The sequence below is a fragment of the Heterodontus francisci genome, chromosome 39 (assembly GCF_036365525.1).
Source record: "Heterodontus francisci isolate sHetFra1 chromosome 39, sHetFra1.hap1, whole genome shotgun sequence".
Classification (NCBI taxonomy): Eukaryota; Metazoa; Chordata; class Chondrichthyes; order Heterodontiformes; family Heterodontidae; genus Heterodontus; species Heterodontus francisci.
Genome location: NC_090409.1, coordinates 12,836,078 through 12,908,166, shown reverse-complemented (window position 1 = coordinate 12,908,166; position 72,089 = coordinate 12,836,078).

Sequence of the window (72,089 nt, the reverse complement as noted above, 5' to 3'; positions counted from 1 at the left end):
TATGCACCTGGCAGGATCCCGATACACTGTGAAAACCCCATACACAACTGGCAGGACTCTGATACACTGTGAATCCCCTGACACACCTGGCAGGATCTTGATACACTGTGAATCCCCTTACACACCTGGCAGGATCCTGATACACTGTGAAAACCCCATACCAACCTGGCAGGACCGTGATACACTGTGAATTCCCATACACACCTGGCAGGATCCTGACCCACTGTGAAAACCCCATACACACCTGGCAGGACCCTGATCCTCTGTGAAAACCCCATACACACCTGGCAGGATCCTGATACACTTGTGAAAACCCCATACACACCTGGCAGGACACTGAGACACTGTGAAAACCCCATACACAGCTGGCAGGGTCCTGATACATTGTGAAAACCCCATACACACCTGGCAGGACCCTGATGCAATGTGAAATCCCCATACACACCTGGCAGGACCCTGATACACTGTGAAAACCCCATACACACCTGTCAGGATCATATTACACTATGAAAACCCCATACACACCTGGCAGGATCCTGATCCACTGTGAAACCCCATACACGTCTGGCAGGATCCTGATACACTGTGAAAATTCAAACACACCTGGAAGCATCATGATACACTGTGAAAACCCAATGCACACCTGGCAGGATCCTAAAACACTCTGAAACCCCATACACTTCTGGCAGGATTCTGATACACTGTGCAACCCCCATCCACAACTGGAAGGATCCAGATGCAAATGAAATCCCCATACACATCTGGCAGGATCCTGATGCATTGTCAAAACCCCATACACACGTGGCAGGATCCTGATACACTGTGAAACCCTATACACATCTGGCAGGATCCTGATGCTCTGTGAAAACCCCATACACACATGGCAGGATCATGATACACTGTGAAACCCCAAACACATCTGACAGGATCCTGATAAACTGTGAAACCCCCATACACACCTGGCAGGATCCTGAACCACTGTGAAAACCCCATACACACCTGGCAGGACCCTAATAAACTGTGAAAACCCCATGCACACCTGGCAGAATCCTGATCCACTGTGAAAACCCATACACACCTGGCAGGATCCTGATACACTGTGAAAACCCCATACACAACTGGCAGGATCCTGATCCACTATGAAACCCCCATACACATCTGGCAGTATCCTGATACACTGTGAAACCCCATACACACCTGGCAGGATCTTGATTCACTGTGAAACCCCAGACACTCCTGGCAGGACCCTGATACACTGTGAATCCCCGTACACAATTGGCAGAATACTGATACACTGTGAAAACCCCATACAAACCTGGCAGGAACTTGATACACTGTGAAACCACCATACACACCTGGCAGGATTCTGATACACTTGTGAAAACCCGATACACACCTGGCAGGAGCCTGATACACTGTGAAAACCCCATACACAACTGGCAGGACCGTGATACACTGTGAAAACCCCATGCACTCCTGGCAGGATCCTGATATACGGTGAAAACCCCATACACTCCTGGCAGGATACTGATCCACTGTGAAACGCCATACACACCTGGCAGGATCCTGATACACTGTGAAAACCCCATACACACCTGGCAGGATCCTGATCCACTGTGAAAACCCCATACACACCTGGCAGGACCCTGATAAACTGTGAAAACCCCATGCACACCTGGCAGGATCTTGATTCACTGTGATACCCCCAAACACATCTGGCAGGATCCTGACACACTGTGAAAACCCCATATTCTCCTGGCAGGACCCTGATACACTGTGAATCCCCGTACACAATTGGCAGAATCCTGATACACTGTGAAAACCCCAAACAAACCTGGCAGGACCCTGATACACATGTGATAACCCCATACACAACTGTCAGGTACCTGATACACTGGGAACACCCCATACAAACCTGGCAGGAACCTGATACACTGTGAAAGCACCATACACACCTGGCAGGATACTGATACACTGTGAAAACCCCATACACACGTGGCAGGATCCTAATAAACTGTGAAACCCCATACACACGTGGCAGCATCCTGAAACACTGTGAAAACCTCATACACACCTGGCAGGAACCTGAGCCACTGTGAAAACCCCATACACACCTGGCCGGATCCTGATCCACTGTGAAAATCCCATACACACATGGCAGGATCCTGATCCACTGTGAAAACCCTATGCACACCTGGCAGGATGCTGATAAACTGTGAAAACCCCATACACACCTGGCAGGATGCTGATAAACTGTGAAACCCCCATACATACCTGGCAGAATCCTGATAAACTCTGAAAACCCCATACACACCTGGCAGGATCCTGATATACTGTGAAACCCCCATACAAACCCGACAGGAGCCTGATTCACGGTGAAAACCCCTTACAAACCTGGCAGATTCCTGATGCACAGTGAAACCCCAATCACATCTGGCAGGATCCTGATGCACAGTGAAACCCCATTCACATTTGGCAGGATCCTGATGCACTGTGAAACCCCATACAAACCTGGCAGGATCCTGATACACTGTGAAACCCCATACACACCTGGCAGAATCCTGATACACTGTGAAACCCCATACACACGTGGCAGGATCCTGAAACACTGTGAAACCCCCATACACACCTGGCAGGACCCTGATCCACTGTGAAAAATCCATACACACCTTGGAGGACGCTGATAAACTGTGTAAATCCCATACACACCTGGCAGGACCCTGATGCACTGTGAAAACCCCATACACACCTGGCAGGACCCTGATACACTGGGAGAACCCCATACACTCCTGGCAGGATCCTGATCCAGTGTGAAACCCCATACACACCTGGCAGTATCCTGATCCACTGTGAAACCACATGCACACCTGGCAGTATCCTGAGACACTGTGAAAACCCCATACACAACTGGCAGGATCCTGATCCACTGTGAAACCCCAATACAGACCTGGAACGACCCTGATACACTGTGAAAATCCCATACACTCCTGGCAGGATCCTGCTCCAGTGTGAAACCCCATACACACATGGCAGGATCCTGATACACTGTGAAACCCCATACACACCTGGCAGGATCCTGATACACTGTGAAACCCCAGACACATCTGGGAGGATCCTGATGCACTGTGAAAACCCCAAACACACCTTGCAGGGCCCTGATACACTGTGAAATCCACATATGCACCTGGCAGGATTCTGATACACTGTGAAAACCCCATACACACCTGGCAGGACCCTGATACACTGTGAAATCCCCATACACAACTGGCAGGATCCTGATACACTGTGAAAAAACCCATACACACCTGGCAGGACCCTGATACACTGTGAAAACCCCATACACACCTGGCTGGATCCTGTTACACTGTGAAAAACCCATACACACCTGGCAGGACCCTGATACACTGTGAAAACCCCATACACACCTGGCAGGATCCTGATGCTCTGTGAAACCCTCATACACACCTGGTAGGAACCTGATACACTGTGAAAACCCCATACACACCTGGCAGGACCCTGATACACTGTGAAAACCCCATACACACCTGGCAGGATCCTGATACACTGTGAAACACCATACACACCTGGCAGGATCCTGATACACTGTGAAAACCCCGTACACACCTGTCTGGTCCTGATACACTGTGAAACCCCATACACACCTGGCAGTATCCTGATACACTGTGAAAACCCCATGCACTCCAGGCAGGATCCCGATCCACTGTGAAACGCCATACACTCCTGGCAGCATCCTGATACACTGTGAAAACCACATGCACTCCTGGCTGAATCATGATCCACTGTGAAACCCCATACACACCTGGCAGGAACCTGATGCACTGTCAACACACCTGGCAGGACCCTGATACTCTGTGAAAACCCCATACACATCTGGCAGGATCCTGTTACACTATGAAACCCCCATACACACCTGGCAGGATCCCGATACACTGTGAAAACCCCATACACACCTGTCAGGATCCAGATACACTATGAAAACCCCATACACTCCTGGCAGGATCCTGATCCACTGTGAAACCCCATACACATCTGGCAGGATCCTGATACACTGTGAAAATTCAAACACACCTGGAAGGATCCTGATACACTGTGAAAACCCAATGCACACCTGCCAGGTCCCTAATACACGCTGAAACCCCATACACTTCTGGCAGGATTCTGACGCACTGTGAAAACCCCATACACACGTGGCAGGATCCTGATACACTGTGAAACCCCATACACATCTGGCAGGATCCTGATAAACTGTGAAACCCCCATACACACCTGGCAGGATCCTGAACCACTGTGAACTCTCCTTACACACCTGGCAGCACACTGATAAACTGTGAAAACCCCGTACACACCTGGCAGGACCCTGATACACTGTGAAAACCCCATGCACTCCTGGCAGAATCCTGATACACTGTGAAAACCGCATACACACCTGGCAGGATCCTGATCCACTGTGAAACGCCATACAGACCTGGCAGGATCCTGATACACTGTGAAAACCCCAGACACACCTGGCAGGATACTGATCCACTGTGAAAACCCATACACACATGGCAGGACCCTGATAAACTGTGAAAACCCCATGCACACCTGGCAGAATCCTGATACACTGTGAAAACCCCATGCACTCCTGGCAGCATCCTGATACACTGTGAAAACCCCATACACAACTGGCAGGATCCTGATCCACTGTGAAACCCCCATACACATCTGGCAGTATCCTGATACACTGTGAAACCCCATACACACCTGGCAGGATCTTGATTCACTGTGAAACCCCAGACACATCTGGCAGGATCATGATACATTGTGAAAACCCCATTTCCTCCGGGCAGGACCCTGATACACTGTGAATCACCGTACACAATTGGCAGAATCCTGATACACTGTGAAAACCCCATACAAACCTGGCAGGATCCTGATACACTGTGAAACCCAGACTCTTCTGGGAGGATCCTGATGCACTGTGAAAACCCCAAACACACCTTGCAGGGCCCTGATACACTGTGAAATCCACATATGCACCTGGCAGGATCCCGATACACTGTGAAAACCCCATACACAACTGGCAGGACTCTGATACACTGTGAATCCCCTGACACACCTGGCAGGATCTTGATACACTGTGAATCCCCTTACACACCTGGCAGGATCCTGATACACTGTGAAAACCCCATACCAACCTGGCAGGACCGTGATACACTGTGAATTCCCATACACACCTGGCAGGATCCTGACCCACTGTGAAAACCCCATACACACCTGGCAGGACCCTGATCCTCTGTGAAAACCCCATACACACCTGGCAGGATCCTGATACACTTGTGAAAACCCCATACACACCTGGCAGGACACTGAGACACTGTGAAAACCCCATACACAGCTGGCAGGGTCCTGATACATTGTGAAAACCCCATACACACCTGGCAGGACCCTGATGCAATGTGAAATCCCCATACACACCTGGCAGGACCCTGATACACTGTGAAAACCCCATACACACCTGTCAGGATCATATTACACTATGAAAACCCCATACACACCTGGCAGGATCCTGATCCACTGTGAAACCCCATACACGTCTGGCAGGATCCTGATACACTGTGAAAATTCAAACACACCTGGAAGCATCATGATACACTGTGAAAACCCAATGCACACCTGGCAGGATCCTAAAACACTCTGAAACCCCATACACTTCTGGCAGGATTCTGATACACTGTGCAACCCCCATCCACAACTGGAAGGATCCAGATGCAAATGAAATCCCCATACACATCTGGCAGGATCCTGATGCATTGTCAAAACCCCATACACACGTGGCAGGATCCTGATACACTGTGAAACCCTATACACATCTGGCAGGATCCTGATGCTCTGTGAAAACCCCATACACACATGGCAGGATCATGATACACTGTGAAACCCCAAACACATCTGACAGGATCCTGATAAACTGTGAAACCCCCATACACACCTGGCAGGATCCTGAACCACTGTGAAAACCCCATACACACCTGGCAGGACCCTAATAAACTGTGAAAACCCCATGCACACCTGGCAGAATCCTGATCCACTGTGAAAACCCATACACACCTGGCAGGATCCTGATACACTGTGAAAACCCCATACACAACTGGCAGGATCCTGATCCACTATGAAACCCCCATACACATCTGGCAGTATCCTGATACACTGTGAAACCCCATACACACCTGGCAGGATCTTGATTCACTGTGAAACCCCAGACACTCCTGGCAGGACCCTGATACACTGTGAATCCCCGTACACAATTGGCAGAATACTGATACACTGTGAAAACCCCATACAAACCTGGCAGGAACTTGATACACTGTGAAACCACCATACACACCTGGCAGGATTCTGATACACTTGTGAAAACCCGATACACACCTGGCAGGAGCCTGATACACTGTGAAAACCCCATACACAACTGGCAGGACCGTGATACACTGTGAAAACCCCATGCACTCCTGGCAGGATCCTGATATACGGTGAAAACCCCATACACTCCTGGCAGGATACTGATCCACTGTGAAACGCCATACACACCTGGCAGGATCCTGATACACTGTGAAAACCCCATACACACCTGGCAGGATCCTGATCCACTGTGAAAACCCCATACACACCTGGCAGGACCCTGATAAACTGTGAAAACCCCATGCACACCTGGCAGGATCTTGATTCACTGTGATACCCCCAAACACATCTGGCAGGATCCTGACACACTGTGAAAACCCCATATTCTCCTGGCAGGACCCTGATACACTGTGAATCCCCGTACACAATTGGCAGAATCCTGATACACTGTGAAAACCCCAAACAAACCTGGCAGGACCCTGATACACATGTGATAACCCCATACACAACTGTCAGGTACCTGATACACTGGGAACACCCCATACAAACCTGGCAGGAACCTGATACACTGTGAAAGCACCATACACACCTGGCAGGATACTGATACACTGTGAAAACCCCATACACACGTGGCAGGATCCTAATAAACTGTGAAACCCCATACACACGTGGCAGCATCCTGAAACACTGTGAAAACCTCATACACACCTGGCAGGAACCTGAGCCACTGTGAAAACCCCATACACACCTGGCCGGATCCTGATCCACTGTGAAAATCCCATACACACATGGCAGGATCCTGATCCACTGTGAAAACCCTATGCACACCTGGCAGGATGCTGATAAACTGTGAAAACCCCATACACACCTGGCAGGATGCTGATAAACTGTGAAACCCCCATACATACCTGGCAGAATCCTGATAAACTCTGAAAACCCCATACACACCTGGCAGGATCCTGATATACTGTGAAACCCCCATACAAACCCGACAGGAGCCTGATTCACGGTGAAAACCCCTTACAAACCTGGCAGATTCCTGATGCACAGTGAAACCCCAATCACATCTGGCAGGATCCTGATGCACAGTGAAACCCCATTCACATTTGGCAGGATCCTGATGCACTGTGAAACCCCATACAAACCTGGCAGGATCCTGATACACTGTGAAACCCCATACACACCTGGCAGAATCCTGATACACTGTGAAACCCCATACACACGTGGCAGGATCCTGAAACACTGTGAAACCCCCATACACACCTGGCAGGACCCTGATCCACTGTGAAAAATCCATACACACCTTGGAGGACGCTGATAAACTGTGTAAATCCCATACACACCTGGCAGGACCCTGATGCACTGTGAAAACCCCATACACACCTGGCAGGACCCTGATACACTGGGAGAACCCCATACACTCCTGGCAGGATCCTGATCCAGTGTGAAACCCCATACACACCTGGCAGTATCCTGATCCACTGTGAAACCACATGCACACCTGGCAGTATCCTGAGACACTGTGAAAACCCCATACACAACTGGCAGGATCCTGATCCACTGTGAAACCCCAATACAGACCTGGAACGACCCTGATACACTGTGAAAATCCCATACACTCCTGGCAGGATCCTGCTCCAGTGTGAAACCCCATACACACATGGCAGGATCCTGATACACTGTGAAACCCCATACACACCTGGCAGGATCCTGATACACTGTGAAACCCCAGACACATCTGGGAGGATCCTGATGCACTGTGAAAACCCCAAACACACCTTGCAGGGCCCTGATACACTGTGAAATCCACATATGCACCTGGCAGGATCCCGATACACTGTGAAAACCCCATACACAACTGGCAGGACTCTGATACACTGCGAATCCCCTGACACACCTGGCAGGATCCTGATACACTGTGAATCCCCTTACACACCTGGCAGGATCCTGATACACTGTGAAAACCCCATACCAACCTGGCAGGACCGTGATACTCTGTGAAAACCCCATACACACCTGGCAGGATCCTGATACACTTGTGAAAACCCCATACACACCTGGCAGGACACTGAGACACTGTGAAAACCCCATACACAGCTGGCAGGGTCCTGATACATTGTGAAAACCCCATACACACCTGGCAGGACCCTGATGCAATGTGAAATCCCCATACACACCTGGCAGGACCCTGATACACTGTGAAAACCCCATACACACCTGTCAGGATCATATTACACTATGAAAACCCCATACACACCTGGCAGGATCCTGATCCACTGTGAAACCCCATACACGTCTGGCAGGATCCTGATACACTGTGAAAATTCAAACACACCTGGAAGCATCATGATACACTGTGAAAACCCAATGCACACCTGGCAGGATCCTAATACACTCTGAAACCCCATATACTTCTGGCAGGATTCTGATACACTGTGCAACCCCCATCCACAACTGGAAGGATCCAGATGCAAATGAAATCCCCATACACATCTGGCAGGATCCTGATGCATTGTGAAAACCCCATACACACGTGGCAGGATCCTGATACACTGTGAAACCCTATACACATCTGGCAGGATCCTGATGCTCTGTGAAAACCCCATACACACATGGCAGGATCATGATACACTGTGAAACCCCAAACACATCTGACAGGATCCTGATAAACTGTGAAACCCCCATACACACCTGGCAGGATCCTGAACCACTGTGAAAACCCCATACACACCTGGCAGGATCCTGATCCACTGTGAAAACCCATACACACCTGGCAGGATCCTGATACACTGTGAAAACCCCATACACAACTGGCAGGATCCTGATCCACTATGAAACCCCCATACACATCTGGCAGTATCCTGATACACTGTGAAACCCCATACACACCTGGCAGGATCTTGATTCACTGTGAAACCCCAGACACTCCTGGCAGGACCCTGATACACTGTGAATCCCCGTACACAATTGGCAGAATACTGATACACTGTGAAAACCCTATACAAAACTGGCAGGAACTTGATACACTGTGAAACCACCATACTCACCTGGCAGGATTCTGATACACTTGCGAAAACCCGATACACACCTGGCAGGAGCCTGATACACTGTGAAAACCCCATACACAACTGGCAGGACCGTGATACAGTGTGAAAACCCCATGCACTCCTGGCAGGATCCTGATACACGGTGAAAACCCCATACACTCCTGGCAGGATACTGATCCACTGTGAAACGCCATACACACCTGGCAGGATCCTGACACACTGTGAAAACCCCATACACACCTGGCAGGATCCTGATCCACTGTGAAAACCCCATACACACCTGGCAGGACCCTGATAAACTGTGAAAACCCCATGCACACCTGGCAGGATCTTGATTCACTGTGATACCCCAGACACATCTGGCAGGATCCTGACACACTGTGAAAACCCCATATACTCATGGCAGGACCCTGATACACTGTGAATCCCCGTACACAACTGGCAGAATCCTGATACACTGTGAAAACCCCAAACAAACCTGGCAGGATCCTGATACACATGTGATAACCCCATACACACCTGGCAGGACCCTGATACACTGTGTAAACCCCATACACACCTGTCAGGTACCTGATACACTGGGAACACCCCATACAAACCTGGCAGGAACCTGATACACTGTGAAAGCACCATACACACCTGGCAGGATACTGATACACTTTGAAAACCCCATAAACAACTGGCAGGATCCTGTTACACTGTGAAAACCCCATACACAACTGGCAGAATCCTGATAAATTGTGAAACCCCCATACACACCTGGCAGGATCCTGATATACTGTGAAAACCCCATACACACGTGGCAGCATCCTGATGAACTGTGAAACCCCCATACACACCAGGAAGGATCCTGATACACTGTGAAAACCCCACACACACGTGGCAGGATCCTGAACCACTGTGAAACCCCATCCAGACCAAGCAGGATGCTGATAAACTGTGAAACCCACATCCATAACTGGCAGGATCCTGATACACTGTGAAACCAACATACACACCTGGCAGGATCCTGACACACTGTGAAAACCCCATACACACGTGGCAGGATCCTAATAAACTGTGAAACCCCATACACACGTGGCAGCATCCTGATACACTGTGAAAACCTCATACACACCTGGCAGGAACCTGAGCCACTGTGAAAACCCCATACACACCTGGCAGGATGCTGATGAACTATGAAACCCCCATGCACACATGGCAGGATGCTGATAAACTGTGAAACCCCCATACACACCTGGCAGTATCCTGATAAACTCTGAAAACCCCATACACACCTGGCAGGATACTGATACACTGTGAAAGCCCCATACACACCCGGCAGGAGCCTGATACACGGTGAAAACCCCTTACAAACCTGGCAGATTCCTGATGCACAGTGAAACCCCTATCACATCTGGCAGGATCCTGATGCACAGTGAAACTCCATTCACATCTGGCAGGATCCTGATACACTGTGAAACCCCATACACACCTGGCAGGATCCTGATACACTGTGAAACCCCATACACACCTGGCAGAATCCTGATGCACTGTGAAACCCCATACACACGTGGCAGGATCCTGATACACTGTGAAACACCCATACACACGTGGCAGGATCCTGATCCACTGTGAAAACTCCATACACACCTGGTAGGATTCTGATATACTCTGAAAACCCAATTCACAACTGGCAGGATCCTGATGCACAGTGAAACTCCATTCACATCTGGCAGGATCCTGATACACTGTGAAACTCCATACACACCTGGCAGGATCCTGATACACTGTGAAACCCCATACACACGTGGCAGGATCCTGATACACTGTGAAACACCCATACACACGTGTCAGGATCCTGATCCACTGTGAAAACTCCATACACACCTGGTAGGATTCTGATACACTCTGAAAACCCAATTCACAACTGGCAGGATCCTGATACACTGTGAAAACCCCATACCCTCCTGGCAGGAACCTGATGCACTGAGAAAACCCCATACACACCTGGCAGGACCCTGATACACTGTGAAAACCCCATACCCTCCTGGCAGGAACCTGATACACTGTGAAAACCCCATACACACCTGGCAGGACCCTGATACACTGTGAAAACCCCAGACACTCCTGGCAGGAACCTGATCCAGTGTGAAACCCCATACACACCTGGCAGTATACTGATCCACTGTGAAACCACATACACACCTGGCAGCATCCTGATACACTGTGAAAACCCCATACTCAACTGGCAGGATCCTGATACACTGTGAAACCCCCATACACATCTGGCAGGATCCTGATACACTGTGAAACCCCAGACACACCTGGCAGGATCCTGAAACACTGTGAAACCCCAGACACATCTGGCAGGATCCTGATGCACTGTGAAAACTCCATACACACATTGCAGGGCCCTGATACACTGTGAAATCTCCAGATGCACCGGGCAGGATCCTGATCCACTGTGAAACCCCCATACACACCTGGCAGGATCTTGATACACTGTGAAACCCCATGCACACCTGGCAGGATACTGATACACTGTGAAAACCCCATACACACCTTGCATTGCCCTGATACACTGTGAAATCCCCAGATGCACCTGGCAGGATCCTGATCCACTGTGAAACCCCCATACACACCTGGCAGGATCTTGATACTCTGTGCAACCCCCATACACATCTGGAAGGATCCAGATGCAATGTGAAATCCCCATGCACATTTTGCAGTATCCTGATGCACTGTGAAAACTCCATACACACGTGGCAGGATCCTGATACACTGTGAAACCCCATACACATCTGGCAGGATCCTGATGCTCTGTGAAAACCCCATACACACGTGGCAGGATCCTGATACACTGTGAAACCCCAAACACATCTGACAGGATCCTGATAAACTGTGAAACCCCCATACACACCTGGCAGGATCCTGAACCACTGTGAAAAATCCTTACACACCTGGCAGGACACTAATAAACTGTGAAAACCCCATACACACGTGGCAGGACCCTGATACACTGTGAAAACCCCATACACTCCTGGCAGGATCCTGATACACTGTGAAAACCCCATACACTCCTGGCAGGATCCTGATACACTGTGAAACCCCATACACACCTGGCAGGGTCCTGATACACTGTGAAAACCCCATACACACCTGGCAGGATCCAGATCCACTGTGAAAACCCCATACACACCTGGCAGGACCCTGATAAACTGTAAAAACCCCAAGCACACCTGGCAGAAACCTGATCCACTGTGAAAACACATATACACCTGGCAGGATCCTGATACACTGTGAAAAACCCGTACACAACCGGCAGGATCCTGATACACTGTGAAACCCCCATACACATCTGGCAGTATCCTGATACACTGAAAAACCACATACACACGTGGCAGGATCTTGATTCACTGTGAAACCCCAGACACATCTGGCAGGATCCTGATACACTGTGAATACCCCGTACACACCTGTCAGGACACTGATACACTGTGAATCCCCGTACACAATTGGCAGAATCCTGATACACTTTGAAAACCCCATACAAACATGGCAGGACCTTGATACACTGTGAAAACACCATACACACCTGGCAGGATCCTGATACACTTGTGAAAACCCCATACACACCTGGCAGGAAACTGATACACTGTGAAAACCCCACACACACCTGGCAGGATCCTGATAAACCGGGAACACCCCATACACACCTGGCAGGAACCGGATACACTGTGGAAACCCCATACACACCTGGAAGGATACTGATACACTTTGAAAACGCCATACACACCTGGCAGGATCCTGATACACTGTGAAAACCCCATACACACCTCGCAGGATCCTGATACACTGTGAAAACCCCATACACAACTGGCAGGGCACTGATACACTGTGAAAACCCCATACACACCTGGCAGGACCCTGATACACTGTGAAAACACCATACACACCTGGCAGGATCCTGATACGCTGTGAAAACCCCATACACACCTGGCACGATCCTGATAAATTGTGAAAACCCCAAACACACCTGGCAGGATCCTGATACACTGTGAAAACCCCATACACACGTGGCAGGATCCTGATGAACTGTGAAACCCCCATGCACACCAGGAAGGATCCTGATACGCTGTGAAGACCCCACTCACACGTGGCAGGATCCTGATCCACTGTGAAACCCCATACAGACCAGGCAGGGTCCTGATAAACTTTGAAACCCTCATACATACCTGGCAGGATCCTGATACACTGTGAAACCAACATACACACCTGGCATGATCCTGAGACACTGTGAAAACCCCATACACACGTTGCAGGATCCTAATAAACTGCGAAACCCCATACACACGTTGCAGCATCCTGATACACTGTGGAAACCCCATACACACCTGGCAGGAACCTGATCCACTGTGAAAACTCCATACACACCTGGCCGGATCCTGATCCACTGTGAAAACCCCATACACACCGGGCAGGATCCGGATCCACTTTGAAAACCGCATACACACCTGGCAGGATGCTGATAAACTGTGAATCCCCCATACACACCTGGCAGGATGCTGATAAACTGTGGAACCCACATACACACTTGGCAGTATCCTGATAAACTCTGAAAACACCATACACACCTGGCAGGATCCTGATATGCTGTGAAAACCCATACACACCTGGCAGGATACTGATGCACAGTGAAACCCCATTCACATCTGGCAGGATCCTGATACACTGTGAAACCCCATACACACCTGGCAGGATCCTGATACACTGTGAATCCCCATACAGGCCTGGCAGAATCCTGATGCACCGTGAAACCCCATACACACGTGGCAGGATCCTGATGCACTGTGAAACCCCCGTACACACCTGGCAGGATTCTGATCCACTGTGAAAACTCCATACACACCTGGCAGGATTCTGATACACTCTGAAAACCAATTCACAACTGGCAGGATCCTGATAAACTGTGAAAATCCCATACCCTCCTGGCAGGAACCTGATACACTGTGAAAACCCCATACACACCTGGCAGGACACTGATACACTGTGAAAACCCCATACACACCTGGCAGGACCCTGATACACTGTGAAAACCCCATACACTCCTGGCAGGATCCTGATCCAGTGTGAAACCCCATACACACCTGGCAGTATCCTGATCCACTGTGAAACCACATACACACCTGGCAGCATCCTGATACACTGTGAAAACCCCATACTCAACTGGCAGGATCCTGATCCACTGTGAAACCCCCATACACATCTGGCAGGATCCTGATGCACTGTGAAACCCCAGACACACCAGGCAGGATCCTGATACACTGTGAAACCCCAGACACGTCTGGCAGGATCCTGATGCACTGTGAAAACCCCATACACAACTTGCAGGGCTCTGATACACTGTGCAATCCCCAGATGCACCTGGCAGGATCCTGATCCACTGTGAAACCCCCATACACACCTGGCAGGATCTTGATACACTGTGAAACCCCATAAACACCTGGCAGGATACTGATACACTCTGAAAACCCTATTCACAACTGGCAGGATCCTGATACACTGTGAAAATCCCATACCCTCCTGGCAGGAACCTGATACACTGTGAAAACCCCATACACACCTGGCAGGACACTGATACACTGTGAAAACCCCATACACTCCTGGTAGGAACCTGATACACTGTGAAAACCCCATACACTCCTGGCAGGATCCTGATCCAGTGTGAAACCCCATACACACCTGGCAGTATCCTGATCCACTGTGAAACCACATACACACCTGGCAGCATCCTGATACACTGTGAAAACCCCATACTCAACTGGCAGGATCCTGATCCACTGTGAAACCCCCATACACATCTGGCAGGATCCTGATACACTGTGAAACCCCATACACAACAGGCAGGATCCTGATACACTGTGAAACCCCAGACACATCTGGCAGGATCCTGATGCACTGTGAAAACCCCATACACAACTTGCAGGGCCCTGATACACTGTGCAATCCCCAGCTGCACCTGGCAGGATCCTGATCCACTGTAAAACCCCCATACACACCTGGCAGGATCTTGATACACTGTGAAACCCCATAAACACCTGGCAGGATACTGATATACTGTGAAATCCCCATACACACCTGGCAGGACTCTGATACACTTTGAATCCCCTTACGCACCTGGCAGGATCCTGATAGACTGTGAATCCCCTTACACACCTGGCAGGATCCTGATACACTGTGAATCCCAATACACACCTGGCAGGATCCTGATACACTGTGAAAACCCCATACACACCTGGCAGGACCCTGATACATTGTGAAACCCCGTACACACCAGGCATGATCCTGGTACACTGTGAAAACCCCATACACACCTGTAAGGACCCTGATACACTGTGAAACCGCATACACACCAGGCAGGATTCCGGTACACTGTGAAAACACCATACACACCTGGCAGGACCCTGATACACTGTGAAAACCCCATACACACCTGGAAGGTTACTGATACACTTGTGAAAACCCCATACACACCTGGCAGGACCCTGAGACACTGTGAAAACCCCATACACACCTGGCAGGGTCCTGATACACTGTGAAAACCCCATACACACCTGGAAGGACCCTGATACACTGTGAAACCACATACACACCTGGCAGGATCCCGATACACTGTGAAAACACCATAAACACGTGGCAGGGCACTGATACACTGTGAAAACCCCATACACACCTGGCGGGACCCTGATACACTTTGAGAACCTCATACACACCTGGGAGGATCCTGATACACTCTGAAAACCCCATTCACACCTGGCAGGATCCTGATGCACTGTGAAAACCGCATAGACACCTGGCAGGACCCTGATACACTGTGAAAACCCCATACACACCTGGCAGGATCCTGATACATTGTGAAAACCCCATACACACCTGGCAGTACCCTGATACACTGTGAAAACCCCATTCAAACCTGGCAGGATTTGTTACACTGTGAAAAACGCATACACACCTGGCAACACCCTGATACACTGTGAAAACCCCATACACACCTGGCAGGATCCTGAAGCACTGTGAAACCCTCATACACAACTGGTAGGATCCTGATACACTGTGAAAACCCCATACACACCTGGCAGGATCCTGATACACTGTGAATCCCCAGACAGACCTGGCAGAATCCTGATGCACCGTGAAACCCCACACACACGTGGCAGGATCCTGATACACTGTGAAACTCCCATACACACCTGGCAGGATCCTGATACACTGTGAAAACCCCATACACACGTGGCAGGACCCTGATACACTGTGAAAACCCCATACACTCCTGGCAGGATCCTGATACACTGTGAAAACCCCATACACTCCTGGCAGGATCCTGATACACTGTGAAACCCCATACACACCTGGCAGGATCCTGATACACTGTGAAAACCCCATACACACCTGGCAGGATCCAGATCCACTGTGAAAACCCCATACACACCTGGCAGGACCCTGATAAACTGTAAAAACCCCAAGCAAACCTGGCAGAATCCTGATCCACTGTGAAAACACATATACACCTGGCAGGATCCTGATACACTGTGAAAACCCCATGCACAACTGGCAGGATCCTGATACACTGTGAAACCCCCATACACATCTGGCAGTATCCTGATACACTGAAAAACCACATACACACGTGGCAGGATCTTGATTCACTGTGAAACCCCAGACACATCTGGCAGGATCCTGATACACTGTGAATACCCCGTACACTCCTGGCAGGACCCTGATACACTGTGAATTCCCGTACACAATTGGCAGAATCCTGATACACTGTGAAAACCCCATACAAACATGGCAGGACCTTGATACACTGTGAAAACACCATACACACCTGGCAGGATCCTGATACACTTGTGAAAACCCCATACACACCTGGCAGGAAACTGATACACTGTGAAAACCCCACACACACCTGGCAGGATCCTGATATACCGGGAACACCCCATACACACCTGGCAGGAACCGGATACACTGTGAAAACCCCATACACACCTGGAAGGATACTGATACACTTTGAAAACGCCATACACACCTGGCAGGATCCTGATACACTGTGAAAACCCCATACACACCTGGCAGGATCCTGATACACTGTGAAAACCCCATACACAACTGGCAGGGCCCTGATACACTGTGAAAACCCCATACACACCTGGCAGGATCCTGATACACTGTGAAAAACCCATACAAACCTGGCAGGACCCTGATACACTGTGAAAACACCATACACACCTGGCAGGATCCTGATATGCTGTGAAAAGCCGTTACACACATGGCAGGATCCTGAGACACTGTGAAACCCCATACACACCTGGCACGATCCTGATAAATTGTGAAAACCCCAAACACACCTGGCAGGATCCTGATACACTGTGAAAACCCCATACACACGTGGCAGGATCCTGATGAACTGTGAAACCCCCATGCACACCAGGACGGATCCTGATAAACTTTGAAACCCACATACATACCTGGCAGGATCCTGAGACACTGTGAAAACCCCATACACACGTGGCAGGACCTAATAAACTGCGAAACCCCATACACACGTGGCAGCATCCTGATACACTGTGGAAACCCCATACACACCTGGCAGGAACCTGATCCACTGTGAAAACTCCATACACACCTGGCCGGATCCTGATCCACTGTGAAAACCCCATACACACCTGGCAGGATCCTGATCCACTTTGAAAACCGCATACACACCTGGCAGGATGCTGATAAACTGTGAATCCCCCATACACACCTGGCAGGATGCTGATAAACTGTGAAACCCCCATACACACCTGGCAGTATCCTGATAAACTCTGAAAACACCATACACACCTGGCAGGATCCTGATATGCTGTGAAAACCCATACGCACCTGGCAGGATACTGATGCACAGTGAAACCCCATTCACATCTGGCAGGATCCTGATACACTGTGAAACCCCATACACACCTGGCAGGATCCTGATACACTGTGAATCCCCATACAGACCTGGCAGAATCCTGATGCACCGTGAAACCCCATACACACGTGGCAGGATCCTGATACACTGTGAAACCCCCATACACACCTGGCAGGATTCTGATCCACTGTGAAAACTCCATTCACACCTGGCAGGATTCTGATACACTCTGAAAACCCAATTCACAACTGGCAGGATCCTGATACACTGTGAAAATCCCATCCCCTCCTGGCAGGAACCTGATACACTGTGAAAACCCCATACACACCTGGCAGGATTCTGATCCACTGTGAAAACTCCATACACACCTGGCAGGATTCTGATACACTCTGAAAACCCAATTCACAACTGGCAGGATCCTGATACACTGTGAAAATCCCATACCCTCCTGGCAGGACACTGATACACTGTGAAAACCCCATACACTCCTGGTAGGAACCTGATACACTGTGAAACCCCCATACACACCTGGCAGGACCCTGATACACTGTGAAAACCCCATACACTCCTGGCAGGATCCTGATCCAGTGTGAAACCCCATACACACCTGGCAGTATCCTGATCCACTGTGAAACCACATACACACCTGGCAGCATCCTGATACACTGTGAAAACCCCATACTCAACTGGCAGGATCCTGATCCACTGTGAAACCCCCATACACATCTGGCAGGATCCTGATACACTGTGAAACCCCATACACACCAGGCAGGATCCTGATACACTGTGAAACCCCAGACACATCTGGTACGATCCTGATGCACTGTGAAAACCCCATACACAACTTGCAGGGCCCTGATACACTGTGCAATCCCCAGATGCACCTGGCAGGATCCTGATCCACTGTGAAACCCCCATACACACCTGGCAGGATCTTGATACACTGTGAAACCCCATAAACACCTGGCAGGATACTGATATGCTGTGAAATCCCCATACACACCTGGCAGGACTCTGATACACTTTGAATCCCCTTACGCACCTGGCAGGATCCTGATAGACTGTGAATCCCCTTACACACCTGGCAGGATCCTGATACACTGTGAATCCCAATACACACCTGGCAGCATCCTGATACACTGTGAAAACCCCATACACACCTGGCAGGACCCTGATACATTGTGAAACCCCGTACACACCAGGCATGACCTGGTACACTGTGAAAACCCCATACACACCTGTAAGGACCCTGATACACTGTGAAACCGCATACACACCAGGCAGGATTCCGGTACACTGTGAAAACACCATACACACCTGGCAGGACCCTGATACACTGTGAAAACCCACACACACCTGGAAGGTTACTGATACACTTGTGAAAACCCCATACACACCTGGCAGGACCCTGAGACACTGTGAAAACCCCATACACACCTGGAAGGACCCTGATACACTGTGAAACCACATACACACCTGGCAGGATCCCGATACACTGTGAAAACACCATAAACACGTGGCAGGGCACTGATACACTGTGAAAACCCCATACACACCTGGCGGGAACCTGATACAATGTGAGAACCCCATACACACCTGGCAGGATTCTGATACACTGTGAAAACCCCATACACACCTGGCAGTACACTGATATTCTGTGAAAACCCCATTCAAACCTGGCAGGATTTGTTACACTGTGAAAAACGCATACACACCTGGCAGGACCCTGATACACTGTGAAAACCCCATACACACCTGGCAGGATCCTGGAGCACTGTGAAACCCTCATACACAACTGGCAGGATCCTGATACACTGTGAAAACCCCATACACACCTGGCAGGATACTGATCCACTGTGAAACCCCCATACACATCTGGCAGGATCCTGATACACTGTGAAAGCCCATACACACCTCGCAGGATCCTGATCCACTGTGAAACCCCAGACACATCTGGCAGGATCCTGATGCACTGTGAAAACCCCATGCACAGCTTGCAGGGTCCTGATACACTGTGAAATCCCCAGATGCACCTGGCAGGATCCTGATCCACTGTGAAACCCCCTTACACACCTGGCAGGATCTTGATACACTGTGAAACCCCATACACACCTGGCAGGATACTGATACACTGTGAAAACCCCATACACACCTTGCAGGGCCCTGATACACTGTGAAAACTCCATACACACGTGGCAGGATCCTGATACACTGTGAAACCCCATACACATCTGGCAGGATCCTGATGCTCTGTGAAAACCCCATACACACGTGGCAGGATCCTGATACACTGTGAAACCCCAAACACATCTGACAGGATCCTGTTAAACTGTGAAACCCCCATACACACCTGGCAGGATCCTGAACCACTGTGAAAACTCCTTACACACCTGGCAGGACACTAATAAACTGTGAAAACCCAAGACACATGTGGCATGACCCTGATACACTCTGAATACCCCATACACTCCTGACAGGATCCTGATACACTGTGAAAACCCCATACACTCCTGGCAGGATCCTGATACACTGTGAAACCCCATACACACCTGGCAGGATCCTGATACACTGTGAAAACCCCATACACACCTGGCAAGATCCAGATCCACTGTGAAAACCCCATACACACCTGGCAGGACCCTGATAAACTGTAAAAACCCCAAGCACACCTGGCAGAATTCTGATCCACTGTGAAAACACATATACACCTGGCAGGATCCTGATACACTGTGAAAACCCCATACACAACTGGCAGGATCCTGATACACTGTGAAACCCCCATACACATCTGGCAGTATCCTGATACACTGAAAAACCACATACACACGTGGCAGGATCTTGATTCACTGTGAAACCCCAGACACATCTGGCAGGATCCTGATACACTGTGAATACCGCGTACACTCCTGGCAGAATCCTGATACACTGTGAAAACCCCATACAAACCTGGCAGTACATTGATACACTGTGAAGACACCATACACACCTGGCAGGATCCTGATACACTTGTGAAAACCCCATACACACCTGTCAGGAAACTGATACACTGTGAAACCCCATGCACACCTGTCAGGATCCTGATACACCGGGAACACCCCATACATACCTGGCAGGAACCTGATACACTGTGAAAACCCCATACACACCTGGAAGGATACTGATACACTTTGAAAACGCCATACACACCTGGCAGGAGCCTGATACACTGAGAAAACCCGATACACAATTGGCAGGGCCCTGAGACACTGTGAAAACCCCATACACACCTGGCAGGATCCTGATACACTGTGAAAACCCCATACACACCTGGCAGGACCCTGATGCACTGTGAAAAGCCCATTCACAAATGGCAGGATAATGTTACACTGTGAAAACCCCATACACACCTGGCAGGACACTGATACACTGTGAAAACACCAAACACACCTGGCAGGAATCGGATATGCTGTGAAAAGCCTATACACACCTGGCAGGATCCTGACACACTGTGAAACCCCATACACATCTGGCAGGATTCTGATAAATTGTGAAACGCCCACACACACCTGGCAGGATCCTGGTACACTGTGAAAACCCCATACACACGTGGCAGGATCCTGATGAACTGTGAAACCCCCATGCACATCAGGAAGGATCCTGATACACTGTGAAGACCCCACACACACGTGGCAGGATCCTGATCCACTGTGAAACCCCATTCAGACCATGCAGGATCCTGATAAACAGTGAAACCCACATACACACCTGGCAGGATTCTGATACACTGTGAAACCAACATACACACCTGGCAGGATCATGATACACTATGAAAACCCCATACACACGTGGCACGATCCTAATAAACTGTGAAACCCCATACACACGTGGCAGCATCCTGATACACTGTGGAAACCCCATACACACCTGGCAGGACCCTGATCCACTGTGAAAACTCCATACACACCTGGCCGGATCCTGATCCACTGTGAAAACCCCATACACACCTGGCAGGATCCTGATCCACTTTGAAAACCGCATGCACACCTGGCAGGATGCTGATAAACTGTGAAAAACCCATACACACCTGGCAGGATGCTGATAAACTGTGAAACCCCCATACACACCTGGCAGTATCCTGATAAACTCTGAAAATACCATACACACCTGGCAGGATCCTGATATACTGTGAAAACCCATACACACCTGGCAGGATACTGATACACTGTGAAAACCCCGTACAAACCTGGCAGATTGCTGATGCACAGTGAAACCCCAATCACATCTGGCAGGATCCTGATGCACAGTCAAACCCCATTCACATCTGGCAGGATCCTGATACACTGTGATACCCCATACACACCTGGCAGGATCCTGATACACTGTGAAAACACATACACACCTGGCAGAATCCTGATGCACTGTGAAACCCCATACACACGTGGCAGGATCCTGATACACTGTGAAACCCCCATACACACCTGGCAGGATCCTGATCCACTGTGAAAACTCCATAAACACCTGGCAGGATTCTGATACACTCTGAAAACCCAATTCAGAACTGGCAGGATCCTGATACACTGTGAAAACGCCATACCCTCCTGGCAGGAAACCGATACACTGTGAAAACCCCATGCAAACCTGGCAGGACCCTGATACACTGTCAAAACCCCATACCCTCCTGGCAGGAACCTGATTCACTGTGAAAACCCCATACACACCTGGCAGGACCCTGATACACTGTGAAAACCCCATACACTCCTGGCAGGATCCTGATCCAGTGTGAAACCCCATACGCACCTGGCAGTATCCTGATCCACTGTGAAACCACATACACACCTGGCAGCATTCTGATACACTGTGAAAACCCCATACTCAACTGGCAGGATCCTGATTCCCTGTGAAACCCCCAGACACATCTGGCTGGATCCTGATACACTGTGAAACCCCATACACACCTGGCAGGATCCTGATACACTGTGAAACCCCAGACACATCTGGCAGGATTCTGATGCACTGTAAAAACCCCATACACACCTTGCAGGGCCCTGATACACTGTAAAATCCCCATATGCACCTGGCAGGATCCTGATCCACTGTGAAACCCCCATACACACCTGGCAGGATCTTGATACACTGTGAAACCCCATAAACACCTGGCAGGATACTGATATGCTGTGAAATCCCCATACACACCTGGCAGGACTCTGATACACTTTGAATCCCCTTACGCACCTGGCAGGATCCTGATAGACTGTGAATCCCCTTACACACCTGGCAGGATCCTGATACACTGTGAATCCCAATACACACCTGGCAGCATCCTGATACACTGTGAAAACCCCATACACACCTGGCAGGACCCTGATACATTGTGAAACCCCGTACACACCAGGCATGACCTGGTACACTGTGAAAACCCCATACACACCTGTAAGGACCCTGATACACTGTGAAACCGCATACACACCAGGCAGGATTCCGGTACACTGTGAAAACACCATACACACCTGGCAGGACCCTGATACACTGTGAAAACCCACACACACCTGGAAGGTTACTGATACACTTGTGAAAACCCCATACACACCTGGCAGGACCCTGAGACACTGTGAAAACCCCATACACACCTGGAAGGACCCTGATACACTGTGAAACCACATACACACCTGGCAGGATCCCGATACACTGTGAAAACACCATAAACACGTGGCAGGGCACTGATACACTGTGAAAACCCCATACACACCTGGCGGGAACCTGATACAATGTGAGAACCCCATACACACCTGGCAGGATTCTGATACACTGTGAAAACCCCATACACACCTGGCAGTACACTGATATTCTGTGAAAACCCCATTCAAACCTGGCAGGATTTGTTACACTGTGAAAAACGCATACACACCTGGCAGGACCCTGATACACTGTGAAAACCCCATACACACCTGGCAGGATCCTGGAGCACTGTGAAACCCTCATACACAACTGGCAGGATCCTGATACACTGTGAAAACCCCATACACACCTGGCAGGATACTGATCCACTGTGAAACCCCCATACACATCTGGCAGGATCCTGATACACTGTGAAAGCCCATACACACCTCGCAGGATCCTGATCCACTGTGAAACCCCAGACACATCTGGCAGGATCCTGATGCACTGTGAAAACCCCATGCACAGCTTGCAGGGTCCTGATACACTGTGAAATCCCCAGATGCACCTGGCAGGATCCTGATCCACTGTGAAACCCCCTTACACACCTGGCAGGATCTTGATACACTGTGAAACCCCATACACACCTGGCAGGATACTGATACACTGTGAAAACCCCATACACACCTTGCAGGGCCCTGATACACTGTGAAAACTCCATACACACGTGGCAGGATCCTGATACACTGTGAAACCCCATACACATCTGGCAGGATCCTGATGCTCTGTGAAAACCCCATACACACGTGGCAGGATCCTGATACACTGTGAAACCCCAAACACATCTGACAGGATCCTGTTAAACTGTGAAACCCCCATACACACCTGGCAGGATCCTGAACCACTGTGAAAACTCCTTACACACCTGGCAGGACACTAATAAACTGTGAAAACCCAAGACACATGTGGCATGACCCTGATACACTCTGAATACCCCATACACTCCTGACAGGATCCTGATACACTGTGAAAACCCCATACACTCCTGGCAGGATCCTGATACACTGTGAAACCCCATACACACCTGGCAGGATCCTGATACACTGTGAAAACCCCATACACACCTGGCAAGATCCAGATCCACTGTGAAAACCCCATACACACCTGGCAGGACCCTGATAAACTGTAAAAACCCCAAGCACACCTGGCAGAATTCTGATCCACTGTGAAAACACATATACACCTGGCAGGATCCTGATACACTGTGAAAACCCCATACACAACTGGCAGGATCCTGATACACTGTGAAACCCCCATACACATCTGGCAGTATCCTGATACACTGAAAAACCACATACACACGTGGCAGGATCTTGATTCACTGTGAAACCCCAGACACATCTGGCAGGATCCTGATACACTGTGAATACCGCGTACACTCCTGGCAGAATCCTGATACACTGTGAAAACCCCATACAAACCTGGCAGTACATTGATACACTGTGAAGACACCATACACACCTGGCAGGATCCTGATACACTTGTGAAAACCCCATACACACCTGTCAGGAAACTGATACACTGTGAAACCCCATGCACACCTGTCAGGATCCTGATACACCGGGAACACCCCATACATACCTGGCAGGAACCTGATACACTGTGAAAACCCCATACACACCTGGAAGGATACTGATACACTTTGAAAACGCCATACACACCTGGCAGGAGCCTGATACACTGAGAAAACCCGATACACAATTGGCAGGGCCCTGAGACACTGTGAAAACCCCATACACACCTGGCAGGATCCTGATACACTGTGAAAACCCCATACACACCTGGCAGGACCCTGATGCACTGTGAAAAGCCCATTCACAAATGGCAGGATAATGTTACACTGTGAAAACCCCATACACACCTGGCAGGACACTGATACACTGTGAAAACACCAAACACACCTGGCAGGAATCGGATATGCTGTGAAAAGCCTATACACACCTGGCAGGATCCTGACACACTGTGAAACCCCATACACATCTGGCAGGATTCTGATAAATTGTGAAACGCCCACACACACCTGGCAGGATCCTGGTACACTGTGAAAACCCCATACACACGTGGCAGGATCCTGATGAACTGTGAAACCCCCATGCACATCAGGAAGGATCCTGATACACTGTGAAGACCCCACACACACGTGGCAGGATCCTGATCCACTGTGAAACCCCATTCAGACCATGCAGGATCCTGATAAACAGTGAAACCCACATACACACCTGGCAGGATTCTGATACACTGTGAAACCAACATACACACCTGGCAGGATCATGATACACTATGAAAACCCCATACACACGTGGCACGATCCTAATAAACTGTGAAACCCCATACACACGTGGCAGCATCCTGATACACTGTGGAAACCCCATACACACCTGGCAGGACCCTGATCCACTGTGAAAACTCCATACACACCTGGCCGGATCCTGATCCACTGTGAAAACCCCATACACACCTGGCAGGATCCTGATCCACTTTGAAAACCGCATGCACACCTGGCAGGATGCTGATAAACTGTGAAAAACCCATACACACCTGGCAGGATGCTGATAAACTGTGAAACCCCCATACACACCTGGCAGTATCCTGATAAACTCTGAAAATACCATACACACCTGGCAGGATCCTGATATACTGTGAAAACCCATACACACCTGGCAGGATACTGATACACTGTGAAAACCCCGTACAAACCTGGCAGATTGCTGATGCACAGTGAAACCCCAATCACATCTGGCAGGATCCTGATGCACAGTCAAACCCCATTCACATCTGGCAGGATCCTGATACACTGTGATACCCCATACACACCTGGCAGGATCCTGATACACTGTGAAAACACATACACACCTGGCAGAATCCTGATGCACTGTGAAACCCCATACACACGTGGCAGGATCCTGATACACTGTGAAACCCCCATACACACCTGGCAGGATCCTGATCCACTGTGAAAACTCCATAAACACCTGGCAGGATTCTGATACACTCTGAAAACCCAATTCAGAACTGGCAGGATCCTGATACACTGTGAAAACGCCATACCCTCCTGGCAGGAAACCGATACACTGTGAAAACCCCATGCAAACCTGGCAGGACCCTGATACACTGTCAAAACCCCATACCCTCCTGGCAGGAACCTGATTCACTGTGAAAACCCCATACACACCTGGCAGGACCCTGATACACTGTGAAAACCCCATACACTCCTGGCAGGATCCTGATCCAGTGTGAAACCCCATACGCACCTGGCAGTATCCTGATCCACTGTGAAACCACATACACACCTGGCAGCATTCTGATACACTGTGAAAACCCCATACTCAACTGGCAGGATCCTGATTCCCTGTGAAACCCCCAGACACATCTGGCTGGATCCTGATACACTGTGAAACCCCATACACACCTGGCAGGATCCTGATACACTGTGAAACCCCAGACACATCTGGCAGGATTCTGATGCACTGTAAAAACCCCATACACACCTTGCAGGGCCCTGATACACTGTAAAATCCCCATATGCACCTGGCAGGATCCTGATCCACTGTGAAACCCCCATACACACTTGGCAGTATCTTGATACACTGTGAAACCCCATGCACACCTGGCAGGATACTGATACACTTGAAAACCCCATACACACCTGGCAGGACTCTGATACACTTTGAATCCCCTTATGCACCTGGCAGGATCCTGATACACTGTGAATCCCCTTACACACCTGGCAGGATCCTGATACACTGTGAAAACCCCATACACACCTGGCAGGACCCTGATACTCTGTGAATCCTCATACACTCCTGGCAGGATCCTGAAACACTGTGAAAACCCCATACACACCTGGCAGGAGCCTGATACATTGTGAAACCCCGTACACACCAGGCATGATCCTGATACACTGTGAAAACCCCATACACACCTGTAAGGACCCTGATACACTGTGAAACCCCATACACACCAGGCAGGATCCCGATACACAGTGAAAACACCATACACACCTGGCAGGACCCTGATACATTGTGAAAACCCCATACACACCTGGCAGGATACTGATACACTTGTGAAAACCCCACACACACCTGGCAGGACCCTGAGACACTGTGAAAACCCCATACATACCTGGCAGGGTCCTGATACACTGTGAAAACCCCATACACACCTGGCAGGACCCTGATACACTGTGAAACCCCATACACACCTGGCAGGATCCCGATACACTGTGACAACACCATAAACACCTGGCAGGGCACTGATACACTGTGAATACCCCATACACACCTGGCGGGACCCTGATACACTGTGAGAACCTCATACACACCTGGGAGGATCCTGATATACTCTGACAACCCCATTCACACCTGGCAGGATCCTGATACACTGTGAAAACCGCTTAGAAACCTGGCAGGACCCTGATACACTGTGAAAACCCCATACACACTTGGCAGGATCCTGATACACAGTGAAAACCCCATACACACCTGGCAGTACCTGATATACTGTGAAAACCCCATTCAAACCTGGCAGGATTTTGTTACACTGTGAAAAACGCATACACACATGGCAGGAGCCTGATACACTGTGAAAACCCCATACATCCCTGGCAGGATCCTGATGCACTGTGAAACCCTCATACACACCTGGTCAGATCCTGATACACTGTGAAAACCCCATACACACCTGGCAGGACCCTGATACACTGTGAAAACCCCATACACACCTGGCAGGATCCTGATACACTGTGAAACCCCATACACACCTGGCAGGACCATGATACACTGTGAAAACCCCGTACACACCTGTCTGTGTCCTGATACACTTTGAAACCCCATGCACACCTGGCAGGATCCGAATACACTGTGAAAACCCCATGCACTCCAGGCAGGAGCCTGATCCACTGTGAAACGCCGTACACACCTGGCAGGATCCTGATACACTGTGAAAACCACATGCACACCTGGCAGGATCATGATCCACTGTGACACCCCATACACACCTGGCAGGACACTGATACACTGCAAAGCCCGAAACACACCTGGCAGGAACCTGATGCACTGTGAAATCCCCATGCACACCTGGCAGGACCCTGATACATTGTGAAACCCCGTACACACCAGGCATGATCCTGATGCACTGTGAAAACCCCATACACACCTGTAAAGACCCTCATACACTATGAAACCGCATACACACCAGGTAGGATCCCGATACACAGTGAAAACACCATACACACCTGGCAGGACCCTGATACACAGTGAAAACCCCATACACACCTGGCAGGATACTGATACACTTGTGAAAACCCCACACACACCTGGCAGGACCCTGAGACACTGTGAAAACCCCATACATACCTGGCAGGGTCCTGATACAATGTGAAAACCCCATACACACCTGGCAGGACCCTGATACACTGTGAAACCCCATACACACCTGGCAGGATCCCGATACACTGTGAAAACACCATAAACACCTGGCAGGGCACTGATACACTGTGAAAATCCCATACACACCTGGCGGGACCCTGATACACTGTGAGAACCTCATACACACCTGGCAGGATCCTGATACACTCTGACAACCCCATTCACTCCTGGCAGGATCCTGATACACTGTGAAAACCGCATAGACACCTGGCAGGACCCTGATACACTGTGAAAACCCCATACACACCTGGCAGGATCCTGATACACTGTGAAAACCCCATACACACCTGGCAGTACCCTGATTTCCTGTGAAAACCCCATTCAAACCTGGCAGGATTTTGTTACACTGTGAAAAACGCATACACACATGGCAGGAGCCTGATACACTGTGAAAACCCCATACACACCTGGCAGGATCCTGATGCTCTGTGAAACCCTCATACACACCTGGTAGGATCCTGATATACTGTGAAAACCCCATACACACCTGGCAGGAACCTGATACACTGTGAAAACCCCATACACACCTGGCAGGATCCTGATACACTGTGAAACCCCATACACACCTGGCAGGACCATGATACACTGTGAAAACCCCGTACACACCTGTCTGTGTCCTGATACACTTTGAAACCCCATACACACCTGGCAGGATCCTGATACACTTTGAAAACCCCATGCACTCCAGGCAGGAGCCTGAATCACTGTGAAACGCCGTACACACCTGGCAGGATCCTGATACACTGTGAAAACCACATGCACACCTGGCAGGATCATGATCCACTGTGAAACCCCATACACACCTGGCAGGACACTGATACACTTCAAAGCCCGAAACACACCTGGCAGGAGCCTGATGCACTGTGAAATCCCCATGCACACCTGGCAGGACCCTGATACACTGTGAAAACCGCATACACACCTGGCAGGATCCTGTTACACTATGAAAACCCCATACACACCTGGAACGATCCTGATACACTGTGAAACCACATGCACACCTGGAAGGATGCAGATGCAATGTCAAATCCCCATACACATCTGGCAGGATCCTGATGCACTGTGAAAACCCCATACACACGTGGCAGGAACCTGATACACTGTGAAGCCCCATACACATCTGGCAGGGTCCTGATGCTCTGTGAAAAACCCATACACACCCGGCAGCATCCTGATATGCTGTGAAACCCCAAACACATCTGACAGGATCCTGATACACTGTGAAAACCCCAGCCACAGCTGGCAGGATCCTGAACCACTGTGAAAACTCCTGACACACCTGGCAGGGCACTGATAAACTGTGAAAACCACATACACACCTGGCAGGACACTGATACACTGTGAAAACCCTAGACACTCCTGGCAGGATCCTGATACACTGTGAAAACCCCATACACTCCTGGCAGGATCCTGAGACACTGTGAAACCCCAGACACACCTGGCAGGATCCTGAAACATTGTGAAAACCCCACACACACCTGGCAGGTTCCTGATGAACTGTGAAAACCCCATGCACACCTGGCAGGACACTGATAAACTGTGAAAACCCCATGCACACCTGGCAGAATCCTGATCCACTGTGAAAACCCATACACACCTGGCAGGATCCTGATACACTGTGAAAACCCCATACAGAACTGGCAGGATCCTGATCCACTGTGATACCCCCATACACATCTGGCAGTATCCTGATACACTGTGAAACCCCATTCACACCTGGCAGGATCTTGATGCACTGTGAAACCCCAGACACATCTGGCAGGATCCTGATACACTGTGAAAACCCCATACACCTTTGGCCGGACCCTGATACACTGTCAATTCGCGTACACAATTGGGTGAATCCTGATCCACTGTGAAAAACCATACAAACCTGGCAGGACCCTGATTAACTGTGAAAACACCATACACACCTGGCAGGATCCTGATACACTTGTGAAAACCCCATACACAACTGGCAGGTCCCTGATACACTGTGAAAACCCCACACTAACCTGTCAGGATCCTGATACACTGGGAAAGCCCCATACACACCTGGCAGGAACCTGATACACTGTCAAAACCCCATACACACTTGGCAGGATACTGATACACTTTGAAAACCCCAAACACACCTGGCAGTATCCCGTTACACTGTGAAAACCCCATACATAACTGGCAGGGCACTGATACACTGTGAAAACCCGATACACACCTGGCAGGATCCTGATACACTGTGAAACCCCATACACACCTGGCAGGATCCTCATAAACTGTGAAACCCCCATACACACCTGGCAGGATCCTGAACCACTGTGAAAATTCCATACACACCTGGCAGGACACTGATAAACTGTGAAAACCCCATACACACCTGGCAGGACCCTGATACACTGTGAAAACCCCTGGCACTCCTGGCAGGATCCTGATACACTGTGAAAACACCACACACACCTGGCAGGACACTGATACACTGTGAAAACCCTATACACACCTGGCAGGATCCTGATCCACAGCGAAACCCCATACACACCTGGCAGGATCCTGATACACTGTGTAAACCCCATACACACCTGGCAGGATCCTGATATGCTGTGAAAACCCCATGCACACCTGGCAGGATACTGATACACTGTGAAACCCCATACACACCTGGCTGGACCCTGAAACACTGTGAAAACCCCATACACACCTGGCTGGTTTCTGATACACTGTGAAAACCCCATACACATCTGGCAGGACACTGATACACTGTGAAACCCCATAGACACCTGGCAGGATCTTGATCCACTGTGAAACCCCATACACACCTGGCAGGATACTTATACACTGTGAAACCCCCAAAAACACCTGGCAGGATCCTGATCCACTGTGAAAACCCCATACACTCCTGGCAGGATCCTGATACACTGTGAAAACCCCATATACAACTGGCAGGGTCCTGATACACTGTGAAACCCCAAAGCACATCTGGCGGAATCCTGACACATTGTGAACTCCATACACACCTGGCAGGATCTAGGTACACTGTGAAACCCCAGACACATCTGGCAGGATCCTGATGCAATGTGAAAAACCCATGCACACCTGGCAGGACCCTGATACACTGTGAAAACCCCATACACACCTGGCAGGATCCTGATACACTGTGAAAACCCCATACAATTCTGGCAGGATCCTGATACACTGTGAAATCCCCAGACACACCTGGCAGGACCCTGATACACTGTGAAAGCCCATACACACCTGGCAGGACCATGAAACACGGTGAAAACACCATACACACCTGGCAGGATCCTGATACACTGTGAAAACCCCATACACACCTGGCAGGACCCTGATACACTGTGAAAACCCCGTACACACCTGGCAGGATACTGATACACTGTGAAAACCCCATACACACATGGCAGGATCCTGATATTCTGCGAATCCCCATATACACCTGGCAGGATCCTGATACTCTGCGAATCCCCATATACACCTGGCAGGATCCTGATACACTGTGAAAACCCAAACACACCTGGCAGGACACTGATACACTGTGAAAACCCCATACACACCTGCATGATCCTGATACACTGGGAAAGCCCCACACACACCTGGCTGGACACTGATACACTGTGAAAACCCCATACACACCTGCATGATCCTGATACACTGGGAAAGCCCCACACACACCTGGCAGGACACTGATACACGGTGAAAACTCCATACACACCTGGCAGGACCCTGATACACTGTGAAAACCCCATACACACCTGTCAGGACACTGATACACAGTGAAAACCCCATACACACCTGGCAGGATCCTGATAAACAGTGAAAAAACCACACACAACTGGCAGGAACCTGATAAACTGAGAAATCCACATAAACACCTGGCAGGATCCTGATGCACTGTGAAAACCCATGCACACCTGGCAGAATCCTGATAAACTGCAAACCCCTTACACACCTGGCAGGATCCTGATACACTGTGAAAACCCCTTACACACGTGGCAGGAGCCTGATCCACTGTGAAAACCCCATACACACCTGGCAGGATCCTGATACACTTTGAATACCCCATACACACCTGGCAGGATCCTGATCCACTGTGAAAACCCCCATACACACCTGGCAGGATGCTGATAAACTGTGAAACCCCCATCCACACCTGGCAGAATCCTGATAAACTCTGAAAACCCCATACACACCTGGCAGGATCGTGATCTACTGTGAAAACCCATACACACCTGGCAGGCTCCTGATACACAGTGAAAACCCCGTACACATGTGGCAGGATCCTGATGCACAGTGAAACCCCATTCACATCTGGCAGGATCCTGATGCACAGTGAAACCCCATTCACATCTTACAGGATCCTGATGCACAGTGAAAACCCATTAACATCTGGATGGATCCTGATACACTGTGAAACACCATAAACACCTGGCAGGATCCTGATACACTGTGAAACCCCATATACACCTGGCAGGATCCTGATACACTGTGAAACCCCATACACACCTGGCAGGATCCTGATACACTGTGAAACCCCCATACACACCTGGCAGGATCCTGAACCACTGTGAAAACTCCATACACACCTGGCAGGACCCTGATACACTGTGAAAACCCCATACACTCCTGGCAGGATCCTGATACACTGTGAAAACATCATACACACCTGGCAGGACCCTGATACACTGTGAAAACCCCATACAATCCTGGCAGGATCCTGATACATTGTTAAAACTTATACACACCTGGCACTATCCTGATACACTGTGAAAACCCCATACACACCTGCAGGATCCTGATCCACTGTGAAAACCCCACACACATCCGGCAGGACCCTAATAAACTGTGAAATCCCCATACACACCTGGCAGGACCCTGATACACTGTGAAAACCGCATACACTCCTGGCAGGATCCTGAAACACTGTGAAAACATCATACACACCTGGCAGGACCCTGATACACTGTAAAAACCCCATGCACTCCTGGCAGGATCCTGATACATTGTTAAAACTCATACACACCTGGCACTATCCTGATACACTGTGAAAACCCCATACACACCTGCAGGATCCTGATCCACTGTGAAAACCCCACACACTTCCGGCAGGACCCTGATATAATATGAAAACCCCATACACAGCTGGCAGGACCCTGATACACTGTGAAAACCCCATACACCCCTGGCAGTACACTGATACACTGTGAAACCGACATACACACCTGGCAGGATCCTGATACACTGTGAAAACCCCATGCACACCTGGCAGGACCCAGATACACTGTGAAAATCCCATACACAACTGGCAGGATCTTGATACACTGTGAAAACCCCATACACACCTGGCAGGAACCTGATACACTGTGAAAACCCCATTTACACCTGGCAGGATCCTGTTACACTTTGAAAAACCCATACATACCTGGCAAAACACTGATACACTGTGAAGACCCCATACACACCTGGCAGGATTCTGATACACTGTGAAAAACCCATACACACCTGGCAGGACTCTGATACACTGTAAAAACCCCATACACATCTGGCAGGATCCTGATGCACTGTGAAAACCACATACACACCCGGCAGGTTCCTGATACACTGTGAAAAACCCATACACACCTGGCAGGACACTGATACACTGGGAAAACCCCATACACACCTGGCAGGATCCTGATACACTGTGAGAAACCCATACACACCTGGCAGGACCCTGATGCACTGTGAAGCGCCATTCACACCTGGCAGGATCCTGGTACACTGTGAAACCCCATACACACCTGGCAGGACCCTGATACACTGTGAAAGCCTATACACACCTGGCAGGATCCCGAGACACTGTGAAAACACGATACACACCTGGCAGGATCCCGATACACTGTGAAAACCCCATACACACCTGGCAGGATACTGATACACTGGGAAAACCCCATACACACCTGGCAGGATCCTGATACACTGTGAAACCCCATATACACCTGGCAGGATCCTGATACACTGTGAAACCCCATACACACCTGGCAGGATCCTGATACACTGTGAAACCCCCATACACACCTGGCAGGATCCTGAACCACTGTGAAAACTCCATACACACCTGGCAGGACCCTAATAAACTGTGAAATCCCCATGCACACCTGGCAGAACCCTGATACACTGTGAAAACCCCATACACTCCTGGCAGGATCCTGATACACTGTGAAAACATCATACACACCTGGCAGGACCCTGATACACTGTGAAAACCCCATACAATCCTGGCAGGATCCTGATACATTGTTAAAACTCATACACACCTGGCACTATCCTGATACACTGTGAAAACCCCATACACACCTGCAGGATCCTGATCCACTGTGAAAACCCCACACACATCCGGCAGGACCCTGATATAGTGTGAAAACCCCATACACACCTGGCAGGACCCTGATACACTGTGAAAACCCTATGCACACCTGGCAGGATCCTGTTACACATTGAAAATCCCATACACACCTGGCTCTACACTGATACACTGTGAAACCCCATACACTCCTGGCAGGACTGATACACTGTGAAAACCCCATACACACCTGGCAGGACACTGATACACTGTGAAAATCCCATACACAACTGGCAGGATCCTGATACAGTGTGAAAACCCCATGCACACCTGGCAGGATCCTGATACACTGTGAAAACCCCATACACACCTGGCAAGACCCTGATACACTGTGAAAACCCCATACACACCTGGCAGGACCATGATGCACTGTGAAAACCCCATGTAAACCAGGCAGGATCCTGATAGACTGTGTAATCCCCATGCACACCTGGCAGGATCCTGATACACTGTGAAAACCCCATACACACCTGGCAGGATCCTGATGCACTGTGAAACCCCATACACACCTGGCAGGATCCTGATACACTGTGTAATCCCCATGCACATCTGGCAGGATCCTGATGCACAGTGAAACCCCATTCACATCTGGCAGGATCCTGATGCACAGTGAAAACCCATTCACATCTGGCAGGATCCTGATACACTGTGAAACCCCCATACACACCTGGCAGGATCCTGATACTCTGTGAAACCCCATATACACCTGGCAGGATCCTGATACACTGTGAAAGCCCAAACACACCTGGCAGGATCCCGATACACTGTGAAAACACGATACACACCTGGCAGGACCCTGATACACTGTGAAAACCCCATACACACCTGGCAGGATCCTGATACACTTGTGAAAACCCCATACACACCTGACAGGACACTGATACACTGTGAAAGCCCCATACACACCTGCAGGATCCTGATATACTGGGAAAGCCCCATACACACCTGGCAGGAACCTGATACACGGTGAAAACTGCAGACACACCTGGCAGGACGCTGATACACTGTGAAAACCCCATACACACCTGGCAGGACCCTGAATCACAGTGAAAACCCCATACACACCTGGCAGCATCCTGATAAACTGTCAAAAACCCACACACAACTGGCATGAACCTGATAAACTGAGAAATCTACATAAACACCTGGCAGGATCCTGATGCACTGTGAAAACCCTATGCACACCTGGCAGAATCCTGATAAACTGTGAAACCCCTTACACACCTGGCAGGATCCTGATACATTGTGAAAACCGCTTACACACGTGGCAGGAGCCTGATCCGCTGTGAAAACCCCATACACACCTGGCAGGATACTGATCCACTGTGAAAACCCCAAACTCACTTGGCAGGATCCTGATACACTTTGAATACCCCATACACACCTGGCAGATGCCTGATACACTGTGAAAACCCCATACACGCCTGGCAGGATTCTGATCCACTGTGAAAACCCCCATACACACCTGGCAGAATGCTGATAAACTGTGAAACCCCATACACACCTGGCAGAATCCTGATAAACTCTGAAAACCCCGTACACACCTGGCAGGATCGTGATCTACTGTGAAAACCCATACACACCTGGCAGGCTCCTGATACACTGCGAAAACCCCGTACACATGTGGCTGGATCCTGATGCACAGTGAAACCCCATTCACATCTGGCAGGATCCTGATGCACAGTGAAACCCCATTCACATCTTGCAGGATCCTGATGCACAGTGAAAACCCATTAACATCTGGCAGGATCCTGATACACTGTGAAACCCCATAAACACCTGGCAGGATCCTGATACACTGTGAAACCCCATATACACCTGGCAGGATCCTGAAACACTGTGAAACCCCATACACACCTGGCAGGATCCTGATACACTGTGAAACCCCCGTGCACACCTGGCAGGATCCTGAAACATTGTGAAAACTCCATACACATCTGGCAGGACCCTAATAAACTGTGAAATCCCCATACACACCTGGCAGGACCCTGATACACTGTAAAAACCCCATGCACTCCTGGCAGTATCCTGATACATTGTTAAAACTCATACACACCTGGCACTATCCTGATACACTGTGAAAACCCCATACACACCTGCAGGATCCTGATCCACTGTGAAAACCCCACACACTTCCGGCAGGACCCTGATATAATATGAAAACCCCATACACAGCTGGCAGGACACTGATACACTGTGAAAACCCCATACACCCCTGGCAGTACACTGATACACTGTGAAACCGACATACACACCTGGCAGGATCCTGATACACTGTGAAAACCACATGCACACCTGGCAGGACCCAGATACACTGTGAAAATCCCATACACAACTGGCAGGATCCTGAGACACTGTGAAAACCCCATACACACCTGGCAGGACCCTGATACACTGTGAAAACCCCATTCACACCTGGCAGGATCCTGTTACACTTTGAAAAACCCATACATACCTGGCAAAACACTGATACACTGTGAAGACCCCATACACACCTGGCAGGATTCTGATACACTGTGAAAAACCCATACACACCTGGCAGGACACTGATCCACTGTGAAAACCCCATACACAACTGGCAGGATCCTGATACACTTTGAATACCCCATACACACCTGGCAGGATCCTGATCCACTGTGAAAACCCCCATACACACCTGGCAGGATGCTGATAAACTGTGAAACCCCCATACACACCTGGCAGAATCCTGATAAACTCTGAAAACCCCATACACACCTGGCAGGCTCCTGATACACTGCGAAAACCCCGTACACATGTGGCAGGATCCTGATGCACAGTGAAACCCCATTCACATCTGGCAGGATCCTGATGCACAGTGAAACCCCATTCACATCTTGCAGGATCCTGATGCACAGTGAAAACCCTTTAACATCTGGCAGGATCCTGATACACTGTGAAACCCCATAAACACCTGGCAGGATCCTGATACACTGTGAAACCCCATATACACCTGGCAGGATCCTGATACACTGTGAAACCCCATACACACCTGGCAGGATCCTGATACACTGTGAAACCCCCATGCACACCTGGCAGGATCCTGAACCACTGTGAAAACTCCATACACACCTGGCAGGACCCTAATAAACTGTGAAATCCCCATGCACACCTGGCAGAACCCTGATACACTGTGAAAACCCCATACACTCCTGGCAGGATCCTGATACACTGTGAAAACATCATACACACCTGGCAGGACCCTGATACACTGTGAAAACCCCATACAATCCTGGCAGGATCCTGATACATTGTTAAAACTCATACACACCTGGCACTATCCTGATACACTGTGAAAACCCCATACACACCTGCAGGATCCTGATCCACTGTGAAAACCCCACACACATCCGGCAGGACCCTGATATAATGTGAAAACCCCATACACACCTGGCAGGACCCTGATGCACTGTGAAAACCCCATTCACACCTGGCAGGATCCTGTTACACATTGAAAATCCCATACACACCTGGCAGTACACTGATACACTGTGAAACCCCATACACTCCTGGCAGGACTGATACACTGTGAAAACCCCATGCACACCTGGCAGGACACTGATACACTGTGAAAATCCCATACACAACTGGCAGGATCCTGATACAGTGTGAAAACCCCATGCACACCTGGCAAGACCCTGATACACTGTGAAAACCCCATGTAAACCAGGCAGGATCCTGATAGACAGTGAAACCCCATACACACCTGGCAGGATCCTGATGCACTGTGAAACCCCATACACACCTTGCAGGATCCTGATACACTGTGTAATCCCCATGCACACCTGGCAGGATCCTGATACACTGTGAAAACCCCATACACACCTGGCAGGATCCTGATGCACTGTGAAACCCCATACACACCTGGCAGGATCCTGATACACTGTGTAATCCCCATGCACATCTGGCAGGATCCTGATGCACAGTGAAACCCCATTCACATCTGGCAGGATCCTGATGCACAGTGAAAACCCATTCACATCTGGCAGGATCCTGATACACTGTGAAACCCCCATACACACCTGGCAGGATCCTGATACTCTGTGAAACCCCATATACACCTGGCAGGATCCTGATACACTGTGAAAGCCCAAACACACCTGGCAGGATCCTGATACACTGTGAAAACACGATACACACCTGGCAGGACCCTGATACACTGTGAAAACCCCATACACACCTGGCAGGATCCTGATACACTTGTGAAAACCCCATACACACCTGGCAGGACACTGATACACTGTGAAAACCCCATACACACCTGCAGGATCCTGATATACTGGGAAAGCCCCATACACACCTGTCAGGACCCTGATACACGGTGAAAACTGCATACACACCTGGCAGGACGCTGATACACTGTGAAAACCCCATAGACACCTGGCAGGACCCTGATACACAGTGAAAACCCCATACACACCTGGCAGCATCCTGATAAACTGTCAAAAACCCACACACAACTGGCAGGAACCTGATAAACTGAGAAATCCACATAAACACCTGGCAGGATCCTGTAGCACTGTGAAAACCCCATGCACACCTGGCAGAATCCTGATAAACTGTGAAACCCCTTACACACCTGGCAGGATCCTGATACTTTGTGAAAACCACTTACACACGTGGCAGGAGCCTGATCCGCTGTGAAAACCCCATACACACCTGGCAGGATACTGATCCACTGTGAAAACCCCAAACTCACTTGGCAGGATCCTGATACACTTTGAATACCCCATACACACCTGGCAGATGCCTGATACACTGTGAAAACCCCATACACGCCTGGCAGGATTCTGATCCACTGTGAAAACCCCCATACACACCTGGCAGGATGCTGATAAACTGTGAAACCCCCATACACACCTGGCAGAATCCTGATAAACTCTGAAAACCCCATACACACCTGGCAGGATCGTGATCTACTGTGAAAACCCATACACACCTGGCAGGCTCCTGATACACTGCGAAAACCCCGTACACATGTGGCTGGATCCTGATGCACAGTGAAACCCCATTCACATCTGGCAGGATCCTGATGCACAGTGAAACCCCATTCACATCTTGCAGGATCCTGATGCACAGTGAAAACCCATTAACATCTGGCAGGATCCTGATACACTGTGAAACCCCATAAACACCTGGCAGGATCCTGATACACTGTGAAACCCCATATACACCTGGCAGGATCCTGAAACACTGTGAAACCCCATACACACCTGGCAGGATCCTGATACACTGTGAAACCCCCGTGCACACCTGGCAGGATCCTGAACCACTGTGAAAACTCCATACACATCTGGCAGGACCCTAATAAACTGTGAAATCCCCATACACACCTGGCAGGACCCTGATACACTGTGAAAACCGCATACACTCCTGGCAGGATCCTGAAACACTGTGAAAACATCATACACACCTGGCAGGACCCTGATACACTGTAAAAACCCCATGCACTCCTGGCAGGATCCTGATACATTGTTAAAACTCATACACACCTGGCACTATCCTGATACACTGTGAAAACCCCATACACACCTGCAGGATCCTGATCCACTGTGAAAACCCCACACACTTCCGGCAGGACCCTGATATAATATGAAAACCCCATACACAGCTGGCAGGACACTGATACACTGTGAAAACCCCATACACCCCTGTCAGTACACTGATACACTGTGAAACCGACATACACACCTGGCAGGATCCTGATACACTGTGAAAACCACATGCACACCTGGCAGGACCCAGATACACTGTGAAAATCCCATACACAACTGGCAGGATCTTGATACACTGTGAAAACCCCATACACACCTGGCAGGACCCTGATACACTGTGAAAACCCCATTTACACCTGGCAGGATCCTGTTACACTTTGAAAAACCCATACATACCTGGCAAAACACTGATACACTGTGAAGACCCCATACACACCTGGCAGGATTCTGATACACTGTGAAAAACCCATACACACCTGGCAGGACTCTGATACACTGTAAAAACCCCATACACATCTGGCAGGATCCTGATGCACTGTGAAAACCACATACACACCCGGCAGGTTCCTGATACACTGTGAAAAACCCATACACACCTGGCAGGACACTGATACACTGGGAAAACCCCATACACACCTGGCAGGATCCTGATACACTGTGAGAAACCCATACACACCTGGCAGGACCCTGATGCACTGTGAAGCGCCATTCACACCTGGCAGGATCCTGGTACACTGTGAAACCCCATACACACCTGGCAGGACCCTGATACACTGTGAAAGCCTATACACACCTGGCAGGATCCCGAGACACTGTGAAAACACGATACACACCTGGCAGGATCCCGATACACTGTGAAAACCCCATACACACCTGGCAGGATACTGATACACTGGGAAAACCCCATACACACCTGGCAGGATCCTGATACACTGTGAAACCCCATATATACCTGGCAGGATCCTGATACACTGTGAAACCCTATACACACCTGGCAGGATCCTGATACACTGTGAAACCCCCATACACACCTGGCAGGATCCTGAACCACTGTGAAAACTCCATACACACCTGGCAGGACCCTAATAAACTGTGAAATCCCCATGCACACCTGGCAGAACCCTGATACACTGTGAAAACCCCATACACTCCTGGCAGGATCCTGATACACTGTGAAAACATCATACACACCTGGCAGGACCCTGATACACTGTGAAAACCCCATACAATCCTGGCAGGATCCTGATACATTGTTAAAACTCATACACACCTGGCACTATCCTGATACACTGTGAAAACCCCATACACACCTGCAGGATCCTGATCCACTGTGAAAACCCCACACACATCCGGCAGGACCCTGATATAGTGTGAAAACCCCATACACACCTGGCAGGACCCTGATACACTGTGAAAACCCCATTCACACCTGGCAGGATCCTGTTACACATTGAAAATCCCATACACACCTGGCTCTACACTGATACACTGTGAAACCCCATACACTCCTGGCAGGACTGATACACTGTGAAAACCCCATACACACCTGGCAGGACACTGATACACTGTGAAAATCCCATACACAACTGGCAGGATCCTGATACAGTGTGAAAACCCCATGCACACCTGGCAGGATCCTGATACACTGTGAAAACCCCATACACACCTGGCAAGACCCTGATACACTGTGAAAACCCCATACACACCTGGCAGGACCATGATGCACTGTGAAAACCCCATGTAAACCAGGCAGGATCCTGATAGACTGTGTAATCCCCATGCACACCTGGCAGGATCCTGATACACTGTGAAAACCCCATACACACCTGGCAGGATCCTGATGCACTGTGAAACCCCATACACACCTGGCAGGATCCTGATACACTGTGTAATCCCCATGCACATCTGGCAGGATCCTGATATACAGTGAAACCCCATTCACATCTGGCAGGATCCTGATGCACAGTGAAAACCCATTCACATCTGGCAGGATCCTGATACACTGTGAAACCCCCATACACACCTGGCAGGATCCTGATACTCTGTGAAACCCCATATACACCTGGCAGGATACTGATACACTGTGAAAGCCCAAACACACCTGGCAGGATCCCGATACACTGTGAAAACACGATACACACCTGGCAGGACCCTGATACACTGTGAAAACCCCATACACACCTGGCAGGATCCTGATACACTTGTGAAAACCCCATACACACCTGGCAGGACACTGATACACTGTGAAAACCCCATACACACCTGCAGGATCCTGATACACTGTGAAACCCCCATGCACACCTGGCAGGATCCTGAACCACTGTGAAAACTCCATACACACCTGGCAGGACCCTAATAAACTGTGAAATCCCCATGCACACCTGGCAGAACCCTGATACACTGTGAAAACCCCATACACTCCTGGCAGGATCCTGATACACTGTGAAAACATCATACACACCTGGCAGGACCCTGATACACTGTGAAAACCCCATACACACCTGCAGGATCCTGATCCACTGTGAAAACCCCACACACATCCGGCAGGACCCTGATATAATGTGAAAACCCCATACACACCTGGCAGGACCCTGATGCACTGTGAAAACCCCATTCACACCTGCCAGGATCCTGTTACACATTGAAAATCCCATACACACCTGGCAGTACACTGATACACTGTGAAACCCCATACACTCCTGGCAGGACTGATACGCTGTGAAAACCCCATGCACACCTGGCAGGACACTGATACACTGTGAAAATCCCATACACAACTGGCAGGATCCTGATACAGTGTGAAAACCCCATGCACACCTGGCAGGATCCTGATACACTGTGAAAACCCCATACACACCTGGCAAGACCCTGATACACTGTGAAAACCCCATACACACCTGGCAGGACCATGATGCACTGTGAAAACCCCATGTAAACCAGGCAGGATCCTGATAGACAGTGAAACCCCATACACACCTGGCAGGATCCTGATGCACTGTGAAACCCCATACACACCTTGCAGGATCCTGATACACTGTGTAATCCCCATGCACACCTGGCAGGATCCTGATACACTGTGAAAACCCCATACACACCTGGCAGGATCCTGATGCACTGTGAAACCCCATACACACCTGGCAGGATCCTGATACACTGTGTAATCCCCATGCACATCTGGCAGGATCCTGATGCACAGTGAAACCCCATTCACATCTGGCAGGATCCTGATGCACAGTGAAAACCCATTCACATCTGGCAGGATCCTGATACACTGTGAAACCCCCATACACACCTGGCAGGATCCTGATACTCTGTGAAACCCCATATACACCTGGCAGGATCCTGATACACTGTGAAAGCCCAAACACACCTGGCAGGATCCTGATACACTGTGAAAACACGATACACACCTGGCAGGACCCTGATACACTGTGAAAACCCCATACACACCTGGCAGGATCCTGATACACTTGTGAAAACCCCATACACACCTGGCAGGACACTGATACACTGTGAAAACCCCATACACACCTGCAGGATCCTGATATACTGGGAAAGCCCCACACACACCGGGCAGGACCCAGATACACGGTGAAAACTGCATACACACCTGGCAGGACGCTGATACACTGTGAAAACCCCATACACACCTGGCAGGACCCTGATACACTGTGAAAACCCCATACACACCTGGCAGCATCCTGATAAACTGTCAAAAACCCACACACAACTGGCAGGAACCTGATAAACTGAGAAATCCACATAAACACCTGGCAGGATCCTGATGCACTGTGAAAACCCCATGCACACCTGGCAGAATCCTGATAAACTGTGAAACCCCTTACACACCTGGCAGGATCCTGATACTTTGTGAAAACCCCTTACACACGTGGCAGGAGCCTGATCCGCTGTGAAAACCCCATACACACCTGGCAGGATACTGATCCACTGTGAAAACCCCAAACTCACTTGGCAGGATCCTGATACACTTTGAATACCCCATACACACCTGGCAGATGCCTGATACACTGTGAAAACCCCATACACGCCTGGCAGGATTCTGATCCACTGTGAAAACCCCCATACACACCTGGCAGGATGCTGATAAACTGTGAAACCCCCATACACACCTGGCAGAATCCTGATAAACTCTGAAAACCCCATACACACCTGGCAGGATCGTGATCTACTGTGAAAACCCATACACAGATGGCAGGCTCCTGATACACTGCGAAAACCCCGTACACATGTGGCTGGATCCTGATGCACAGTGAAACCCCATTCACATCTGGCAGGATCCTGATGCACAGTGAAACCCCATTCACATCTTGCAGGATCCTGATGCACAGTGAAAACCCATTAACATCTGGCAGGATCCTGATACACTGTGAAACCCCATAAACACCTGGCAGGATCCTGATACACTGTGAAACCCCATATACACCTGGCAGGATCCTGAAACACTGTGAAACCCCATACACACCTGGCAGGATCCTGATACACTGTGAAACCCCCGTGCACACCTGGCAGGATCCTGAACCACTGTGAAAACTCCATACACATCTGGCAGGACCCTAATAAACTGTGAAATCCCCATACACACCTGGCAGGACCCTGATACACTGTGAAAACCCCATACACTCCTGGCAGGATCCTGAAACACTGTGAAAACATCATACACACCTGGCAGGACCCTGATACACTGTAAAAACCCCATGCACTCCTGGCAGGATCCTGATACATTGTTAAAACTCATACACACCTGGCACTATCCTGATACACTGTGAAAACCTCATACACACCTGCAGGATCCTGATCCACTGTGAAAACCCCACACACTTCCGGCAGGACCCTGATATAATATGAAAACCCCATACACAGCTGGCAGGACCCTGATACACTGTGAAAACCCCATACACCCCTGGCAGTACACTGATACACTGTGAAACCGACATACACACCTGGCAGGATCCTGATACACTGTGAAAACCCCATGCACACCTGGCAGGACCCAGATACACTGTGAAAATCCCATACACAGCTGGCAGGATCTTGATACACTGTGAAAACCCCATACACACCTGGCAGGACCCTGATACACTGTGAAAACCCCATTTACACCTGGCAGGATCCTGTTACACTTTGAAAAACCCATACATACCTGGCAAAACACTGATACACTGTGAAGACCCCATACACACCTGGCAGGATTCTGATACACTGTGAAAAACCCATACACACCTGGCAGGACTCTGATACACTGTAAAAACCCCATACACATCTGGCAGGATCCTGATGCACTGTGAAAACCACATACACACCCGGCAGGTTCCTGATACACTGTGAAAAACCCATACACACCTGGCAGGACACTGATACACTGGGAAAACCCCATACACACCTGGCAGGATCCTGATACACTGTGAGAAACCCATACACACCTGGCAGGACCCTGATGCACTGTGAAGCGCCATTCACACCTGGCAGGATCCTGGTACACTGTGAAACCCCATACAAACCTGGCAGGACCCTGATACACTGTGAAAGCCGATACACACCTGGCAGGATCCTGAGACACTGTGAAAACACGATACACACCTGGCAGGATCCCGATACACTGAGAAAACCCCATACACACCTGGCAGGATCCTGATACACTTGCGAAAACCCCATACACACCTGGCAGGATCCTGATACACTGTGAAAACCCCATACACACCTGGCAGGATACTGATACACTGGGAAAACCCCATACACACCTGGCAGGATACTGATTCACTTTAAATACCCCATACACACCTGGCAGGTTCCTGATACACTGTAAAAAACCCATACACATCTGGCAGGATCCTGATGCACTGTGAAAACCCCATACGCACCCGGCAGGATCCTGATACACTGTGAAAAACCCATACACACCTGGCAGGACACTGATACACTGGGAAAACCCCATACACACCTGGCAGGATCCTGATACACTGTGAGAAACCCATACACACCTGGCAGGACCCTGATGCACTGTGAAGCGCCATTCACACCTGGCAGAATCCTGATACACAGTGAAAAGCCCATGCCCTTCTGGCAGGATCCTGGTGCACTGTGAAACCCCATACACACCTGGCAGGACACTGATACACTGTGAAAACCCCATACTCACCTGGCAGGATGCTGATACACTGTGAAAATCCCATACACACCTGGCAGGACCCTAATGCACTGTGAAAACCCCATACAAACCTGGCAGTATCCTGATACACTGTGAAACCCCCATACACACCTGGCAGGATCCTGATACACTGTGAAACCCCCATAAGCACCTGGCAGGATCCTGATAGACTGTGCAATCCCCATACACACCTGGCAGGATCCTGATACACTGTGAAAACCCCATACACACGTGGCAGGGTCCTGATCCACTGTGAAACCCCATACACACCAGGCAGGAACCTGATAAACTGTGAAACCCACATACACACCTGGCAGGATCCTGATACACTGTGAAACCCACATACACACCTGGCAGGATCCTGATACACTGTTAAAACCCCAAAGACACCTGGCAGGATCCTGATACATTGTGAAAACCCCATACACTTCTGGCAGGATCCTGATACACTGTGAAAACCCCATACACATCTGGCAGGACCCTGATACACTGTGAAAGCCCATCCACACCCGGCAGGATCCCGAGACACTGTGAAAACACGATACACTCCTGGCAGGATCCCGATACACTGAGAAAACCCCATACACACCTGGCAGGATCCTGATACACTTGCGAAAACCCCATACACACCTGGCAGGATCCTGATACACTGTGAAAAACCCATACACACCTGGCAGGATCCTGATACACTTTGAATACCCCATACACACCTGGCAGGTTCCTGATACACTGTGAAAACCTCGTACAAACCTGGCAGGATCCTGATCCACTGTAAAAACCCCATACACACCTGGCAGGATGCTGATAAACTGTGAAACCCGCATACACACATGACAGGAGCCTGATGCACAGTGAAACCCCGTACACATGTGGCAGGATCCTGATGCACTGTGAAAACCCCATTCACATCTGGCAGGATCCTGATGCACAGTGAAACCCCATTCACATCTGGCAGGATCCTGATGCACAGTGAACACCCATTCTCATCTGGCAGGATCCTGATACACTGAGAAAGCCCATAAACACCTGGCAGGATCCTGATGCACAGTGAAATCCCCATACACACCTGGCAGGATCCTGATACTCTGTGAAACCCCATACACACCTGGCAGGATCCTGATACACTGTGAAAGCCCAAACACACCTGGCAGGATCCCGATACACTGTGAAAACACGATACACACCTGGCAGGACCCTGATACACTGTGAAAACCCCATACACACCTGGCAGGATCTTGTTACACTTGTGAAAACCCCATACACACCTGGCAGGACACTGATACACTGTGCAAACCCCATACACACCTGCAGGATCCTGATACACTGGGAAAGCCCCATACACACCTGGCAGGACCCTGATACACGGTGAAAACTCCACACACACCTGGCAGGACCGTGATACACTGTGAAAACCCCATACACACCTGGCAGGACCCTGATACACAGTGAAAACCCCATGCACACCTGGCAGCATCCTGAGAAACTGTCAAAAACCCACACACAGCTGGCAGGAACCTGATAAACTGAGAAATCCACATAAACACCTGGCAGGTTTCTGATTCACTATGAAAACCCCATGCACACCTGGCAGAATCCTGATAAACTGTGAAACCCCTTACACACCTGGCAGGATCCTGATACACTGTGAAAACCCCTTACACACGTGGTAGGAGTCTGATCCACTGTGAAAACCCCATACACACCTGGCAGGATACTGATCCACTGTGAAAACCCCAAACTCAATTGGCAGGATCCTGATACACATTGAATACCCCATACACACCTGGCAGATGCCTGATACACTGTGAAAACCCCATACACGCCTGGCAGGATGCTGATCCACTGTGAAAACCCCCATACACACCTGGCAGGATGCTGATAAACTGTGAAACCCCCATACACACCTGGCAGAATCCTGATAAACTCTGAAAACCCCAGACACACACGGCAGGATCGTGATCTACTGTGAAAACCCATACACACCTGGCAGGCTCCTGATACACTGCGAAAACCCCGTACACATGTGGCAGGATCCTGATGCACAGTGAAACCCCATTCACATCTTGCAGGATCCTGATGCACAGTGAAAACCCATTAAAATCTGGCAGGATCCTGATACACTGTGAAACCCCATAAACACCTGGCAGGATCCTGATACACTGTGAAACCCCATATACACCTGGCAGGATCCTGAAACACTGTGAAACACCATACACACCTGGCAGGATCCTGATACACTGTGAAACCCCCATGCACACCTGGCAGGATCCTGAACCACTGTGAAAACTCCATACACATCTGGCAGGACCCTAATAAACTGTGAAATCCCCATACACACCTGGCAGGACCCTGATACACTGTGAAAACCCTATACACATGTGGCAGGACACTGTTACACTGTGAAAACCCCATACACACCTGCAGGATCCTGATACACTGGGAAAGCCCCAAACACACCTGGCAGGATCCCGATACACTGTGAAAACACGATACACACCTGGCAGGACCCTGATACACTGTGAAAACCCCATACACACCTGGCAGGATCTTGTTACACTTGTGAAAACCCCATACACACCTGGCAGGACACTGATACACTGTGCAAACCCCATACACACCTGCAGGATCCTGATACACTGGGAAAGCCCCATACACACCTGGCAGGACCCTGATACACGGTGAAAACTCCACACACACCTGGCAGGACCCTGATACACTGTGAAAACCCCATACACACCTGGCAGGACCCTGATACACAGTGAAAACCCCATGCACACCTGGCAGCATCCTGAGAAACTGTCAAAAACCGACACACAACTGGCAGGAACCTGATAAACTGAGAAATCCACATAAACACCTGGCAGGATTCTGATGCACTGTGAAAACCCCATGCACACCTGGCAGAATCCTGATAAACTGTGAAACCCCTTACACACCTGGCAGGATCCTGATACACTGTGAAAACCCCTTACACACGTGGTAGGAGTCTGATCCACTGTGAAAACCCCATACACACCTGGCAGGATACTGATCCACTGTGAAAACCCCAAACTCAATTGGCAGGATCCTGATACACATTGAATACCCCATACACACCTGGCAGATGCCTGATACACTGTGAAAACCCCATACACGCCTGGCAGGATGCTGATCCACTGTGAAAACCCCCATACACACCTGGCAGGATGCTGATAAACTGTGAAACCCCCATACACACCTGGCAGAATCCTGATAAACTCTGAAAACCCCATACACACCTGGCAGGATCGTGATCTACTGTGAAAACCCATACACACCTGGCAGGCTCCTGATACACTGCGAAAACCCCGTACACATGTGGCAGGATCCTGATGCACAGTGAAACCCCATTCACATCTGGCAGGATCCTGATGCACAGTGAAACCCCATTCACATCTTGCAGGATCCTGATGCACTGTGAAACCCCATATACACCTGGCAGGATCCTGAAACACTGTGAAACACCATACACACCTGGCAGGATCCTGATACACTGTGAAACCCCCATGCACACCTGGCAGGATCCTGAACCACTGTGAAAACTCCATACACATCTGGCAGGACCCTAATAAACTGTGAAATCCCCATACACACCTGGCAGGACCCTGATACACTGTGAAAACCCTATACACATGTGGCAGGACACTGTTACACTGTGAAAACCCCATACACACCTGCAGGATCCTGATACACTGGGAAAGCCCCATACACACCTGGCAGGACCCTGATACACGGTGAAAACCCCATACACACCTGGCAGGACCCTGATACACAGTGAAAACCCCATACACACCTGGCAGCATCCTGATAAACTGACAAAAACCCACACACAAGTGGCAGGAACCTGATAAACTGAGAAATCCACTTAAACACCTGGCAGGATTCAGATGCACTGTGAAAACCCCATGCACTCCTGGCAGAATCCTGATAAACTGTGAAACCCCTTACACACCTGGCAGGATCCTGATACACTGTGAAAACCCCTTACAAACGTGGCAGGAGCCTGATCCACTGTGAAACCCCCATACACACCTGGCAGAATCCTGATAAACTCTGAAAACCCCATACACACCTGGCAGGCTCCTGATACACTGCGAAAACCCCGTACACATGTGGCAGGATCCTGATGCACAGTGAAACCCCATTCATATCAGGCAGGATCCTGATGCACAGTGAAACCCCATTCACATCTTGTAGGATCCTGATGCACAGTGAAAACCCATTAACATCTGGCAGGATCCTGATACACTGTGAAACCCCAGAAACAACTGGCAGGATCCTGATACACTGTGAAACCCCATATACACCTGGCAGGATCCTGAAACACTGTGAAACCCCATACACACCTGGCAGGATCCTGATACACTGTGAAACCCCCATGCACACCTGGCAGGATCCTGAACCACTGTGAAAACTCCATACACATCTGGCAGGACCCTAATAAACTGTGAAATCCCCATACACACCTGGCAGGACCCTGATACACTGTGAAAACCCCATACACACCTGGCAGGACACTGATACACTGTGAAAACACCAAACACACCTGCAGGATCCTGATACACTGGGAAAGCCCCATACACACCTGGCAGTACCCTGATACACGGTGAAAACTCCATACACACCTGGCAGGACCCTGATACACAGTGAAAACCCCATACACACCTGGCAGCATCCTGATAAACTGTCAAAAACCCACACACAACTGGCAGGAACCTGATAAACTGAGAAATCCACATAAACACCTGGCAGGATTCAGATGCACTGTGAAAACCCCATGCACACCTGGCAGAATCCTGATAAACTGTGAAACCCCTTACACACCTGGCAGGATCCTGATACACTGTGAAAACCCCTTACAAACGTGGCAGGAGCCTGATCCACTGTGAAAACCCAAACACACCTGGCAGGATACTGATCCACTGTGAAAACCCCAAACTCACTTGACAGGATCCCGATCCACTTTGAATACCCCATACACACCTGGCAGATGCCTGATACACTGTGAAAACCCTATACACGCCTGGCAGGATTCTGATCCACTGTGAAAACCCCCATACACACCTGGCAGGATGCTGATAAACTGTGAAACCCCCATACACACCTGGCAGAATCCTGATAAACTCTGAAAACCCCATACACACCTGGCAGGATCGTGATCTACTGTGAAAACCCATACACGCCTGGCAGGCTCCTGATGCACTGCGAAAACCCCGTACACATGTGGCAGGATCCTGATGCGCAGTGAAACCCCATTCACATCTGGCAGGATCCTGATGCACAGTGAAACCCCATTCACATCTTGCAGGATCCTGATGCACAGTGAAAACCCATTAACATCTGGCAGGATCCTGATACACTGTGAAACCCCATAAACACCTGGCAGGATCCTGATACACTGTGAAACCGCATATACACCTGGCAGGATCCTGAAACACTGTGAAATCCCATACACACCTGGCAGGATCCTGATACACTGTGAAACCCCCATGCACACCTGGCAGGATCCTGAAACACTGTGAAAACATCATACACACCAGGCAGGACCCTGATACACTGTGAAAACCCCATACACTCCTGGCAGGATCCTGATACATTGTTAAAACACATACACACCTGGCACTATCCTGATACACTGTGAAAACCCCATACACACCTGCAGGATCCTGATATAATGTGAGAACCCCAGACACACCTGGCAGGACCCTGATACACTGTGAAAACACCATTCACACCTGGCAGGATACTGTTACACATTGAAAATCCCATACACCCCTGGCAGTACACTGATACACTGTGAAACCGACATACACACCTGGCAGGATCCTGATACACTGTGAAAAACCCATGCACACCTGGCAGGACCCTGATACACTGGGAAAAAACCATACACACCTGGCAGGATCCTGATATACTGTGAAAACCCCATACACAACTGGCAGGACACTGATACACTGTGAAAATCCCATAAACAACTGTCAGGATCCTGATACACTGTGAAAACCCCATACACACCTGGCAGGACCCTGATACACTGTGAAAACCCCATTCACACCTGGCAGGATCCTGTTACACTTTGAAAAACCCATACATACCTGGCAGTACACTGATACACAGTGCAAACCACATGCACACCCGGCAGGATCCTGATACACTGTGAAAAACCCATGCACACCTGGCAGGACACTGATACACTGGGAAAACCCCATACACTTCTGGCAGGATCCTGGTACACTGTGAAAACCCCATACACACCTGGCAGGATCCTGATACACTGGGAAAACCCCATACACACCTGGCAGGATACTGATCCACTGTGAAAACCCCAGACAAACCTGGCAGGATCCTGATCCACTGTGAAAACCCCATACACACCTGGCAGGATGCTGATAAACTGTGAAACCCGCATACACACTTGGCAGGAGCCTGATGCACAGTGAAACCCCGTACACATGTGGCAGGATCCTGATGCACAGTGAAACCCCATACACATCTGGCAGGATCCTGATAGATTGTGAAAGCCCATAAACACCTGGCAGGATCCTGATACACTGTGAAACCCCATATACACCTGGCAGGATCCTGATACACTTGGAAAAAGCCATACACACCTGGCAGGATTCTGATACACTGTGAAAACCAGATACACACCTGGCAGGACACTGATACACTGTGAAAACCCCATACACGCTTGGCAGGATCCTGATACACTGTGAAAACCCCATACACACCTGTCAGGACCCTGATACACTGTGAAAACCCCATTCACACCTGGCAGGATCCTGTTACACTTTGAAAACCCCATGCACACCAGGCAGGACCCTGATACAATGTGAAAACCCCATACACTCCTGGCAGGACCCTGATATACTGTGAAAACCCCATTCACACCTGGCAGGATCCTGTTACACATTTAAAATCCCATGCACACCTGGCAGTACACTGATACACTGTGAAATCCCGATACACACCTGGAAGGATCCTGATACACTGTGAAAACCCCATGCACGCCTGGCAGGATCCTGATACACTGGGAGAAGCCATACACACCTGGCAGGATTCTGATGCAGTGTGAAAACCAGATACACACATGGCAGGACACTGATACACTGTGAAAACCCCACACACACCTGGCAGGATACTGATACACTGTGAATACACCATACACACTTGTCAGGACCCTGATACACTGTGAAAACCCCATTCACACCTGGCAGGATCCTGTTACACTTTGAAAAAACCATACACACGTGGCAGTACACTGATATACTGTGAAACCCCCATACACACCTGGCAGGATCCTGATAAACTGTGAATACCCATACACACCTGCAGGAGTCTGATACACTGTGAAAACCCCATACACACCTGGCAGGATCCTGATGCACTGTGAAAACCCAATACACACCCGGCAGGATCCTGATACACTGTGAAAAACCCATACACACCTGGCAGGACACTGATACACTGGGAAAAACCCATACATACCTGGCAGGATCGTGATCTACTGTGAAAGCCCATACACACCTGGCAGGCTCCTGATACACTGTGAGACCCGCATACACACCTGTAAGGAGCCTGATACACAGTGAAACCCCGTACACATGTGGCAGGATCCTGATGCACAGTGAAACCCCATTCACATCTGGCAGGACCCTGATGCACAGTGAAACCCCATTCACATCTGGCATGATCCTGATGCACAGTGAAAACCCATTCACATCTGGCAGGATCCTGATACACTCTGAAACGCCATAAACACCTGGCAGGATCCTGATACACTGTGAAACCCCCATGCACACCTGGCAGGATCCTGAACCACTGTGAAAACTCCATACACATCTGGCAGGACACTAATAAACTGTGAAATCCCCATACACACCTGGCAGGACCCTGATACACTGTGAAAACCCCATACACTCCTGGCAGGATCCTGAAACACTGTGAAAACATCATACACACCTGGCAGGACCCTGATACACTGTGAAAACCCCATACACTCCTGGCAGGATCCTGATACATTGTTAAAACTCATACACACCTGGCACTATCCTGATACACTGTGAAAACACCATACACACCTGCAGGATCCTGATCCACTGTGAAAACCCCACACACATCCGGCAGGACCCTGATATAATGTGAAAACCCCATACACACCTGGCAGGACCCTGATACACTGTGAAAACCCCATTCACACCTGGCAGGATCCTGTTACACATTGAAAATCCCATACACTCCTGGCAGTACACTGATAAACTGTGAAACCGACATACACACCTGGCAGGATCCTGATACACTTGAAAACCCCATGCACACCTGGCAGGGCCCAGACACACTGGGAAAAAACCATACACACCTGGCAGGATCCTGATACACTGTGAAAACCCCATACACAACTGGCAGGACACTGATACACTGTGAAAATCCCATACACAACTGGCAGGATCCTGATACACTGTGAAAACCCCACACACACGGCAGGACCCTGATACACTGTGAAAACCCCATTCACACTAGGTAGGCTCCTGTTACACTTTGAAAAACCCATACACACCTGGCAGGACTCTGATACACTGTAAAAACCCCATACACATCTGGCAGGATCCTGATGCACTGTGAAAACCCCATACACACCCGGCAGGATCCTGATACACTGTGAAAAACCCATACACACCTGGCAGGACACTGATACACTGGGAAAACCCCATACACACCTGGCAGGATCCTGATACACTGTGAGAAACCCATACACACCTGGCAGGACCCTGATTCACTGTGAAGCGCCATTCACACCTGGCAGAATCCTGATACACAGTGAAAAGCCCATGCACTTCTGGCAGGATCCTGGTACACTGTGAAACCCCATACACACATGGCAGGACCCTGATACACCGTGAAAGCCCATACACACCTGGCAGGATCCCGAGACACTGTGAAAACACGATACACACCTGGCAGGATCCCGATACACTGAGAAAAACCCATACACACCTGTCAGGATCCTGATACACTGTGAAACCCCCATGCACACCTGGCAGGATCCTGAACCACTGTGAAAACTCCATACACATCTGGCAGGACACTAATAAACTGTGAAATCCCCATACACACCTGGCAGGACCCTGATACACTGTGAAAACCCCATACACTCCTGGCAGGATCCTGAAACACTGTGAAAACATCATACACACCTGGCAGGACCCTGATACACTGTGAAAACCCCATACACTCCTGGCAGGATCCTGATACATTGTTAAAACTCATACACACCTGGCACTATCCTGATACACTGTGAAAACCCCATACACACCTGCAGGATCCTGATCCACTGTGAAAACCCCACACACATCCGGCAGGACCCTGATATAATGTGAAAACCCCATACACACCTGGCAGGACCCTGATACACTGTGAAAACCCCATTCACACCTGGCAGGATCCTGTTCCACATTGAAAATCCCATACACTCCTGGCAGTACACTGATACACTGTGAAACCGACATACACACCTGGCAGGATCCTGATACACTTGAAAACCCCATGCACACCTGGCAGGGCCCAGACACACTGGGAAAAAACCATACACACCTGGCAGGATCCTGATACACTGTGAAAACCCCATACACAACTGGCAGGACACTGATACACTGTGAAAATCCCATACACAACTGGCAGGATCCTGATACACTGTGAAAACCCCACACACACGGCAGGACCCTGATACACTGTGAAAACCCCATTCACACTAGGTAGGCTCCTGTTACACTTTGAAAAACCCATACACACCTGGCAGGACTCTGATACACTGTAAAAACCCCATACACATCTGGCAGGATCCTGATGCACTGTGAAAACCCCATACACACCCGGCAGGATCCTGATACACTGTGAAAAACCCATACACACCTGGCAGGACACTGATACACTGGGAAAACCCCATACACACCTGGCAGGATCCTGATACACTGTGAGAAACCCATACACACCTGGCAGGACCCTGATTCACTGTGAAGCGCCATTCACACCTGGCAGAATCCTGATACACAGTGAAAAGCCCATGCACTTCTGGCAGGATCCTGGTACACTGTGAAACCCCATACACACATGGCAGGACCCTGATACACCGTGAAAGCCCATACACACCTGGCAGGATCCCGAGACACTGTGAAAACACGATACACACCTGGCAGGATCCCGATACACTGAGAAAAAACCATACACACCTGTCAGGATCCTGATACACTTGCGAAAACCCCATACACACCTGGCAGGATCCTGAGACACTGTGAAAACCCCATACATACCTGGCAGGATCCTGATACACTGGGAAAACCCCATACACACCTGGCAGGATACTGATCCACTGTGAAAACCCCATACACACTTGGAAGGATCCTGATACACTTTGAATACCCCATACACACCTGGTAGGTTCCTGATACAATGTAAAAACCCCATACTCATCTGGCAGGATCCTGATGCACTGTGAAAACCCCAAACGCACCCGGCAGGATCCTGATACACTGTGAGAAACCCATACACACCTGGCAGGACCCTGATGCACTGTGAAGCGCCATTCACACCTGGCAGAATCCTGAAACACAGTGAAAAGCCCACGCACTTCTGGCAGGATCCTGGTACACTGTGAAACCCGATACACACCTGGCAGGACACTGATACACTGTGAAAACCCCATACACACCTGGCAAGATGCTGATACACTGTAAAACCCCCATAAGCACCTGGCAGGATCCTGATCGACTGTGCAATCCCCATACACACCTGGCAGGATCCTGATACACTGTGAAAACCCCATACACACGTGGCAGGGTCCTGATCCACTGTGAAACCCCATACACACCAGGCAGGATCCTGATAAACTGTGAAACCCACATACACACCTGGCAGGATCCTGATACACTGTGAAACCCGCATACACACCTGGCAGGATCCTGATACACTGTTAAAACCCCAAAGACACCTGGCAGTATCCTGATACACTGTGAAAACCCCATACACACCTGGCAGGACACTGATACACTGTGAAAGCCCATGCACACCTGGCAGGATCCCGAGACACTGTGAAAACACGATACACACCTGGCAGGATCCCGATACACTGAGAAAACCCCATACACACCTGGCAGGATCCTGATACACTTGCGAAAACCCCATACACACCTGGCAGGATCCTGATACACTGTGAAAACCCCATACACACCTGGCAGGATACTGATCCACTGTGAAAACCCCATACACACTTGGCAGGATCCTGATACACTATGAATACCCCATACACACCTGGCAGGTTCCTGATACACTGTGAAAACCTCGTACAAACACGGCAGGATCCTGATCCACTGTGAAAGCCCCATACACACCTGGCAGGATGCTGATAAACTGTGAAACCCGCATACACACTTGGCAGGAGCCTGATGCACAGTGAAAACCCGTACACATGTGGCAGGATCCTGATGGACAGTGAAACCCCATTCACATCTGGCAGGATCCTGATGCACAGTGAAACCCCATTCACATCTGGCAGGATCCTGATGCACAGTGAAAGCCCATAAACACCTGGCAGGATCCTGATACACTGTGAAACCCCATATACTCCTGGCAGGATCCTGATACACTGTGAAACCCATTACAAACCTGGCAGGATCCTGATACACAGTGAAACACCCATACACACCTGGCAGGATCCTGAACCACTGTGAAAACTCCATACACACCTGGCAGGACCCTGATAAACTGTGAAATCCCCATACACACCTGGCAGGACCCTGACACACTGTGAAAACCCCATACACTCCTGGCAGGATCCTGATACACTGTGAAAACACCAGACGCACCTGGCAGGACCCTGATACACTGTGAAAATCCCATACACTCCTGGCAGGATCCTGATACACTGTGAAACCCCATACACACCTGGCACTATCCTGATACACTGTGAAAACCCCATACACACATGGCAGGATCCAGATCCACTGTGAAAACCCCATACACACCTGGCAGGACCCTGATACACTGTGAAAACCCCATTCACACCTGGCAGGATGCTGTTACACATTTAAAATCCCATACACACCTGGCAGTACACCGATACACTGTGAAAACCCCATACACACCTGGCAGGATCCTGATACACTTGGAAAAAGCCATACACACCTGGCAGGATTCTGATACACTGTGAAAACTAGATACACACCTGGCAGGACACTGATACACTGTGAAAACCCCATACACACCTGGCAGGATCCTGATACACTGTGAAAACCCCATACACACCTGTCAGGACCCTGATACACTGTGAAAACCCCATTCACACCTGGCAGGATCCTGTTACACTTTGAAAACCCCATACACACCAGGCAGGACCCTGATACAATGTGAAAACCCCATACACTCCTGGCAGGACCCTGATATACTGTGAAAACCTCATTCACACATGGCAGGATCCTGTTACACATCTAAAATCCCATACACACCTGGCAGTACACTGATACACTGTGAAAACCCGATGCACACCTGGAAGGATCCTGATACACTGTGAAAACCCCATGCACACCTGGCAGGATCCTGATACACTGGGAAAAGCCATACACACCTGGCAGGATTCTGATGCACTGTGAAAACCAGATACACACCTGGCAGGACACTGATACACTGTGAAAACCCCACACACACCTGGCAGGATACTGATACACTGTGAAAACCCCATACACACCTGTCAGGATCCTGATATACTGTGAAAACCCCATTCACACCTGGCAGGATCCTATTACACTTTGAAAAACCCATACACACCTGGCAGTACACTGATATACTGTGAAACCCCCATACACACCTGGCAGGATCCTGATACACTGTGAATACCCCATACACAGCTGGCAGGAGTCTGATACACTGTGAATACCCCATACACACCTGGCAGGATCCTGATGCACTGTGAAAACCCCATACACACCCGGCAGGATCCTGATAAACTGTGAAAAACCCATACACACCTGGCAGAACACTGATACACTGGGAAAAACCCATACATACCTGGCAGGATCGTGATCTACTGTGAGAGCCCATACACACCTGGCAGGCTCCTGATACAGTGTGAGACCCGCATACACACCTGGAAGGAGCCTGATACACAGTGAAACCCCGTACACATGTGGCAGGATCCTGATGCACAGTGAAACCCCATTCACATCTGGCAGGATCCTGATGCACAGTGAAACCCCATTCACATCTGGCAGGATCCTGATGCACAGTGAAAGCCCATAAACACCTGGCAGGATCCTGATACACTGTGAAACCCCATACACACCTGGCAGGATACTGATCCACTGTGAAAACCCCATACACACTTGGCAGGATCCTGATACACTATGAATACCCCATACACACCTGGCAGGTTCCTGATACACTGTGAAAACCTCGTACAAACCCGGCAGGATCCTGATCCACTGTGAAAGCCCCATACACACCTGGCAGGATGCTGATAAACTGTGAAACCCGCATACACACTTGGCAGGAGCCTGATGCACAGTGAAAACCCGTACACATGTGGCAGGATCCTGATGGACAGTGAAACCCCATTCACATCTGGCAGGATCCTGGTGCACAGTGAAACCCCATTCACATCTGGCAGGATCCTGATGCACAGTGAAAGCCCATAAACACCTGGCAGGATCCTGATACACTGTGAAACCCCATATACTCCTGGCAGGATCCTGATACACTGTGAAACCCATTACAAACCTGGCAGGATCCTGATACACAGTGAAACACCCATACACACCTGGCAGGATCCTGAACCACTGTGAAAACTCCATACACACCTGGCAGGACCCTGATAAACTGTGAAATCCCCATACACACCTGGCAGGACCCTGACACACTGTGAAAACCCCATACACTCCTGGCAGGATCCTGATACACTGTGAAAACACCAGACGCACCTGGCAGGACCCTGATACACTGTGAAAACCCCATACACTCCTGGCAGCATCCTGATACACTGTGAAACCCCATACACACCTGGCACTATCCTGATACACTGTGAAAACCCCATACACACATGGCAGGATCCAGATCCACTGTGAAAACCCCATACACACCTGGCAGGACCCTGATACACTGTGAAAACCCCATTCACACCTGGCAGGATGCTGTTACACATTTAAAATCCCATACACACCTGGCAGTACACCGATACACTGTGAAAACCCCATACACACCTGGCAGGATCCTGATACACTTGGAAAAAGCCTTACACACCTGGCAGGATTCTGATACACTGTGAAAACTAGATACACACCTGGCAGGACACTGATACACTGTGAAAACCCCATACACACCTGGCAGGATCCTGATACACTGTGAAAACCCCATACACACCTGTCAGGACCCTGATACACTGTGAAAACCCCATTCACACCTGGCAGGATCCTGTTACACTTTGAAAACCCCATACACACCAGGCAGGACCCTGATACAATGTGAAAACCCCATACACTCCTGGCAGGACCCTGATATACTGTGAAAACCCCATTCACACATGGCAGGATCCTGTTACACATCTAAAATCCCATACACACCTGGCAGTACACTGATACACTGTGAAAACCCGATGCACACCTGGAAGGATCCTGATACACTGTGAAAACCCCATGCACACCTGGCAGGATCCTGATACACTGGGAAAAGCCATACACACCTGGCAGGATTCTGATGCACTGTGAAAACCAGATGCACACCTGGCAGGACACTGATACACTGTGAAAACCCCACACACACCTGGCAGGATACTGATACACTGTGAAAACCCCATACACACCTGTCAGGATCCTGATAAACTGTGAAAACCCCATTCACACCTGGCAGGATCCTGTTACACTTTGATAAACCCATACACACCTGGCAGTACACTGATATACTGTGAAACCCCCATACACACCTGGCAGGATCCTGATACACTGTGAATACCCCATACACAGCTGGCAGGAGTCTGATACACTGTGAATACCCCATACACACCTGGCAGGATCCTGATGCACTGTGAAAACCCCATACACACCCGGCAGGATCCTGATACACTGTGAAAAACCCATACACACCTGGCAGGATCGTGATCTACTGTGAAAGCCCATACACACCTGGCAGGCTCCTGATACAGTGTGAGACCCGCATACACACCTGGAAGGAGCCTGATACACAGTGAAACCCCGTACACATGTGGCAGGATCCTGATGCACAGTGAAACCCCATTCACATCTGGCAGGATCCTGATGCACAGTGAAACCCCATTCACATCTGGCATGATCCTGATGCACAGTGAAAACCCATTCACATCTGGCAGGATCCTGATACACTGTGAAACCCCATAAACACCTGGCAGGATCCTGATACACTGTGAAACCCCATATACACTTGGCAGGATCATGATACACTTTGAATACCCCATACACACCTGGCAGGTTCCTGATACACTGTAAAAAGCCCATACACATCTGGCAGGATCCTGATGCACTGTGAAAACCCCATACACACCCGGCAGGATCCTGATACACTGTGAAAAACCCATACACACCTGGCAGAACACTGATACACTGGGAAAAACCCATACATACCTGGCAGGATCGTGATCTACTGTGAAAGCCCATACACACCTGGCAGGCTCCTGATACAGTGTGAGACCCGCATACACACCTGGAAGGAGCCTGATACACAGTGAAACCCCGTACACATGTGGCAGGATCCTGATGCACAGTGAAACCCCATTCACATCTGGCAGGATCCTGATGCACAGTGAAACCCCATTCACATCTGGCATGATCCTGATGCACGGTGAAAACCCATTCACATCTGGCAGGATCCTGATACACTGTGAAACCCCATAAACACCTGGCAGGATCCTGATACACTGTGAAACCCCATATACACTTGGCAGGATCATGATACACTTTGAATACCCCATACACACCTGGCAGGTTCCTGATACACTGTAAAAACCCCATACACATCTGGCAGGATCCTGATGCACTGTGAAAACCCCATACGCACCCGGCAGGATTCTGATACACTGTGAAAACCCCATACACAGCTGGCAGGATCCTGATACACTGTGAGAAACCCATACACACCTGGCAGGACCCTGATGCACTGTGAAGCGCCTTTCACACCTGGCAGAATCGTGAAACACAGTGAAAAGCCCATGCACTTCTGGCAGGATCCTGGTACACTGTGAAACCCGATACACACCTGGCAGGACACTGATACACTGTGAAAACCCCATACACACCTGGCAGGATGCTGATACACTGTGAAAATCCCATACACACCTGGCAGGAATCTAATGCACTGTGAAAACCCCATAAACACCTGGCAGTATCCTGATACACTGTGAAACCCCCATACACACCTGGCAGGATCCTGATACACTGTAAAACCCCCATAAGCACCTGGCAGGATCCTGATCGACTGTGCAATCCCCATACACACCTGGCAGGATCCTGATACACTCTGAAAACCCCATACACACGTGGCAGGGTCCTGATCCACTGTGAAACCCCAAACACACCAGGCAGGATCCTGATAAACTGTGAAACCCACATACACACCTGGCAGGATCCTGATACACTGTGAAACCCGCATACACACCTGGCAGGATCCTGATACACTGTTAATACCCCAAAGACACCTGGCAGGATCCTGATACACTGTGAAAACCCCATACACACCTGGCAGGACCCTGATACACTGTGAAAGCCCATGCACACCTGGCAGGATCCCGAGACACTGTGAAAACACGATACACACCTGGCAGGATCCCGATACACTGAGAAAACCCCATACACACCTGTCTGGATCCTGATACACTTGCGAAAACCCCATACACACCTGGCAGTTTCCTGATACACTGTGAAAACCCCATACACACCTGGCAGGATCCTGATACACTGGGAAAACCCCATACACACCTGGCAGGATACTGATCCACTGTGAAAACCCCATACACACTTGGCAGGATCCTGATACACTTTGAATACCCCATACACACCTGGCAGGTTCCTGATGCACTGTGAAAACCTCGTACAAATCTGGCAGGATCCTGATCCACTGTGAAAACCCCATACACACCTGGCAGGATGCTGATAAACTGTGAAACCCGCATACACACTTGGCAGGAGCCTGATGCACAGTGAAACCCCGGACACATGTGGCAGGATCCTGATGGACAGTGAAACCCCATTCACATCTGGCAGGATCCTGATGCACAGTGAAACCCCATTCACATCTGGCAGGATCCTGATGCACAGTGAAAGCCCATAAACACCTGGCAGGATCCTGATACACTGTGAAACCCCATACACACCTGGCAGGATCCTGATACACTGTGAAACCCCATACAAACCTGGCAGGATCCTGATACACTGTGAAAACCCATACACACCTGGATGAATCCTGAACCACTGTGAAAACTCCATACACACCTGGCAGGACCCTGATAAACTGTGAAATCCCCATACACACCTGGCAGGATCCTGATACACTGTGAATACCCCATACACAGCTGGCAGGAGTCTGATACACTGTGAATACCCCATACACACCTGGCAGGATCCTGATGCACTGTGAAAACCCCATACACACCCGGCAGGATCCTGATACACTGTGAAAAACCCATACACACCTGGCAGGATCGTGATCTACTGTGAAAGCCCATACACACCTGGCAGGCTCCTGATACAGTGTGAGACCCGCATACACACCTGGAAGGAGCCTGATACACAGTGAAACCCCGTACACATGTGGCAGGATCCTGATGCACAGTGAAACCCCATTCACATCTGGCAGGATCCTGATGCACAGTGAAACCCCATTCACATCTGGCATGATCCTGATGCACAGTGAAAACCCATTCACATCTGGCAGGATCCTGATACACTGTGAAACCCCATAAACACCTGGCAGGATCCTGATACACTGTGAAACCCCATATACACTTGGCAGGATCATGATACACTTTGAATACCCCATACACACCTGGCAGGTTCCTGATACACTGTAAAAAGCCCATACACATCTGGCAGGATCCTGATGCACTGTGAAAACCCCATACACACCCGGCAGGATCCTGATACACTGTGAAAAACCCATACACACCTGGCAGAACACTGATACACTGGGAAAAACCCATACATACCTGGCAGGATCGTGATCTACTGTGAAAGCCCATACACACCTGGCAGGCTCCTGATACAGTGTGAGACCCGCATACACACCTGGAAGGAGCCTGATACACAGTGAAACCCCGTACACATGTGGCAGGATCCTGATGCACAGTGAAACCCCATTCACATCTGGCAGGATCCTGATGCACAGTGAAACCCCATTCACATCTGGCATGATCCTGATGCACGGTGAAAACCCATTCACATCTGGCAGGATCCTGATACACTGTGAAACCCCATAAACACCTGGCAGGATCCTGATACACTGTGAAACCCCATATACACTTGGCAGGATCATGATACACTTTGAATACCCCATACACACCTGGCAGGTTCCTGATACACTGTAAAAACCCCATACACATCTGGCAGGATCCTGATGCACTGTGAAAACCCCATACGCACCCGGCAGGATTCTGATACACTGTGAAAACCCCATACACAGCTGGCAGGATCCTGATACACTGTGAGAAACCCATACACACCTGGCAGGACCCTGATGCACTGTGAAGCGCCTTTCACACCTGGCAGAATCGTGAAACACAGTGAAAAGCCCATGCACTTCTGGCAGGATCCTGGTACACTGTGAAACCCGATACACACCTGGCAGGACACTGATACACTGTGAAAACCCCATACACACCTGGCAGGATGCTGATACACTGTGAAAATCCCATACACACCTGGCAGGAATCTAATGCACTGTGAAAACCCCATAAACACCTGGCAGTATCCTGATACACTGTGAAACCCCCATACACACCTGGCAGGATCCTGATACACTGTAAAACCCCCATAAGCACCTGGCAGGATCCTGATCGACTGTGCAATCCCCATACACACCTGGCAGGATCCTGATACACTCTGAAAACCCCATACACACGTGGCAGGGTCCTGATCCACTGTGAAACCCCAAACACACCAGGCAGGATCCTGATAAACTGTGAAACCCACATACACACCTGGCAGGATCCTGATACACTGTGAAACCCGCATACACACCTGGCAGGATCCTGATACACTGTTAATACCCCAAAGACACCTGGCAGGATCCTGATACACTGTGAAAACCCCATACACACCTGGCAGGACCCTGATACACTGTGAAAGCCCATGCACACCTGGCAGGATCCCGAGACACTGTGAAAACACGATACACACCTGGCAGGATCCCGATACACTGAGAAAACCCCATACACACCTGTCTGGATCCTGATACACTTGCGAAAACCCCATACACACCTGGCAGTTTCCTGATACACTGTGAAAACCCCATACACACCTGGCAGGATCCTGATACACTGGGAAAACCCCATACACACCTGGCAGGATACTGATCCACTGTGAAAACCCCATACACACTTGGCAGGATCCTGATACACTTTGAATACCCCATACACACCTGGCAGGTTCCTGATGCACTGTGAAAACCTCGTACAAATCTGGCAGGATCCTGATCCACTGTGAAAACCCCATACACACCTGGCAGGATGCTGATAAACTGTGAAACCCGCATACACACTTGGCAGGAGCCTGATGCACAGTGAAACCCCGGACACATGTGGCAGGATCCTGATGGACAGTGAAACCCCATTCACATCTGGCAGGATCCTGATGCACAGTGAAACCCCATTCACATCTGGCAGGATCCTGATGCACAGTGAAAGCCCATAAACACCTGGCAGGATCCTGATACACTGTGAAACCCCATACACACCTGGCAGGATCCTGATACACTGTGAAACCCCATACAAACCTGGCAGGATCCTGATACACTGTGAAAACCCATACACACCTGGATGAATCCTGAACCACTGTGAAAACTCCATACACACCTGGCAGGACCCTGATAAACTGTGAAATCCCCATACACACCTGGCAGGACCCTGACACACTGTGAAAACCCCATACACTCCTGGCAGGATCCCGATACACTGTGAAAACACCAGACGCACCTGGCAGGACCCTGATACACTGTGAAAACCCCATACACTCCTGGCAGGATCCTGATACACTGTGAAACCCCATACACACCTGGCACTATCCTGATACACTGTGAAAACCCCATACACACATGGCAGGATCCTGATCCACTGTGAAAACCCCATACACACTTGGCAGGATCCTGATACACTTGGAAAAAGCCATACACACCTGGCTGGATTCTGATACACTGTGAAAACCAGATACACACCTGGCAGGACACTGATACACTGTGAAAACCCCATACACACCTGGCAGGATCCTGATACACTGTGAAAACCCCATACACACCTGTCAGGACCCTGATACACTGTGAAAACCCCATTCACACCTGGCAGGATCCTGTTACACTTTGAAAACCCCATACACTCCAGGCAGGACCCTGATACAATGGGAAAACCCCATACACTCCTGGCAGGACCCTGATATACTGTGAAAACCCCATTCACACATGGCAGGATCCTGTTACACATCTAAAATCCCATACACACCTGGCAGTACACTGATACACTGTGAAAACCCGATGCACACCTGGAAGGATCCTGATACACTGTGAAAACCCCATGCACACCTGGCAGGATCCTGATACACTGGGAAAACCCCATACACACATGGCAGGATACTGATCCACTGTGAAAACCCCATACACACTTGGCAGGATCCTGATACACTTTGAATACCCCACACACACCTGGCAAATTCCTGATACACTGTGAAAACCTCGTACAAACCTGGCAGGATCCTGATCCACTGTGAAAACCCCATATACACCTGGCAGGATGCTGATAAACTGTGAAACCCGCATACACACTTGGCAGGAGCCTGATGCACAGTGAAACCCCGTACACATGTGGCAGGATCCTGATGGACAGTGAAACCCCATTCACATCTGGCAGGATCCTGATGCACAGTGAAAGCCCATAAACACCTGGCAGGATCCTGATACACTGTGAAACCCCATACACACCTGGCAGGATCCTGATACACTGTGAAACCCCATACAAACCTGGCAGGATCCTGATACACTGTGAAACACCCATACACACCTGGATGAATCCTGAACCACTGTGAAAACTCCATACACACCTGGCAGGACCCTGATAAACTGTGAAATCCCCATACACACCTGGCAGGACCCTGACACACTATGAAAACCCCATACACTCCTGGCAGGATCCTGATACACTGTGAAAACACCAGACGCACCTGGCAGGTCCCTGATACACTGTGAAAACCCCATACACTCCTGGCAGGATCCTGATACACTGTGAAACCCCATGCACACCTGGCACTATCCTGATACACTGTGAAAACCCCGTACACACATGGCAGGATCCTGATAAACTGTGAAACCCACATACACACCTGGTAGGATCCTGATACACTGTGAAACCCACATACACACCTGGCAGGATCCTGATACACTGTGAAAACCCCAAACACACCTGGCAGGATCCTGGTACATTGTGAAAACCCCATACACTTCTGGCAGGATGCTGTTACACATTTAAAATCCCATACACACCTGGCAGTACACTGATACACTGTGAAAACCCCATACACACCTGGCAGGATCCTGATACACTTGGAAAAAGCCATACACACCTGGCTGGATTCTGATACACTGTGAAAACCAGATACACACCTGGCAGGACACTGATACACTGTGAAAACCCCATACACACCTGGCAGGATCCTGATACACTGTGAAAACCCCATACACACCTGTCAGGACCCTGATACACTGTGAAAACCCCATTCACACCTGGCAGGATCCTGTTACACTTTGAAAACCCCATAAACACCAGGCAGGACCCTGATACAATGTGAAAACCCCATACACTCCTGGCAGGACCCTGATATACTGTGAAAACCCCATTCACACATGGCAGGATTCTGTGACACATCTAAAATCCCATACACACCTGGCAGTACACTGATACACTGTGAAAACCCGATGCACACCTGGAAGGATCCTGATACACTGTGAAAACCCCATGCACACCTGGCAGGATCCTGATACACTGGGAAAAGCCATACACACCTGGCAGGATTCTGATGCACTGTGAAAACCAGATACACACCTGGCAGGACACTGATACACTGTGAAAACCCCACACACACCTTGCAGGATACTGATACACTGTGAAAACCCCATACACACTTGTCAGGATCCTGATACACTGTGAAAACCCCATTCACACCTTGCAGGATCCTGTTACACTTTGAAAAACCAATACACACCTGGCAGTACACTGATATACTGTGAAACCCCCATACACACCTGGCAGGATCCTGATACACTGTGAATACCCCATACACAGCTGGCAGGAGTCTGATACACTGTGAATACCCCATACACACCTGGCAGGATCCTGATGCACTGTGAAAACCCCATACACACCCGGCAGAACACTGATACACTGGGAAAAACCCATACATACCTGGCAGGATCGTGATCTACTGTGAAAGCCCATACACACCTGGCAGGCTCCTGATACACTGTGAGACCCGCATACACACCTGGAAGGAGCCTGATACACAGTGAAACCCCGTACACATGTGGCAGGATCCTGATGCACAGTGAAACCCCATTCACATCTGGCAGGATCCTGATGCACAGTGAAACCCCATTCACATCTGGCATGATCCTGATGCACAGTGAAAACCCATTCACATCTGGCGGGATCCTGATACACTGTGAAACCCCATAAACACCTGGCAGGATCCTGATACACTGTGTAACCCCATATACACATGGCAGGATCCTGATACACTGTGAAACCCCATACACACCTGGCAGGATCCTGATGCACTGTGAAACCCCATACACACCTGGCAGGATCCTGATCCACTGTGAAAACTCCATACACACCTGGCAGGACCCTGATACACTGTGAAAACCCCATTCACACCTGGCAGGATCCTGTTACACATTAAACATCCCATACACACCTGGCAGTACACTGATACACTGTGAAAACGCCATACACAACTGGCAGGATCCTGATTCACTGAAAACCCCATGCACACCTGGCAGGACCCTGATACACTGGGAAAACCCCATACAGAACTGGCAGGATCCTGATACACTGTGAAAAGCCCAGACACACCTGGCAGGACCCTGACACAATGTGAAAACCCCATTCACACCTGGCAGGATACTGTTACACTTTTAAAACCCCATACACACCTGGCAGTACACTGATACACTGTGAAAACCCCATATACACCTGGCAGGATCCTGATACACTGTGAAAACCCCATACACACCTGGCAGGACACTGATACACTGTAAAAACCCCATACACACCTGGCAGGATCCTGATGCACTGTGAAAACCCCATACACACCCGGCAGGATCCTGATACACTGTGAAAAACCCATACACACCTGGCAGGAAACTGATGCACTGGGAAAACCCCATACACACCTGGCAGGATCCTGATACACTGTGAAAACCCCATACACACCTGGCAGGATGCTGATAAACTGTGAAAACCCCTACACACCTGGCAGGACCCTGATACACTGTGAAAACCCCATACACACCTGGCAGTATCCTGATACACTGTGAAACCCCCATACACACCTGGCAGGATCCTGATACACTGTGAAACCCCCATAAGCATCTGGCAGGATCCTGATACACTGTGAAATCCCCAAACACACCTGGCAGGGTACTGAGACACTGTGAAAACCCATAAACACCTGGCAGGATCCTGATACACTGTGAAGACCCCATACACACCTGGCAGGATCCTGATCCACTGTGAAACCCCAAAAAAATGTGGCAGGATCCTGATACACTGTGAAAACCCAGAAACACCTGGAAGGACCCTGATACACTTTGAAAACCCCAAACACACCTGGCAGGATCCTGATACACTGTAAAACCCCATACACACCTGGCCGGATCCTGATGCACTGTGCAACACCCATACACATCTGGAAGGATCCTGATGCAATGTGAAATCCCCATACACATCTGGCAGGATCCTGATGCACTGTGAAAACCCCATACACACGTGGCAGGATACTGATGCACTGTGAAAATCCCATGCACACGTGGCAGGATCCTGATACACTGTGAAAACCCATACACATGCGGCAGGATCCTGATGCACTGTGAAAACCCCATACAAACGTGGCAGGATCCTGATAAACTGTGAAACCCGCATACACACCAAGCAGGATCCTGATCCACTGTGAAAACCCCATGCCCACGTGGCAGGGTCCTGATCCACTGTGAATCCCCATACACACCAGGCAGGATCCTGATAAACTGTGAAACCCACATACACA